The sequence below is a fragment of the Oncorhynchus tshawytscha genome, linkage group LG16 (genome assembly GCF_018296145.1).
Source record: "Oncorhynchus tshawytscha isolate Ot180627B linkage group LG16, Otsh_v2.0, whole genome shotgun sequence".
Lineage (NCBI taxonomy): Eukaryota > Metazoa > Chordata > Actinopteri > Salmoniformes > Salmonidae > Oncorhynchus > Oncorhynchus tshawytscha.
In genome coordinates, this window is record NC_056444.1 from 21,240,615 (window position 1) to 21,312,703 (window position 72,089).

Here is a 72,089-nt window from a genome sequence, read left to right on the forward strand (position 1 = left end):
TAACCAGCACACTTATGTATGTTGTAAAAGTGTTACGTGGTCACTGCCTATATCATTGCATAGTGCAGAAAATACACGAGAGTTCAGGGGCCTTGCTTTAACAAAGTTAACCATTTTCACTGTAGTGTCCAAAACGTCTTCCAAGCAGTCTTCCAAGTAGCCCTGTTGGAAAATATAAACGGACTGTTTGAAAATGTGAAGGAAAAAAAAGTTTAAAAAAAAAATATATATGTATATTTTATCTATTTATAAAAAAAGTGAATCACATTTTTATTTGGCGTACCTCTGACGGCATTGTGTTCCCCAGTTCCCCAGTTTGGGAATACCTGGTCTAGGGCATTGGCTAGTCTGATGTAGTGTGTGTGTCTGTGTCTATCTGTGTGTGTGTGTGTGTGTGTGTATATATGTGTGAGTGTTTGTGTGTGTGTGTGTGTGTGTTTGTGTCTGTGTGTGTGTTTGTGGGTGTATGCATTGCCTGTAAGTGTGCCCTCTGTCTTTTCTCATGGCTTCTACAACTTGATGGAGTGGAGCTTTGGCCTCCTCCAGACCAGCAGCTCCAGAGAGAATGGACAGAGAGAGCGAGATAATGACATGGGGTGCTAGGTCCATAGGGTCATCTTCCTCTACTCTACTGATACTCTGGCTGGCTAGATTCCTCCCTGTCCTCCCCTGCTTCCACCGTGATGGATAGTAACCAGAATAAGGCTGATACTTTGAGTTTTTTTTTAGGAGATTTTGTTCCCTCTCACTCTCCCTTGGATGTGAAGTGGAGTGGAAAAGTTAAGAGCGGCAGAGATGAACTTTGTGAAATTCAATCATGGAGCGGAGGCCAGAGGAGGCGTGAGGTCCCCTGTCCACAGACAGCCTTTTAAATTACACAGAATTAATTCATTGTCACAAATGACAATGGCCTGAATTTGTAGGGAGCAATTATCTACATCGCTATCCCATGTGATGGGAGCAATTATCCACCGCAATGGGTACAAAATGTGACCAACATTTGGGACCACTAATAGTATTGGTGACAAGGGCTTTGGTTTTTTGCAATTACTTAGACCTACTATCCAAAAACAAATATGATAATATGAAACCTGAACTTTTCATACTGTCCCAATATTACGTAGGTACAGTATAACAGCAATGGGGAGTGTAATCAAAGTCTCTATCTCCTGTGCATTCCAGCAGGGCATGAAATGAATCTCCTACAGTGAATGTTTTGTTTTCCTAGTGTAACAAGGACACAATGATATTCTCCCTTCATCTCCCCTCCTAACTCACCAAAAGGCAATTTGTTTCTCTCAACACTGGATTGTGTTTCTGAGCCTCCCTGGCCTCTCCTCACAGCCCTGTCTTCCTCTGTCACTAGGTCTTATTGTGTCAGCTACACACACTCACAGTGTCCTATATCATCGGGTCACACATCTCCAACAGGACGAAACACAGACACACACAGAGGCAAGAATGCATACACACACAAACAGGTGGAGAGTGTGGATGGATGGAGTGTGTGTGTGTGTGTGTGTGTGTGTGTGTGTGTGTGTGTGTGTGTGTGTGTGTGTGTGTGTGTGTGTGTGTGTGTGTGTGTGTGTGTGTGTGTGTGTGTGTGTGTGTGTGTGTGTGTGAACCGTGATGCTTTCTGAGCAGGTGTGCACAGCAATTCAAGATTAGGCTTCCCGCTACACTGCCTCTGTTTCTCTGAGTTGTACAAATCTAGATTTATGTGTGTTTTGGGGCTCTACTGAGGCACAGAAAAATGACAGAAATCTGCAGTTTTCACAGTGCGGGATCATGGATACCTTAACGGTGTAGGTACCACAGAGAATAAATACATGGAACGGCTTATGATACTTTTCTTCCTAGATCACCCACAGCCACAGGCCTCTATGTCGTCATCGTGGAAAACCCTCTTTTCATAGTTAATGTACTGCAACATGCTCCTTCTAAGGCCTTTTTACATATACAATATAACATTCACTGTATCTTCTGTTCTACCCATTGGGAAATACACAACCTTAAAGATTAACCACAACAAGAACAACAACACCACCAACAATAAGGATAATACCAAAAACTAGCTCCCTAACGAATAATAATCATCGATATTACTTGGATATTATTATATTTTATTATCCCTGATAATCTATTTTTATAATAATGAGCCGGCAGTATGCTGTTGGAACTCATTAAAAACAAGCCCCTGTTGTAAAACCCTACATCCATCTTACTCACTCACTCACACACACACGCACGTACGCACGCAGGGCACGCACATACACGCACGCACACAAACTTCCCAACATCCATCATCCTACTGGGTCTCCAGCGGGAGCCAACGGTGGGACAATCTGCCCATTCCTCTCCCAACCAAACGCTGCTTTGTTGACAAGCAAGTGTGTTCCCAGATAATTGGTTTTAGCTTCATGCCGGACAAGTTAATTAATTTTAATTACTGGCAGGCATCCACTTGGGGTCAAATGGAGGGAGAGAGAGAGAGACAGAGTGACAGGCAAGACAGAAGTAGAAGTTTGTGGTTTATTAGGCTGTTTGTGTTCTTCCTCCGAGTGTACAGTGAAATGTATGTTCGTCTGACGTCACTACTCTGATAGGCTGAGCTGGGCTTAAAAACAGTCATACGTCAGCTTTGTCTTGACATGACAGAACTGGAATGGTGCAAAATAACATCTAGTATTGTTGTCTACCACAGACAGAACAGCAGTGTGTGCAGGTTACCTGTTGGGTTCAAACAAGGACAGGAGATTACGGGTTACCTTCAATGGGTAAGTGTTGCCCACAGTACTAATATCCATGCACAGCAGCACTATAGAAGTAAAGGACGCATAGCAGGCTCGACCATCATTTTAACGAGGGAACAAACCCAGGAAGTATTTTGAAACCGAGAATGTCTTATTATAAAAATAGATTATCTGGGATAATAAAATAATGACAACATTAAACATAGTGGCACCAAGCTGGCACCAATCAGAATACACACACACGCGTGCATACTGTTTCACCCACTTCATACAGTATGTACGTATATACTATACTGTACTGTATTATATTTACACACATATAATGCTGTGTTTTGTATGTAAACATTATTGAAGTGACCAGTGTTCAATGACTAGAGTACAGTATATACGTACATACTGAATGAAGTGGGTAAAACAGTATGCACGTGTGTGTGTGTATTCTGATTGACGCCAGCTTAGTGCCACTGTGTTTAATGTTGTCATTATTTTATGAATGACAGTCCACAGGCACGACATCAGTGGATATTACAAGTTATTTGCTTTAGGACTAGGAATGTTATATTAATTCGGAGCTGATTCATTATTCATTTATATATTCATCAGGTTTGGAGTCAACAGCAGCTGTGGAGGGCAATTGTGTGTCTGGTTACTTCAACAAGTCAATTATTTGACCAATATGAGAGCTTGGACTATGAGTTTGGTATATTGGTATGTTTTATGTGATTGTCTTTGATGTGCTAACATAAACCACACTGATTTACTGGTATGCCCTTCTCATCACACACCCATTCCCAATAGCTACACAAATTCCCATTAACTCTGTAATCGACTGGGTCATTGATTGGTTAATTGAATTGTTCATTGATTGGTTAATTGATTGGAATCGCTGATCTGTGCCCCTACGGCCCACCGGAGACACCCTAGGGATTGTGGGATTTGTGTCAACATTCTCCCTCGCTCCGCCACGCTGTCTCATTCTTTCATCACTTCCTCCACTTTTCCTCTCTAAACCGTGAAGCATGAGATTGGATTTATTCTGTAATAGAATAAAGCACATTGTTTCTCATTGGTGCAGAGAAAGCGAGGATATAACCGAAACAGCGCCGACTTGCCTGGTTGGGAAAGTTGATCAAAAGCGTCATATCCAAGAAGGAAGAACAGTGTTGTTGTTTTTTGGTCAAAATCTATTGAGTTTGTTTTTATTAAAAATAGAATTCCTTTCATTTCCTGGTGGTGCTCATATTGATTTGGTCTAAGCTGATGCAGTTCGCTTTAGAAGTGAAAGAGGAGGGAATGAAACAGGTCATCTTCAAGAGATCAAAGAACAAGGTTGACACAGCTATTTCCAGGGATTTATGTAACTTAACAGAGTCTACAATGATTAGGATGAAGTTTATCCCTAGACACTGCTCTAAGGTCAGTTTTGTGTTTTCCCGTAATAGTATAAGGGAGCTAAGCTGATCCTAGATTTGTGCTCTCAGGCAGCTTCCTACCTAGAGCAATAGAAAACATTGAAATTCATACCCTCAATTCGGGTCATTGTTGTGGACTGAAAGTAATGAATAATAACCTGTATTGTTCATATTCAACCTTCAACAATGTGAAACTCCATCTGTAGTTTTAATTGAACACGTTTCTCTGTTATCCCTACTGTCCATTATTCTGTCTCGCCCTTTCACTCCTCTTCTCTGCTTTATAGTCTTACGGAATAGAGTCACATGATCAGTTCATGAACTATTAGCTTCAGTGACACCATAAAAATAGCATCTTTCAGTATGACATCAATCCGCAGTCAACTTATTGTTTTGTTATCCTGCTATTTAATGTTGAATATATATTTTTTGATATTCACATGGGAACGTAAGGACAATATATTGCAGGTTTTGTTTTAGATGAAGCGATGAGAATGGAAGGTCAGGACATATGGTTCTCAGTGTAGTATATTAATGACTGTCTTTAGGAAACTGAGAAAGTAGCTCTGCTGCCCTTTAGATCAATTTACACTCGTGACTTTTCTGGGCCGGTACAGAGTTCCTAGAAATATCCTCACACAATGTATTGCTCACTCGGTTGCATGCACAAATGCACAAACACGCACACACTTGCTCACACTTGCATGCACAAACACGCACACACTCAGCTAGACCAGACATGATCAATACATCCTGCCTCTCACATCAGATGAACAGCTCTTGGTCCTGGAGTGCCACAGTGTCTGCAGCCTGAGGTGCATGCCAGACAACTCCTCATCTAACCAATCACCATCCTGACTGAACCAATTAGGATGCTCATTCAACCAATCACAGGTCCTGATGGAACCAATCTAGCCCCCTGTCTTCCAGGGTCAGGGTTGAAGTTGGTGGGTTAGTGACTGGGTGGAAAAGAAGACTGAAGCGCCCAACGATCAGGGCTTGGAAATGTAACTTGTTGAGAAGAAGTTGTTGCTGTGAAAATAATAGGGAAGAAATAAATAGAATACGTTTGGTTGAGAGGCAACATTGTTACAGTTGCCACAATCGGTAAGAAATAGTTTTAAATAACTTTTTGTAAGAAGGCGGCAGTGAGGGAGTTATACTGATCAAACACTGAATGTGAATGAACTGTACGCCTGTATCTAAACTAACCTTATTAAAAAACATTCAACTCAAAGAAAACAGCAAGGGTTCTCTTCAGAGACTTTCGCTCTGTAGGCAGAGTCAGCAGAATAGTCAGGACAATGCTAACAAGTGTTCCTCCCCCAGTTCTGTTCCTCTCCAGTGTTATACAGTACTGTCAATATGAGACATCAACTCAACCACAACAGACAAAGGAGCTGACAAATCACATCTGTTTCAGGTGTCTTGCATGTTAATAGAGTGTTCTGTCACGTCAGCAGAGTTAGTGAAGGTGGCATATCAAACAGAAAGTGGGAGTGGACACATCATCTTCAATCACACATCAGAGGAGTGATGGATCAAAGTTATCCTAGTTCACACACATGCAGGTCAGAAAGAGGAATACTCCCAGACAGACACATGCAAGCATACAAGCACAGGCACATGTACGCACGTACTCAAACACAACTCTCTAAGGCCCTGCTCTAATTCTGCTGTACCCTTGTGCACGCGCTCCAAGGATACTCCCTAACATGAGTCAGTTTGTCGGATATTAACTTGGATTGTGTGAGTTGGTCTGACTGCCAGTCATCTCATAATAACACGGCTCTGTAACACTTTCCTCTGACGTGTTTAAGTTTAACAGCAAGTGTAGGGTGTCCTACGACCACATCATGATCCAATTCAAATGTAAATTCAACATTCTGCTGACAACTGAGGAACAAAGGGGCTGCTAGACAGGAAGTGTGTTTTACAGAGGCTTCCGTAGTGTCTGTAAGCAGGTGAACTCAGACAGACCGAGGCCTCACTGGATAAAGGTCAGATTAGCATAAGGCCCAAGGTCATGGGCGTTCAGGTGTCGCTCAGGCAAGATATTGTCACTTTAAGGGATCAGCAGGTGATCTTTGACTCCTGGTATTTTCCCGGCTGCTACTCTCGTTCCCCTTCGTAAGCACGTCTTATCTTTGTGAATAACAGAACTTGTCCAGGCTGTTGAAAGCTTTGCGATAAGACGAAACTGCGCTTCACACCTTGTGTCTACAACTGGTGAGCCTTTAAACTATGTAAGGTATACTGAGATTTTGTACACTCAAATGATAGTGATTCAACATCTTAAGGTGGCAAAATTCACAGTTACACAACCGTTTTAGAATATCCAGGATATCCAGTAAATCTCAACAGCCACTGGAGTGATGTGTCACCTCTACAGGTATATCTGGAGCCCACCTTAAACTGCAGAGGGAAGAGTGGTAGTGTAGATGAATGACTTATGCTAGCATTAAAGCCATGGAGGTTCTCAGCCGCCAACAGAGTTTTTAATTTCCACCCGTCGTGATTCACTGTAAGCTTCATCGTATGTCACGAATCCACTCGCTCGGAGAACAACTTTCCACTCAGCGAAAATGTTTGGGGATAACTTACGCAGAACAAATCAGCTCCAATGACCAACAAATTACCACAGGGCAAGAGGTATTGCTGCTATATATGCTATAGTCCTACTCTGGTGGGTACCAATAATGTAGTAATCAAACCAGGACTAGAGCATAGTCCTACTTCTGACCTAACAAGAGCATTGAGTCTATAACTAACACGATGAACCACATTACTCCTCCATTTCATTAAGATGTCTGGAGTTGTCATTAAGTATTGTGTTGTCTTTGCAGGATCTGTCTTCAACTTAACAATAAGATAATATCCAAACAACCTCTCTATTGTTCACTGTGCTCATCCTCCTTTTATGAATCTCAGACGACTTCAGAAAAGGAGTCTTATCCCAGACAGATTAGATCTATTGTGTTTGGTTGAACGGTGAGGTCGTTATTATGTTTTCAACACTTGGTGTATAGGAGAGCTCATTTGGTACCCATGCTTCCACCCAGATTTTTTTTTTAACTAGGCAAGTCAGTTAAGAACAAATTCTTATTTACAATGACGGCCTACCCTGGCCAATTGTGCACCAGCCTATAGGACTCCAAATCACGGCCGGATGTGATACAGCCTGGATTCAAACCAGAGACTGCAGTGACGCCTCTTAGACTGAGCTGCAGTGCCTTAGACCACTGCGCCACTCGGGAGCGTTGGGTAAACAACAGGGCATAGTGTGTGTCTGTCTGTGGGTGTGTGTGTGTTTTGCAACACAGCCGTTAATCGTGACATTTCCAGCTGACAAGAGAGTGTATTGGTCCACAGATGGTGCTGTAGAAATGCCAATGTAATGGGACTGATTGGAGTAGCTCATCATTCTCTCTCTCTCTCTCTCTCTCGCTCTCTCTCTCTCATAAAACATAACTCACTCTCCCTTCCAACCCTACAGCATAATTTTCTCCCTATCTCCTCCCTTAAACATCATTCTCTTTCACACATTCCTAAAACATCGCTCTCCCTTTCTCATTTGTCCCTACACATCAGTCACTTCTGCACTCGTTTCTTTAAAACCTTCCAATCCATCCAGAATGGGCCTTTCTGCCCCCAGACATGACACAATGAGCACTGATGCATCACCACCATGTTTATGGCTGGCAATGGAGCACAGAATCATGAAGAGACTAGGGGAATATACACACTCATGGACTTAAACAGAAGTATACATGTTCATTCTGTTGCATTGTATTGTATTTTATTCCGTTTGAAAGGCCTTGAGATGTCAGACTTGTGTAGAAAATGTTAAATGTTAATGCTGAAAATAACATGAGCATATTGGAATGGAATAATAGGCACTGAACAATTAATGAAGGTCAGAGGGGTAAAAGCAGTCTAATTACTGATAACGTGGTGTTTTGCATCTCGGTAGTCTGTTTCTATTAAAACTGTATACGTATCACAGTATAGTATCAGCTCACAATTAGTTTATAATTGTGCTCAGTCGTTAAAAGGTCTCCGTTGCTTTTAATTCATAAAGGTCAGGCTGGTGGCTTACTATTCCATCTTCCATGTTACTTAACATAGTTTGTTTACATAACGATTCATATCACATATGGTCTCCAAAGCAATTAAGTCTGAATTTACAGCTTTTAGTTACATGGCAAGCTCTACATCCCCCCGAATTCTCTAGTGTCAAACCCTCAGTAGAGGAAAACTCTGATTCCAGGTTTCCTTTTAATCCGTTAATACCAGCGCTAATGAACAGGCGATAACAGGGTACTCAGGCGTCTGATAAGCTGGAGTAGGAAAAAGAGAGAATGAGAAAACAGAAAGAATAAAGATGGAGGAAGGAAGAGGCTGAGAGAAGATAAATTCAGGAGTCACACACACACACATATACACACACATATACACACACATGCACACATGCACACACACACACAAAACATGAACATGCAAACATACGTCCACACTCAGCTCTTCGGGCACAAGCCTCTTAAAAGCAGCTAGCTATACTTCACTTGAACTTTCCCATCATAAGGCTTACATTAAACAGTCATTATATTATGACAAATGCTATAAACACAGTTAAAAGTGGATGTTGTCTTTGTAGAACTGACCAGAAGATATATGGAGACTGACATAACACAATCTGTCACAGTATTCATTGAATGTAGTCTACAGTAGTGTACATACACAGCTACTTACAGTATCCTGTGGTTTATGTCATGTAATGTAAAGTCAGTCAAACTGATGTTAGCTAACGAAATAGCCTTACCCAGATTATACCATTTCAAAATAACTTCTACATTTAGAGCCTGATTGCTCTATTGTACCTCTGAATGATTGCTTTACTGTCGTTGCGCGTACAGTGGCTTGCGTAAGCATTTTTCCTATTTTGTTGCCTTACAACCTGGAATTAAATTAGATTTTTGGGGGGTTTGTATCATTTGATTTACACAACATGCCTACCACTTTGAAGATGCATTTGATGCAAAGAAGTATTTGTTATTGTGAAACAAACAAGAAATAAGACAAAAAACAGAAAACTTGAGCGTGCATAACTATTCACCCCCCAAAGTCATTAAAAAAAATATATATATATATATATATTTCACCTTTATTTAACCAGGTAGGCAAGTTGAGAACAAGTTCTCATTTACAATTGCGACCTGGCCAAGATAAAGCAAAGCAGTTCGACACATACAACAACACAGAGTTACACATGGAGTAAAACAAACATACAATCAATAATACAGTAGAAAAATAAGTCTATATACAATGTGAGCAAATGAGGTGAGATAAGGGAGGTAAAGGCAAAAAAAGGCCATGGTGGTGAAGTAAATACAATATAGCAAGTAAAACACTGGAATGGTACATTTGCTGTGGAAGAATGTGCAAAGTAGAGATAGAAATAATGGGGTGCAAAGGAGCAAAATAAATAAATAAATACAGTAGGGGGAGAGGTAGTTGTTTGGGCTAAATTATAGATGGGCTATGTACAGGTGCAGTAATCTGTGAGCTGCTCTGACAGCTGGTGCTTAAAGCTAGTGAGGGAGATAAGTGTTTCCAGTTTCAGAGATTTTTGTAGTTTGTTCCAGTCATTGGCAGCAGAGAACTGGAAGGAGAGGCGGCCAAAGGAAGAATTGGTTTTGGGGGTGACTAGAGAGATATACCTGCTGGAGCGCGTGCTACAGGTGGGTGCTGCTATGGTGACCAGCGAGCTGAGATAAGGGGGGACTTTACCTAGTGTAGACTTGTAGATGACCTGGAGCCGGTGGGTTTGGCAATGAGTACGAAGCGAGGGCCAGCCAACGAGAGTGTACAGGTCACAGGGGTGGGTAGTATATGGGGCTTTGGTGACAAAATGGATGGCACTGTGATAGACTGCATCCAATTTATTGAGTAGGGTATTGGAGGCTATTTTGTAAATTACATCGCCGAAGTCGAGGATTGGTAGGATTGTCACTTTTACAAGGGTATGTTTGGTAGCATGAGTGAAGGATGCTTTGTTGCGAAATAGGAAGCCAATTCTAGATTTAACTTGGGATTGGAGATGTTTGATGTGAGTCTGGAAGGAGAGTTTACAGTCTAACCAGACACCTAGGTATTTGTAGTTGTCCACATATTCTAAATCAAATCAAATCACATCAAATCAAATTTTATTTGTCACATACACATGGTTAGCAGATGTTAATGCGAGTGTAGCGAATGCTTGCGCTTCTAGTTCCGACAATGCAGTAATAACCAACGAGTAATCTAGCTAACTGATGGTACAGAGCAGCATAGGCAAGATGCAGTAGATTGTATCGAGTACAGTATATACATATGAGATGAGTATGTAAACAAAGTGGCATAGTTTAAAGTGGCTAGTGATACATGTATTACATAAAGATGCAGTAGATGATATAGAGTACAGTATATACGTATACATATGAGATAAATAATGTAGGGTATGTAAACATTATATTAAGTAGCATTGTTTAAAGTGGCTAGTGATATATTTTATTCCCATCAATTCCCATTATTAAAGTGGCTGGAGTTGAGTCAGAGTGTTGGCAGCAGCCACTCAATGTTAGTGGTGGCTGTTTAACAGTCTGATGGCCTTGAGATAGAAGCTGTTTTTCAGTCTCTCGGTCCCAGCTTTGATGCACCTGTACTGACCTCGCCTTTTGGGCGATAGCGGGGTGAACAGGCAGTGGCTCGGGTGGTTGATGTCCTTGATGATCTTTATGGCCTTCCTGTGACATCGGGTGGTGTAGGTGTCCTGGAGGGCAGGTAGTTTGCCCCCGGTGATGCGTTGTGCAGACCTCACTACCCTCTGGAGAGCCTTACGGTTGTGGGCGGAGCAGTTGCCGTACCAGGCGGTGATACAGCCCGACAGGATGCTCTCGATTGTGCATCTGTAGAAGTTTGTGAGTGCTTTTGGTTACAAGCCGAATTTCTGCAGCCTCCTGAGGTTGAAGAGGCGCTGCTGCGCCTTCTTCACGATGCTGTCTGTGTGGGTGGACCAATTCAGTTTGTCTGTGATGTGTACGCCGAGGAACTTAAAACTTACTACCCTCTCCACTACTGTTCCATCGATGTGGATAGGGGGGTGTTCCCTCTGCTGTTTCCTGAAGTCCACAATCATCTCCTTAGTTTTGTTGACGTTGAGTGTGAGGTTATTTTCCTGACACCACACTCCGAGGGCCCTTACCTCCTCCCTGTAGGCCGTCTCATCGTTGTTGGTAATCAAGCCTACCACTGTTGTGTCGTCCGCAAACTTGATGATTGAGTTGGAGGCGTGCGTGGCCACGCAGTCGTGGGTGAGCAGAGAGTACAGGAGAGGGCTCAGAACGCACCCTTGTGGGGCCCCAGTGGTGAGAATCAGCGGGGTGGAGATGTTGTTATACCAACCCTCACCACCTGGGGGCGGGCCGTCAGGAAGTCCAGTACCCAGTTGCACAGGGCGGGGTTGAGACCCAGGGTCTCGAGCTTGATGACGAGTTTGGAGGGTACTATGGTGTTAAATGCTGAGCTGTAGTCGATGAACAGCATTGTCACATAGGTATTCCTCTTGTCCAGATGGGTTAGGGCAGTGTGGTTGAGATTGCATCGTCTGTGGACCAATTTGGGCGGTAAGCAAATTGGAGTGGGTCTAGGGTGTCAGGTAGGGTGGAGGTGATATGGTCCTTGACTAGTCTCTCAAAGCACTTCATGATGACGGAAGTGAGTGCTACGGGGCGGTAGTCCCGTAGCAAGTCAGAACCGTCCAGAGTAGTGATGTTGGACGGGCGGGCAGGTGCAGGCAGCGATCGGTTGAAGAGCATGCATTTAGTTTTACTTATATTTAAGAGCAATTGGAGGCCACGGAAGGAGAGTTGTATGGCATTGAAGCTCGCCTGGAGGGTTGTTAACACAGTGTCCAAAGAAGGGCCAGAAGTATACAGAATGGTGTCATCTGCGTAGAGGTGGATCAGAGACACCAGCAGCAAGAGCGACATCATTGATATATAGAGAGAAGAGAGTCGGTCCAAGAATTGAACCCTATGGCACCCCCATAGAGACTGCCAGAGGCCCGGACAACAGGCCCTCCAATTTGACACACTGAACTCTATCAGAGAAGTAGTTGGTGAACCAGGCGAGGCAATCATTTGAGAAACCAAGGCTATCGAGTCTACCGATGAGGATGTGGTGATTGACAGATTCAAAAGCCTTGGCCAGGTCAATGAATACAGCTGCACAGTCCAGATTGTCTAGCCCGGCTGATTTGTAGGGGCCCAGATTTTGCAGGTCTTTCAGAACATCAGCTGACTGGATTTGGGAGAAGTAGAAATGGGGAAGGCTTGGGCGAGTTGCTGTGGGGGGTGCAGTGCTGTTGACCGGGGTAGGGGTAGCCAGGTGGAAAGCATGGCCAGCCGTAGAAAAATGCTTATTGAAATTCTCAATTATAGTGGATTTATCGGTGGTGACAGTGTTTCCTATCCTCAGAGCAGTGGGCAGCTGGGAGGAGGTGTTCTTATTCTCCATGGACTTTACAGTGTCCCAGAACTTTTTGAGTTTGTGTTGCAGGAAGCAAATTTCTGCTTGAAAAAGCTAGTCTTGGCTTTTCTAACTGCCTGTGTATATTGGTTTCTAGCTTCCCTGAAAAGTTACAAATCACGGGGGCTGTTCGATGCTAATGCAGAATGCCATAGCATGTTTTTGTGTTGGTTAAGGGCAGTCAGGTCTGGAGAGAACCAAGGGCTATATCTGTTCCTGGTTCTAAATTTCTTGAACGGGGCATGCTTATTTAAGATGGTGAGAAAGGCATTTAAAAAAATAACCAGGCATCCTCTACTGATGGGATGAGATCAATATCCTTCCAGGATACCCCGGCCAGGTCGATTAGAAAGGCCTGCTCGCTGAAGTGTTTCAGGGAGCGTTTGACAGTGATGAGTGGAGGTCGTTTGACCGCTGACCCATTACGGATCCAGGCAATGAGGCAGTGATCGCTGAGACATTGGTTGAAAACAGCAGAGGTGTATTTAGAGGGCAAGTTGGTTAGGATGATATCTATGAGGGTGCCTGTGTTTATGGCTTTGCGGTGGTACCTGGTAGGTTCATTGATAATTTGTGTGAGGTTGAGGGCATCAAGTTTAGATTGTAGGATGGCTGGGGTGTTAAGCATGTTCCAGTTTAGGTCGCCTAGCAGCACGAGCTCTGAATATAGATGGGGGGCAATCAGTTCACATATGGTGTCCAGAGCACAGCTGGGGGCAGAGGGTGGTCTATAGCAGGCGGCAATGGTGAGAGACTTGTTTTTAGAGAGGTGGATTTTTAAGAGTAGAAGTTCAATTTGTTTGGGTACAGACCTGGATAGTAGAACTCTGCAGGCTAACACCGCCCCCTTTGACTGTTCAATACTTTGTAGAGCCATCTTTTGCAGCAATTACAGCTGCAAGTCTCATGGGGTATGTCTCTAATTCTTCAAGGCAAAACTGCTCCAGCTCCTTCAAGTTGGATGGGTTCCACTGATGTACAGCAATCTTTAAGTCATACCACAGATTCTCAATTGGATTGAGGTTTGGGCTTTGACTTGACCGTTCCAAGACATTTAAATGTTTCCCCTTAAACCACTCGAGTGTTGCTTTAGCAGTATGCTTAGCGTCATTGTCCTGCTGGACGGTGAACCTCCGTCCCAGTCTCAAATATCTGGAAGACTGAAACAGGTTGAGAAGAAAAGGACTTGAGCTCGTTACCACAATCACACCATTAGTTGTTAATCATTAAACAAACCCCTCTGCCTTTTTTTCTCAAGAGAGTTCTTTCTTCCTGTCAGCACGATGGATGGAGAACCATGCTGGGTGAATGACAGGGCAATATATCCGGAGAGAAAAATGATTCCGTAAAACAGAGTATGTCCCTGATGACAACAGTCCCTGATGTCTCTTTGGAAGGAGATCCTCACCCTGAGCTCGTCTACTTTATTGTCCAGGGACTGAATATTAGCGAGTAATACAAGTAAAATCAGAAGGGGTGGAGTCTGACTAGGGCCCCACTGCTTTAGCAGTATGCTTAGGGCCATTGTCCTGCTGGAAGATGAACCTCCGTTCCAGTCTCAAATCTCTGGAAGACTGAAACAGGTTTTCCTGAAGAATTTCCCTGTATTTAGCGCCATCTATCATTCCTTCAATTCTGACCAGTTTCCCAGTCTCAGCTGATTAAAAACATCCCCACAGCATGATGCTGCCACCACCATACATCCCTGTCGGGGTGATGAGAGGTGTTGATTTTGCTCCAGACAAAGCATTTTCCTTGATGGCCAAACAACTCAATTTTAGTCTCTTCTGACCAGAGTATCTTCTTCCATATGTTTGGGGAGTCTCCCACATGCCTTTTTGCAAACACCAAACGTATTTGCTTATTTTTTCTTCAAGCAATGGCTTTTTTTCTGGCCACTTCCATAAAGCCCAGCTCTGTAGAGTGTACGACTGAAAGTGGTCCTATGGACAGATACTCCAATCTCCGCTGTGGAGCTTTGCAGCTCCTTCATGGTTATCTTTGGTCTCTTTGTTGCCTCTCTGATTAATGCCCTCCTTGCCTGGTCTGTGAGTGTTGGTGGGCGGCCCTCTCTTGGCAGTTTTGTTGTGATGCAATATTCTTTCCATGTTTTAATAATGGATTTAATGCTGCTCCGTGGGATGTTCAAAGTTTCTGATATTTTTTTATAACCCAACCCTGATCTGTACTTCACAACTTTGTCCCTGACCTGTTTGGAGAGCTCCTTGGTCTTCATAGTGCCGCTTGCTTGGTGGTGCCCCTTGCTTTGTGGTGTTGCAGACTCTGGGGCCTTTCAGAAAAGGTGTTTATATTATGAGATCATGTGACAGATCATGTGACACTTAGATTACACACAGGTGGACTTTATTTAACTAATTATGCGACTTCTGAAGGTAATTGGTTGCACCAGATCTTATTTAGGGGCTTCATAGCAAAGGGGTGAATACATATGCACGCACCACTTTTCCGTTTTTAGAATTGTTTGAAACAAGTTATTTTTTTCATTTCACTTCACCAGTTTGCACTATTTTGTGTAAGTACATTACATGAAATCCAAATAAAAATACATTTAAATTACAGGTTGTAATGCAACAAAGTAGGAAAAACGCCAAGGGGGATGAATACTTTTGCAAGGCACTGTATGTGCTTGCTGTACCTAAGTTCCTGTGAAACAAGGGGAAGGCATTAAGTGTCTATTTGCAGGTTGTCTGAGGAGAACACTGTGATTTATTCAATAGGGAGATGAGGACAAACTCTTCATATTACTGCTGTTGCCTATCACATTCTTAAGCCTATACATTTCTGTGAGTGTGTGTGTGTGTTTCAAAAGTCAATCAATTGTTGCCCAGACCAACAGAGCTGACAGGAGTTTGGCTGGCCATCTCTTAGTTTAGCGTGTTTGTGTGTACAGTATGCGTGTGTGTGCGTGCCTGCGGTTAATTTCCAAAGCAGAATGATTACTGCAAATGAAGCATTTACTGAAAATGTAGTGCCGCAGATAGGTGAATAAGGAAACTTTGGTTTATATTTTGACAAGTTGGACTTTAATTTAACTTTGCATCAGACATAAGCTCAAATATCAGTTTGTTGCGAGAGGGGAAAAGTTATATTGTTTCTGCACAGTGAAATAACATCTTAAACTGTTTAAAATATTATCTTTAGTCATGGTACTCATGGGCGTCCCCAACTGAAATGATTTAGGGGAGAAGAAAAATAACTAAAAGCTCTCAACAATTTATCCATCTTCACCCCTGGCAGGAATGTGCTCTCGTGCGGAATTAAAAAACACAAGGTGTGTTATTTCCATGGATGCCAAATACCTCTCCAAAAATACTTGACATTTGATAGGTACCTTAGGCAGGGTATTCGAGAGCAATACCCTATCCTGAGCCCCACTGACAAAAACAAAACCCAATCTTAATTTGAATTCATGTCTCTGTAATTATTCATTGATTCTCAAGCTGTCAATGATTCTCCGAGGATTTATACAAATGTCATGTGCGGAGCTGTGTGGTGGGGAGGTGTAAGACTACTTCCGCATCTTAAATGGCAACCTATTCCCTTTATAGTGCAATACTTTTCACCAGGGTCCATACGGCTGTGGTCAAAAGTAGTACACTATGTAGGGAATAGTTTGACATTTGGGACGTAGCCTATATCTAATATCCCTCCTTAAAAAACCCAACTGAAATAGCCTCAACTCCCATTTGTCACCTTTTAATTTATTGCTTATGAAAGAAATGTCACATTTAGTGAGTATGGATTGCAGACATGAATTTCTTACAACGTAAACATTTCACCTGAACTGAACATATTATTTTTCATGTGGGAGTCAGTGTGGTGTACTGCTGAGGTGACAAGCACAAACGACCTTCCCCGCCTCGTGTCAGACTGTGTGTGTGTCTGTGTGTAAGTCCAATTATGCATGTAGGTGTTTTTTCCAAAACTCCTATTCCCTTCTATGTGCATATCTCCAGCTCCAACCCAAAGTTCTCAGGAAGAGGAATCAAAAACATTGAAGTCGGTGGCCTTGAGTGTCTAGTGCAGGACTGTGAACTGTAATGTTGAGGCTTTTCAGCCCTGAGGAGTGCCTTAATTAAAGTGATGCTACACCGCCTCACATTTAGACAAGGACAAACACAGCATACACAGCTAATTTAGCTCTACACCTACGCTACCTAACATTGATTAATGTGAATTGTCAACCAGATGAGATGAATATATAAAATAGCCAAGGGCAATATGTCGTATTCAGAACCTCGGAGAGGAAAGACAACTTAATCTATGTTAGGCTACCTTGAGATAGATATCTGTGGCATGCAATTCGTTTCTAGCTACACTGCTTGTTTGTAAAGTTTCCAACTGAAAAAGTGTAACTTCTTCTCATACATATGCAATTAGTAAGAGGTGTGTTTGAAAATGTGAGTGTATCCCTTTTAGGGGCATTTATTTGTCCTGCCAATTAAAAATAAATAATTGAGTGCAGGCAGCAGTGGCATCGTGCGCTGGGTGAAACTATCACTGCCACCCACGCCTCTGGGAACGGCATTGTCTGTTTACCATTTACTAGTCACTATACATAGCAGTCACCCACCCACGTACCAACACACACCCACCAATAAATAGTATACTGTTTTCAAATCTACTGATCCTAAATAATATGAGCAATCTAAAGCCAATCTGATTAGAATTAGCTCTATCCGTCAAGAGGAAAATAAAACAGATATGCCAAAAACCATAATATAAACTAGCCCTGAGAAACATGGTCAACAGTTGGTGCCTGTAGACTAGGCTACTCCCTGTCAAAAAGACCCTGACAGTGGCTTGGTTGAAATCAAACAGAGCAACACCTCCCCCTAGTGGCTAAAAAATATCACCACTGGTTGAGGGGGAATTGTGGACAGGAACAAAGGGTGTAATTTCAGACCGCACTTAAGGGAATTTCTTGATATCAAGTTTCACCGATAGAGCCCATAGTGGAGGTGTCATAATACCCATAAAACCTCAAGCAGGGGAATGGTTCCAATCATTTTTCCACCATTAATTTTTCCAACAGGGGATTTTAGAAACACTTAAAATAAGGGCTGTGTTTCGTGTAGGCTTACCCTGGGTGATGTTTTGATAGCCATGTAAATCAGACAAGGTGACTTCTATCAAGAAACCATCAGTCTCATAACACTGGAATTGACAAATGGCAGTCACCAAAGGGAGTTTCCAGATATCAAGACATGACTATATCAGCTCTGTCAAGTTTAAAATACGTTGGAAACCCATTTAACAGCAAAAGTTGTTTTTTTTATGTGCACTACATCATCAAGCACAGACATTTATCCAGAAGTCAATTTGATGGAAACTTCTCTGGTTGGAAAATGTGCATATTTTTTTATGGGGATATAGAATATCCGCAGTAAAATCAGTCACCAATTGGATGGAAGCCTAGCTACGGTGAAAAAATGTATTTACGCTGTGAAAAGACAAACACCAGAAACGAGATATGAATGTAATCATATGTTTAATGTACAATTGATTAATCCCCAAAATGTATGAATACCCAACAACAAAATCAAGTCTCAGAAATGCAGAATCAAACTGGGTTAAACTCTCCATAATGCATGTGGCAAGGTTATGAATCTGGGACAGACACACACTGATTTGTCACCACAAAATGGAAGATTATCATAATCATATCATATAACAATATATTTTAAAGTAATTTTAAACTCATCGGCAACCTTTCTATTCTATGCTTAAAGTTATGTTTCAAATGGGTCTCTAGATTACTTCCCTAGATTACTTCCTCCAGGTTCCCCCTGTATTCTTTACTACACATTTTACAACATTGTTATTGTTTGTTTGTCGTTGTAAACACACCAAAAACCTGTTGAAAGGTCATCATGATCAGGCCTGTTAGCTCATCCATTTACAGCCAAGGGAAGGAAGGAACCAGATAGCTGGGATACTAACGGTTCGTCCCAATAATATCTCCTTTCTCCTGAAGTGTGCACTCGCTCACTACTTGCTACAAATCTAAAAGCATTGGATTGGTGGAGGCATGGCTAGTGGGAGTTTCCACCAACTTAGAGCAGTCATTTTCTTCAAATCAGTGAAGGGTAATGAACAAATGCACACTTTGGGAGGAAGGAGATTCAGAGTGAGCTCCAACAGTATTGGGACAGTGTCACATTTGAGTTGTTTTGGCTCTGTACTTCAGCACTTTGGATTTAAAATGATACAATGACTGAGGTTAAAGTGCAGACAGTGAGCATTCATTTGAAGGTATTTTCATCCACATCGGGTGAACCGTTTAGAAATGACAGCACTTTTTGCACACAGTCACCACATTTTAGGGGACCCAACATATTGGGACTATTTCACTTATATGTGTATTAAAGTTGTAAAAAGTTAAGTATTTGGTCCCATATTCACAGCACGCAATGACTACATCAAGCTTGTGACTACAAATTTGTTGGATGCATTTGCTGGTTGTTTTAGTTGCGTTTCATATGATTTGGTGCCCAACAGAAATGAATGGTAAATAATGTATTGTGTCATTTTGAAGTGGATGAAAACACCCTAAAGGTGACAGTCTGCACTTTAACCTCAGTCATTGTATCATTTCAAATCCAAAGTGCTGAAGTACAGAGCCAAAACAACTCAAATGTGACACCGTCCCAATACTTTTGGAGCTCACTGTAATTGGGACATATTTACTGTAACCCCACAGACTGCATTGACACAGCAGCAATCTTCAATGAATGGATATGACTACGGTTAGGAATTACACTGGACCCTAGTTAAACTTTAAGGTCCAGAGTTTTTGGTCAGAAAAAACAACTCCTGGACCCTGGAATGACGCAATAACAGAACAGTTATGACATAAGAATAGCCAAAATGGCATAACCAAGCCACTGACAGAGTGAAGAGGGGATGGAGCTCCGATGGACTGAAGATGTTAGCGATCATTATTGTTCTGTGACTGTACAATAATCATCACATTCAACCACTACATTTTTCCAACATGGTTCTTTCATCTCGTAGATTTCTTGGAAATGCATTGATCTCTCTCAATCTCTAAGGCAAATGCTGTTGGATGTTACAGAATAGTCTCTTTTAAATCCGTTCTGAGAAGGTGCTTAGTATAGAACTCTGATGGGGACACTGGAATGGGTGTCTGGACGCAGCACTAAAGGCCGTCATTGGACTCATTGGATATTGGACGATATTGGACGTTATTGTTGCCTTTATCCTCTCCACTGCTGGCTGTTGTGTAAATCACTCCCTCTAGCCCTCTCTCTCTTGTTCCCATGATGCAGTGGGGTGTTCCAGAGGGAAGAGTTGTCCAGCAGTCAAACTCCCCATCAACTCCACAACATTATATCTTATTATTTATCATATTCTTCATCACAACAAATCACTTTCAAACAGTAGAAAATAGAAAACTGTTTTAAAACCTAGAAAACCAAACCAACAGTCTGCCCTCTCGGTTTAGTGAGTGAGCATAGCTGGCAGGGATCGCTGAGGTGAGAAGGCAGGGAGGAGGACAGCACTTGGAAAGGAGGTAAAGAGTCGGTTGGCATCAGGGTTCGTGATTGGTCTAGCTGGGTCGGTCCTCCGAGTGTGATTGGCTGGAGTTGACAGGGCCCTCATGCCGGTTGGGGCTGGGGGGTGTATGGAGGCGGGGCTTCGCTGATGATGCTAGCAGAGTCTCCACCCTCAGACAGAGGGGGAGGGAGAAGGGCGTGGTGGGAGGGGCGAGAAGTGTCCATGGCGTCACTCTGGGCAACCTCACTATATGGAGGAGGTTTCAGGTCATCAGCTGTGGGGTCAGAGGTTAGAGGTCAATAAGCAGAAATACAGAGCCACGCCATGAACATCTGTGTGCAGTCTAAAGAAAAAAGAAACTGTAAAGAATGTTGCGATGGTCGGCAAACATTCTTAAAACTCAAGTCTCCAACAAATGCTGGGCATCGTTTTTAATTTTAGCAAATAAATGCTGTCCGCTTATAAGCGCCGGGTCAAAAAAGTGAAATGACATGCACAAATTTGACTTGTCTGCTCCAGTAGAATGTCACAGCATTGCCACCTGGTATCAAATGATTGATCCCTGCATGTGAAAACACAAGTCTGTCTGTAAGCAGCGGGGGAAAAAGATCAGTTCTCCCCTTTTGTAACATTTGCAGTGCGTTCTAAATGCAACCACGGTCTTAAATATTTCACAGGGCCACCGGTGACAGAACGTACTAATTACAGTAGCTGTAGAGGAACTTCCGCACCTCGAGTGATATTAAACGACAGCCTCCCATACGTACCGGCCAACTCGGCAGTTGAAACAAATAAATGTCTGGGTTATTAATAGAAGTTTACAGTACTTTGGAATAAAAAAAAATTGGGTACACACAACTTCTACATACCTCTATTTGGCATTGTCCTAGAGAATATAGTTTGCGAAATCAGAGGAGGAAGTAACCACTCAACAGACTCATATCCTCCCTTACCACATCCTGTTACTGTTCAGTGAGCTGGCTAGAACCGGTTTAGGGTAAAGTTGTTCCTAGATGCTGATCTTGGGTCAGTTTAGCATTTTGCCCACTAAGGGTTAAGTTTAGAATTGGGGGAGGGGAAACTGATTCTAGATCTGTACCTAGAGGAGACTTCACTCCTGAGCGCTAGAACGCCGGGCAACAACCCAGTGACAGGAGAACACACTAGCCACACAGGAGGAGGAGGGAAAAATAAGGTACTTTTGACAGTGTATTTATGACAAGGAAAGGGACAGTACCAGGACCAGTGTGTGGGTTTAACACTGACATCAGTTACATGTGTGAGTGGAGGAGGCTCTGTGATCATGGAGAGATCTGAGGGGTAAAGGTGTCTTTGATACACACACACACAATCACTGAGGGTGAGTGATCTAAGCACTGAAGATCTAAGTGACAGTACAGCCAAGCAGGGAAGTCCTCATTCATTTTAAAATGGGGCTACTAGAGCTCGGTTCCTTTACATCTTCGATTTGATTTGATTTGATTTACATCTTGCCTGCTACTGTAGTCAGGAACCACTGATGGCAATAGTGACTGGGATATGAGGGAAAGAACACTCCCCTTTTAAATGTGACGAAGACCATGCTGTTAGAAATAATGATGTAATTGTGTCACTAAAGAGAGCTTCTGGGAAGAGCAAACGATGAGTCATTTTTTGTATCCAGCTCCTGTGTTATGGCTGGATGTGAGTAATCACTCCTTTCAACAGGGTAAGATGGTGGATCTTTGGCAGCAGTGTGGCTGTAACGGGCCTAAAACAAGCCTTTTGGCAGTGGTACCAGATGGCCAGCCAAGCAGTGCTTTTATACTGGGAGATGTGTGCTTTTTCTCTCCTGGGTTGTGTTCACGAGGGACCAAAACGACGCGCACAGACAGAAACGGGGAGGGACTACCTCAACTTGTCCAGTAGGGAACTTGTTGTTGTTGCAAAATGTTTTCTGTTCCAAAACATGTTGAACGGTATACACTAATGAATATAACCCTGTTTGTCCCGGTGGTCTGTAAGGCTGCTGCCTCAAGGCTCAAGACCTCAGCACCAGGATGGCAGAATGAACAACCCCTCTGAAGGAGTTAGCTAAGTGAGCTAAACAGTGGTGAAGACAGGCTTACGGTAGCCTTATTAAGTAGCTCCAATGCAATCTTGAGTAGGCTGTAGTATTTGTGAGAGAAAAGCCCTCAACTCTAAGTGTAATGTTAGCCCCTTCTTTAGATAAGACACGTACGACTTTAAGTGGTGTTTCTATGACCAATTTTCTGCAGTTGTGTCTCGTCACCATATCCTGTATGTGTTACCTCCAGAGACGGCTTCATATGGTGGAGGCATGTCCATGTGAGAGAAGGATGCTGCCGGGGGGAGAGAGGTGGAAGGCTCGCCCACTGACTCCTCATCCTGAACCCCATACCAACTGGGCCAGATAGACGTCTGGGGGATTGGGGGGGAGAAAGAAAGAAAGAGAGAAAGAGAAAAGGAATTAATACCACACACACGCACACTTTCATTCTCAACTGGAGTGTGATGATAAACACAAGCTAAACAGAAGCAAAAGCTCACTAGCGGCCAAAAGACAGAATCTTCACCCTGCATCTCCCAGTCTCTCTCCCTCCCCCTCAAGCAGCGCCCTAAATGGCTCACTATTCCCGATATAGTGCTCAACTTTTGACCAGAGCCATATGGGGCCCAGCCAAAAGTAACGCACTTTATAGGGAATAGGGTGCTATTTGGGACGCACACTGTCTCTGGTCTCCCCCTGGCCTGTCTCCAGAGCCCTTCGGGGAGGCTGCTGCCTGCCTGCTGGAGTTATGGATGGCTCGGGGGCCTCCTTGCTGAACATTCCATTACAATCTAAACAGGGAGTATCATGCTTTAGACTAGAAGACTGAAAGAGGAGACGGGGTGGCAAACAGAAAAGAGAAGGAGGTTGAGGTGAGCCAGAGAGGGGTACTAAAGCAGTGAGGCAGTAAAGGCTTGGAATGGAGAGCAACAGATCATTCAAGCTGCTCACTGGGGTGTCTGAAAAGGACCAGGTGGAATCACAGGGTTAGAACACTCAGCTTTACCTGGGTTCAGTTCTGAGCACAGCTACATTCTGCCTGACATTCTAATTCGTACATTCTAGTTAGGCATGTTAACGGTTAACTGTTAATGGGCGAAAACTATATAATGCTTATTGGTCTATAGGTTCATTTGCATCATTTATTGGAATTCAAATTGGCACGTGTATTTTTCTTTGTCGCCATGCATCTTACTTATCACATGCTCACAGCATAGGGAGCCTAGTTTGAGGAGCGGAATAGCCTATCACCTGTTCTCAAAAAGCTAGTACTGGAGTGAAACAGGCTTCTGTAAGCCCAGTCATTGCGCAACAAATAATTATGAATGAAAATCGAGTGTTAAAAACAGTTGATGGCCACAATTAAAAATAGCTACTATTTTTATTTCTCAATCAACTCCCATTGTTTAGAACAGTGCTTTCGCACGAATTGCATTTTGGCACGTTTTATTAGCTGGTCATTACAGGAGTTGGATGTTCAATAATAGGCTATAGCCTTTTGACTGCAAGGTGATATGCAACAATAGCAAGCCTGTTTCAATTCTAATTACAAATGTCTGTGCATGCATAGTATTTTCTGTTGCTCACGTCATGTTACTGCTTAGATTTTATTTTACAGTTTGTTGACCAGTTAATGAGAGTCGGTTAGTCGGCTGTAAAATTGACTGAAAAGTGCATCCCTAATTCTAATTTCAGCCTAACAGAACTGTAAGGTTTGCTCATCCTGTACAAAAATCTCCAGTTATTTGAACTTGGCTTCCTTGTAGAGCCGTTTCATTTCGAGTCCAAATACACTCACAATCAAAAGCAGAACAGGCTTCTGTTCAAACCAAATGTTCAAATCAGATCAAAGGCAGAGATACTAAAGCACACAGTAGTGTCATTACTGGGGAGAGTTTCCAAGAAGAGCTAGCTAGTGACTGGAATCTCCCCTTAATGACTACAGCCCTCATTCTTAGAATTGGGGCATTTCCGCCATGAGAAAGCTACGCTATAAATAGCTTAAAAAAACTCACTTGGAAGACAAGGGGGACCTATAGTAATTCAGTAAAGCAAAAGGCAAGGACGGTAATAAAGCACAATTGTTATGGTGTGCATGTTGACATTTCACTGCACCTATCCGGTGTTTGTAACAATACAAAAAGGAGACTACTTGCTCTGAGTAGCCTAACGACTTGGGGCCCTGACAAACTTTGAGACACTTGTTTGAGTAACATAGCATTTGCAGTCCTTTATTCACGTAACGGTGCTCTTTCTATCCAGTCAATCAGAAGGATATAGACCTAGGCCAGGATAGTATGGAACCGCTCTGAGCGCTATTAAAAGGGACAGCAGAGGAGTCGGAGAGAGAGATGTTGAATTTGTTCCCTCATAGATCGTTTGAGCCGGGTTTTGATTCATTACTTCCAGGTGTTCTACGAAGAGCTGTTAAACGTGTTCTAAGAACCTCCGCAGAACACAAAGGCAGAATGTACTGGAAGTAGGGCTGATGTCAGTTTCTATAACGCAACCTTGGTTTTGAAGTCTTCTCCCAGACTATGAAAACTATGAAAACATCAAAGTCACGGGTCAGTGGTTCCAGAGATATTAGTCCACAGAGGACAAAAAAACCACAACAGATGGCAACACTTGATGTTTAGGGAGAAGTCCCTGTCCAGTACAACAAAGGAATGCAGAAGTTCCATGAATGTCACTTTGAAAACTCCAGGAAACAAGATGTATAGCGTGGTGGTCCGTCCTCTTCTCTAAGGCACTTCTCTTGCCCCGTCCATCTTAGCTGTTCCTATTGGCTCAGAGACTTTCACAAGCTTGGGTTAGATTTTACAAGTGCTGGACAGTCACCGGTAGAAAAACCTACCCCAACATTGGCTCTCACACATCCATTGTAGCCCTTGCACTGCTTCACAAAGCCATGAGACCTTCCAGAGCCCTGACGTTTCAGCAAGGGCACTGTCTCACACACAAACACACCCGTACGTGCACACAAACACACACAAACACACAGACTACTGATACACATATACATGAGCATACACACCTACTAAACAAAGAGTCAACCTGCTGTTAAACACCACTGGTGGGAAGCTGAGTATTCGACACAGTGAGAAAGCCTCCCATTCTCAGACATTCTGAGTGAAAGTAACCCATCTAAAACCACAAGCACTTTCAGGAACACAAACTGCCAACCCACCAACTCACAAACCTCTGAAAGGGCAACCTTTAGCCACCCTCCTGACCTCTTCTTCTTTACTTAGAGTCAATATGATATGCTTCCCCGCGCATGACTGGAACAAAACAATGTGATTCTAGTCTCTGAATAACCTGAATTAGTAGGTCTGCATCTCAAACTATTTTCTCAGAATGTGTGCCTGAGAACCACGTTGCAGACAGGATGCCACCTCCCCCCAAACCTAGTCAAATTGGTTGCTAATTGGTATACAATTACTTGCACATAATCAGCCTTGTATTATGTCAATCCATGGCCTTGGTTTGATGACCCAATAACACAAATGTCAAAGAACCACTGCTACTTACATTCGGTCTCTCACACGTTTGATGCAGATAGGCCCTCCCTCCCACGATGACTATCTGGGCATTACGAGGGTTGTTGAGGTACGCTGCCAGCTGTCTCTGACGTGAGCGGTACCAGCACACGTAGAAGAAGATCTTGATGATGATGAATACGATGACCACTCTGAAGGTAAACAGAAAGGAGAGAGAAGTAGCAGCAATAATGTCTTATGCTGAAGTTAATGTTGTTCACATTGTAATTCTATCCATCAAATCCTACTGCATCGTGTGAATTGAAGTGAATGCAAAATATGTAGAATAGAAATGCAACTAGCTAGCTACTTACATGTACCAGTACAACTCCATATTGAGATCACTAGTTGCAGGGTATCATGGTCCCTGAAACACAAAACCAAAGCAGTATTTAGACATTTCCAGAGACATAGTCTACTGTGTGTGTTCTTCTAAAACAAGATGACAGAGAGAATTTGTTTACTGTAAACCCAAATGGAAAACTCAGAATGGAAACCATAGCTACATCACCTCTGTGAAGAATAAAGGAGTCCCGTTCAATCTGCAAGACACACGTGGCACAATGTGAGTAACAGTTCAACATCCGATCCAAGGGATGTTGTGTGGTTTTAAACACCATTAACTCGTGGGAGAGGCACTTCAAACTACAGGCTGTTATTTACTCCTCCAACCATGTAGCTGGCCAGCCAAGTAAAACTCAACTCCACCATGTACTTCACATCAACGGAGTTGAGCGGAGACGAGACTGTGTGTACTGTATCTCCGGCTACACCGAGTCGTCGAAGGTCGATACTTCTTAAAAGGACAATTCCACCACTTTATAACCAGTTAATACTCAAATCAAATCAAATTTTATTTGTCACATACACATGGTTAGCAGATGTTAATGCGAGTGTAGCGAAATGCTTGTGCTTCTAGTTCCAACAATGCAGTAATAACCAACAAGTAATCTAACTAACAATTCCAAAACTACAGTCTTATACACAGTGTAAGGGGATAAAGAATATGTACATAAGGATATATGAATGAGTGATGGTACAGAGCAGCATAGGCAAGATACAGTAGATGGTATCGAGTACAGTATATACATATGAGATGAGTATGTAAACAAAGTGGCATAGTTAAAGTGGCTAGTGATACATGTATTACATAAGGATGCATATGTATGCATATGAGATGAATAATGTAGAGTAAGTAACATTATATAAGGTAGCATTGTTTAAAGTGGCTAGTGATACATTTACATCATTTCCCATCAATTCCCATTATTAAAGTGGCTGGAGTTGAGTCAGTGTCAGTGTCAGTGTGTTGGCAGCAGCCACTCAATGTTAGTGGTGGCTGTTTAAATGTCTGATGGCCTTGAGATAGAAGCTGTTTTTCAGTCTCTCGGTCCCAGCTTTGATGCACCTGTACTGACCTCGCCTTCTGGATGATAGCGGGGTGAACAGGCAGTGGATCGGGTGGTTGATGTCCTTGATGATCTTTATGGCCTTCCTGTAACATCGGGTGGTGTAGGTGTCCTGGAGGGCAGGTAGTTTGCCCCCGGTGATGCGTTGTGCAGACCTCACTACCCTCTGGAGAGCCTTACGGTTGAGGGCGGAGCAATTGCCGTACCAGGCGGTGATACAGCCCGCCAGGATGCTCTCGATTGTGCATCTGTAGAAGTTTGTGAGTGCTTTTGGTGACAAGCCGAATTTCTTCAGCCTCCTGAGGTTGAAGAGGCGCTGCTGCGCCTTCTTCACGATGCTGTCTGTGTGAGTGGACCAATTCAGTTTGTCTGTGATGTGTACGCCGAGGAACTTAAAACTTGCTACCCTCTCCACTACTGTTCCATCGATGTGGATAGGGGGGGTGTTCCCTCTGCTGTTTCCTGAAGTCCACAATCATCTCCTTAGTTTTGTTGACGTTGAGTGTGAGGTTATTTTCCTGACACCACACTCCGAGGGCCCTCACCTCCTCCCTGTAGGCCGTCTCATCGTTGTTGGTAATCAAGCCTACCACTGTTGTGTCGTCCGCAAACTTGATGATTGAGTTGGAGGCGTGCGTGGCCACGCAGTCGTGGGTGAACAGGGAGTACAGGAGAGGGCTCAGAACGCACCCTTGTGGGGCCCCAGTGTTGAGGATCAGCGGGGTGGAGATGTTGTTGCCTACCCTCACCACCTGGGGGCGGCCCGTCAGGAAGTCCAGTACCCAGTTGCACAGGGCGGGGTCGAGACCCAGGGTCTCGAGCTTGATGACGAGCTTGGAGGGTACTATGGTGTTATTTACACTGAGTAAATAAAACATTAGGAACATCTGCTCTTTCCATGACATAATGACCAGGTGAAAGCTATGATCCCTTATTGATGTCACTTGTTAAATTAATTTCAAATCAGTGTAGATGAAGGGGAGGAGACAGGTTAAAGAAGGATTTTTAAGCCTTGAGACAATTGAGACATGGATTGTGTGTGTGCCAATCAGAGGGTGAATGGGCAAGACAAAATATTTAAGTTCCTTTGAACAGGTTATGGTAGTAGGTGCCAGGCGCACCGGTTTGAATGTGTCAAGAACTGCAGTGTTGCTGGGTTTTTCACACAACAGTTTCCTGTGTGTATCAAGAACGGTGCACTACCCAAAGGACATCCAGCCAACTTGACAACTGTGGGAAGCATTGGAGTCAACATTGTCCAGCATCGCTGTGGAACGCTTGACATCTTGCCCCGAATAATTGAGGCTGTTCTGAGGGCCTAAGGGGTGCATCTCAATATCAGGAAGGTGGTCCTAATGTTTTATACACTCAGTGTATGTCGCAATATATGTAAAAACATGTGTTTTTTTAATTAAACGATATTCGACAATGGACAATATGCAAGAATTCTACAAAAAACAGCAGTGATCAAATACATTTTCACTAAAATGTCAATAATGTAGTCATCAAAATACATAAATAATTTGAAAACATGAATGTTGAAGTTGTTAAAACTCGAAATATTGTATATTCTGATATTTCGTGATAGGAGCCCAAATGTAAAGTAAGTGCCGTGCTTAGAACGTTCAATTCTGTGAGACAGTCTTTTTTATGAAACCCGTGAAATCGGTGTGTTGATGTGTTCAAATTTGCTCTTTGGTAAGAGTGAGGAATACCCATCGCAGAGTAAGATCGATGTGACTTTGCATTGCCAACAAGTATGGGAAAGTCCTGAGGTTTTACGTTCATCAGATGTCATTGGACTGAAATATAAAAGGTAAAATGTTTCCCCTTCGGTCATTCAGATGTTTTCAGAGACACATAAAAAAACATAGCCTGTCACCAAGTAGAACTTCGTAGCTACATTTTGGTGTATGGGTTATTAGGGATTGGCACCACCCTTTTTCATGATGAGATGCTAGCTGTGTGAGGGAGTGTTTGTTGGCTTGACGCCATTCGCTGACGTAAAACGCTCTTGGTCAGAGGCAGCATTATGTCAGGCTGTATTATGCCAGCAGCGAATTTTGTGTTTGATGGTTTTATTAATTCTACCAGAATGCAGTGATTACAGCCCTACAATCGATAAAAACATTGCTAAATACCAGTGAATTGAAAATGTATTCCATCTATCTTTAAACAAAACTGCGAGGCAAATCACTGTCTCAGTCAAGGATAATTATTTGCTGGAAACAATGCCGTTTATCCTCCCATCACTAGAGTAACTCATCAACACCAAACATAACAATGTCAGCCAACTCTGGTTTATGCTTACCTTAGAAGTAAGCCACAGTATTATTAACAAATATTCATGCTTTTTGCAAAACAGAGTTTGTAACAACTTATGCAATTAGAATGCAACTTTTCAGCAGCAATGTTCCAACATCTAGTGGAAAGCCTTCCCAGAAGAGTGGAGGCTGTTATAGTAGCAAAGGGGGGGGACTCCATATTAATGCCCATGACTTTAGGAATGAGATGTTCGACGAGCAGGTGTCCACATACTTTTGGCCATGTAGTGCATGATCACCCTACCTTAAATTATTTGTCTTAAATTACTGTCAGTAGACCTATGTATTCTATACGGACTCATTTGCATATTAAGTGCCACATTTCCATAATATTGCAATTTAATTTAATACATTTTACTTTTATTTGAATCAATTATGTGTTCTACATCAGCCTTGAAAATGTCCTAACAATATGACCAAACTATCTTGAGATATTGGACAAAACGTGTTAAAATTAAGAATTTGGTGCCATTATTGATTTGGGATTAACATTGACCAGTCTGCGACCTTTTGAATATTTTCTGTTCACTTGAAAAATAAAAATCTCAGCAAAGTCCTATCCTCATGAAATGAAGTGTACTCTGTTCCTGGGAAGCTTCTCAATAACATAGAATACATGAGTAAAACACTAGAACCACTGTTTCATTTTGACCTTTAACACCCAAGTTATATAGATGAAAATGACCGACCATAATTTATTGTATTAGTCATCTCAGGGATCCTGCTGAAAAAACGTAACAGAGAAGCAATTTCTGGTTTTGCTCATCACTAAACAGTCAATAGACATGAAATCATACAATTACACTAAAACTGTTCAGGACATCAGTAAATACTTTATAATAAAGCAAATGTAGAAAGTGTCGGAGTTGACCTTTAAACCCTTACCGTGTACTTGTCCCTCTGTAGCTGCGTGTATTTGTTTGCTGAAATCTATACTTTTGAATAAAACGTTAAACAAATACATCCACGGACTGTTTCCTCATATCGACTGACAGCGGGTGACTCGATGTAGTCGGAGGAGGTCCACTCCGCCCTCTCGTCTCCGTGAACACTAACGCTACATCGTGGAGTTGCGTTTTACTTGGCTAGTAACGTAACTAGCTAGCCTGTCAACTATTAGAAAGCACAGCGAGTTATACAAACGAAAACGGCCAGCTAGCTAGCAAATCAAAAACAGTATAAAGTATCTAGCGTTAGCTAGGTGTTAGATGTATAATCTAGTGAGAACGTATTACAAGGCAAGGGTACTGGCTAGTTAGCTAAAGTAGCTACTAATTAGACTAGCTAGCTAACGTTTGCTAGTCAGTTGTTTACGTCGTGCTAGCTAATAGTAAACTTAGCTAATTCGCTAAAGAGAACTAATAAGTTACTTACCGTATTAGCGGAGTTTATCACCCAGGCTTGTCATTCTGTTTTCATTTCAGCTGTGGCTTGCAGGACATTTTCGAATGTTAGCCAGGTAGCTTTAGTTTAGCGTGAACAACAATTTATTCAAATGCTGTCTATTGTAATCAGCATGCTGAGGTAATCCACTGACTACTTGTCAATTTCCAAAGTTTATTTTCCTTGCAAACATTGCGATTTAAACATTTGTAAGACCGTAAAACGAAAACAAAGAGTAGTGCTTCTTTTATAAAGTATTATGGCAGACTACACCTATTGGTGTATTGCTGCCACCTACTGTATGGGGGACCCAAAATCATACAAAAGACCAAAAAATACATTTTAAAAACAGTCACAGTCCAAATCACATCCATGAACAGGCTCAGGTGCCTGTGAGGTTGGAACATTAATTGACAGGATTCCTTGGAATGCCTCTGCAGTAAAATCCTTGAGTCCCAAAAAAGGTTCAGCGCAATCCCAATGATGCCTATTTTCTCAGATTCCCTCTCTGTTTGCGCTCTACAGTTGATAATCAATGCAATAAACTACAAAGTTCACCTCCTTAACATGCAACATGTCAGAATCCCTCTTTTGACAAGGAATATAATCTGGTGTCTCTACTACTACCATTACTTCTTCAACTTCACTCCTTTCTTCCACTCTTCTCACCAGCTCTGGATAGAATCTACTGGACAGCCCTTATTCTTGCTACATCTGTCTTCACCACCACAACTGCAGCATTTAGGCTCAGCTGGCATATGATATATATACTTGACACATGACCAAATATTTAGCATTTATAACACTGCATGGGTTTGGGCATGAAAGCTCTCACAGGGAATCTCATAAAACCTAAATAAACGTGAAAAGGAAGGGAGAGACTCGTCATCAAAAAACTGTGGAACGGATACAGTGGACTTCCTCACTCCATCCACCATGCTCTCCATAGCCAATGTGAGCAAGACTTTTAAACAGGTCAACATTCACAAAGCTGCGAGGCCAGGCGGATTACCAGGACATGTACTCAAAGCATGCGTGGACCAACTGGCCAGTGTCTTCACTGACATTTTCAACCTCTCCCTGGCCGAGTCTGTAATACCGACATGTTTCAAACAGACCACCATTGTCCCTGTGCCCAAGAAATAGCGAAGGTAACCTGCCTAAATGATTACTGCACTATAGCACTCACATCGGTAGCCATGAAGTGCGTTGAAAAGCTGGTCATGGCTCACATCAACACCATCATGCCAGAAACACTAGCCCCACTACAATTCGCATACTGCCCCAACAGATCCACAGATGACGCAACCTCAATCACACTCCACACTACCCTTTCCCACCTGGTGCCTACAAAGCTCATCACTAACCTAAGACCATGGGACTAAACGCCTTCCTCTGCAACTGGATCCTGGACTTCCTGACGGGCCGCCCCCAGGTTGTAAGGGTAGGCAACAACACATCTGCCACGCTGATCCTCAACATTGGGGCCCCTCAGGGGTGCGTGCTCAGCTCCCTCCTCTACCCTCTGTTCACTCACGACTGCGTGGCCAAGCACCACTCCAACACTATCATTAAGTTTGCTGACTACACAACAGTGGTAGGCCTGATCAGCGACAACGATGAGACAGCCTATAGGGAGGTCAGACACACTGCCAGGACAACAACCTCTCTCTCAATGTGATCAAGACAAAGGAGCTGATCGTGGACTATAGGAAAAGGAGGGCCGAACAGGCTCCCATTAACATCGACAGGACTGAAGTGGAGCGGGTCAAGAGTTTCAAGTTCCTTGGTGTCCATAACTTTTTTTTCCACCGGGAGACTGAAAAGATTTGGCACGTGTCCCCAGATCCTCAAAAAGGTCTACAGCTGCACCATCCAGAGCATCCTGACCAGTTGCATCACAACCTGATATGTCAACTGCTCGGCATCTGACCATAAGGCGCTGCAGAGACTAGTGCGTACGACCCAGTACATCACTGGGACCAAGCCTTCTGTCATCCAGGACCTATATACTAGGCGGTGTCAGAGGAAGGCCCAAAAAATAGTCAAAGTCTCCAGTCACCCAAGTCATAGACTGTTCTCTTTGCTACCGCACGGCAAGCAGTACCGGAGCGCCAAGTCTAGGACCAAAAGGCTCTTTAACAGCTTCTCCCCCCAAGCCATAACTATTTACATTGACCCCCCTCCGTTTTTACACTGCTGCTGCTCGCTGTTTATTATCACATGACAAATGACCTCAACTAACCTGTAACCCCACACATTGACTTGGTACCGGTACCCCCTGTATATAGCCTCGTTATTGTTATGTACATTTGATGTGTTACTTTTTGATTGATTACATTTTTTTTAAACTATAGTTTATTTAGTAAATATTTTATTAACTATTTATTGAACTGCATTGTTGGTTAAGCATTTCACAGTAAGGTCTACTTGTTGTATTCAGCGCATGTGATAAATACAATTTGATTTGAATTCTTCACATAAACTCTTTGCTTTTACTTCTAGCGCCACCTCAGAGATAACACCATGATAAGCGCCCCACTTCGAAGATTTTTTTATTTGACCTTTATTTAACTAGGCAAGTCAGTTAAGAACAAATTCTTATTTTCAATGACTGCCTAGGAACAGTGGGTTAACTGCCTGTTCAGGGGCAGAATGACAGATTTGTACCTTGTCAGCATGGGGATTTGAACTTGCAACCTTCCGATTACTAGTCCAACGCTCTAACCACTAGATCCACACGACACATTCCAATCCACATCCATCTTCTTGAGTCGCAGAGCACGCTCTTTCTGTTCCATAGATATAGTTCTGGAAGAACTTGTCCCGATTGGTGTTTTTAAATCACTGATGAAGGATTTTGAGGCTGATTCCCTGACCTGTCAATGTTTTTAATTTGCTGTTTTATACTCTTGTTAATTCAATGGTTTTTGCTAGATTACTTTTTCATGTCGTCTGTCTGTAATTGTTTTGTAATGACTTGGTGCTGCCTATCTTGGCCAGGGTGCTCTTGAAAAAGAGATTTTAATCTCAATGAGCCCTTCCTGGTTAAATAAAGGTTAAATTAAAAAAATCTATACAAAAAAACGAAATAAGCCCACTTCTTGTTACTCTCATCGACGCCACCTCATCCAACGCATCCACAATTTTAATAGCGACTTCAAACGGATCTCCCACAACCTCGACCCAAAACCCTTACTCCAACCAAAAACTAATCAGAACTATGCATGGAATTAGTAGATTACACTTCCACTTTACTTCTCTTATTTCCTTTTGGATTTACCACTGTAATCCAATTCTTCTCACACTCATCTTGACTCGACATGCCATCTGATGCAAACATACCATCCACTTCTGCCATTTTATGAGTGCAACGTAAAGCACTTTCTATCAGTTCTTCGATTCTTCTTCTATGATATCATGGCAGTCCTTAAACAACTGTTGTTTAGTGTGCAATCAATCATGGTCTGCCAAATTCTGTACTACTAAGAAAATCTAATGAAAAAAACAAATACATCCCTACTAACTTCTACCACATCCTCCCCCTCCCGAGTCGTGTTGATAACCTTACCAGTGAAAGCTATGAAGTTAACTTTATTCACTATCAAAGTGTCCTTTGACACAGCACGTTCATGAGTGCAAGATTTCTGAACAGGTCTGGAAACCATGCCAGGACCAGCAGAAGCACCAACCCGTCAGTAGGTCCACTTACTACAGTAGCAGCCATGGGAGCTCCATCAGTCCGCATTGTAGTTCCACCAATCAGTCATACAGCCTCTGCATATGATACATCATAACTGCTTTTATATCTCTGAGCCTCTCTCTACACCTGGCATCCACCAAATGCTGCACTATGTTCCCTCCCACAATTACAACACTAAACCTTCACATTGCTCCCACATTCACCCCAATCATGTTCCCCTCTACACTTGGCACATCTTTTCTTTCCTTTACACTGAACAGCTACATGTCCCATCTTTGGCATTTTAAACACTGCAATGGAGATGGGCCAAATCCTCTGACATTGAAACTAAGGAATCAAATCTACTTTTCCAGGAGAAACCTTCTCAAACCTCAACAGCACTGATAAGCTTTCACTTCTTTGACTCTTTCCTACTGATCAACCTTTTGCCCTCAATCACTCTGCCTCCCTTCACATTTTATTTGAATTTAATTTTAAAAAGATATTGGGACCCTAGTGATGACTCCCCTCCACCTAGCATAAAAAAAGTATGTCCGGGTCACGGAATTTTGAAACTTTTCAAAATAAAAGTCCCCAGCATAGTAGTAGAAACGTGTCAATAAATAACATGTATTTATTCATGATATAAGAAAAGTTATTCTCTAAATAATAACAATGATTCATATTTGCTCATATTTAAATGACATTTTCATTAAATGTGGGTTTTTAAAACATATTCCGAGGTAAAAAATAAATGCCCACAATGCTAATCACTGTATATGGAATACATATCGACTTATAGAGCAAAAACTATTCTGGGTGCCGCAGTAAAAGTATTATAGGGAATACTTAGTGGGGTCTGTACAATGTATATGGTGTCATTATATGGGGCTCTGAATAATACCGAGTGTTGCTGGCCTTTTACTCCACCTATTCCATTGGCCTCAACTGTATATGGAATACATATTGATTTATAGAGCAAAAAAAATAAAAGTTTGACCAGCAACACTCCCTATTATTCAGAGCCCCATGAAATGATACCATATATACCACAGGAGGTTGGTGGCACCTTAATTGGGAAGGACGGGCACGGCTGGAGGGGAATAAGTGGAAAGTTATCAACAACATCTAACATATGGTTTCCATGTGTTTGATACCATTCCATTTGCGACGTTCCAGCCATTATTATGAGCAATCCTCCTCTTAACAGCCTCCACTGATATATAAATTCTACAGACCCTTCTGAGTACTCCACAACAGAATATATAATAGGTTTTTCTCTATAAGCCAATGTGTAATGTGCTGTGGCCAATGTAATGGGCTGAGTAAAAGATCAGCAACACTCCGTATTAATCAGACCCCCATGAAATGACACCACATATAGATTCTACAGATCCTGTACTCCCCACCCCACTTTTACATCTGCACAAAAAATTATTTTCATGTACAGCTCTAGATTGGTACCGTATAGTGTCCAGGCACCCGATTTTAAGCCATTTGACCACAGTAAAAGGCCAGCAACACTCAGTATTATTCAAAGCCCCATGAAATGACACCATATATAGATTCTACAGACCCTACTAAGCATTTCCAACCCCACCTTTACATCAGCACATATAATAATTTTTTCCCCTATAAGCTAATATGTAATTTATAGTCTTACAGTGTATTGCATTGGGACTAAAGGGATGGGTGGAGTAGAAAGGGCTGCTGGGTATTTAGATGACAGTCATTCAAGAAATAACACCATACATAGACTAGATTAATAGGGTCTATGGAATATTATGATCTTTACATTCATTTACTTAAGCTCCAACCATTTCTCAATGTGCTCCACCTTATAAAATTATGTGTCTTATATAAAGTACTAGTTATTTTCCCAGATTTAGTTATAATTTTGTAACATTATTTTAACATTATGCACTATGCACAAATTCTAGATTTCACATACAAAGCATTTTACCGCAGACTTGAATTATGTTGGCAAAATCGTGAAACCGGAAGTGAATGTTGCTGCCATGACACTAATGCACTTTCTTTTGCTACGTTCAAACCAAGTGGGAACTCGGAACTCCAAAATTCCAATGGAAATTCCAACTCGGGAACTCGGTAGCTCCGAATTTCCGACCTTAAGATCCCTGGCGTCATGATTTTACCTCGTATTTTTCAGAGTTTGCAGTTGTTTTGAACACGCCATTAAGCACCCATTTGTTTGACTTCCTCCTACCTAGGCTGCAGTCCAAATTCAAAATAGACAGCCCTCGGCCCTAAAGCCTCAGCCCTTGAATTACATTTTACATCGTCACATCCGAGTGTACCTTAAATGTCCCTTGCCCAAGCGAGGGAGAGTGATTATCGAAGAGGCATCAAAGGCATTTAGCCCGTCTGGTAGGCTCGCTTCACTGCGCAGCTCGCGGCTGGGTTTGTAGTCCGTAATGGGTTTGTTGTCCGTAATAGTCTGCAAGCCCTGCCACATCCGATGAGAGTCAGAGCCGGTGCAGTAGGATTCAATCTCAGTCCTGAATTGATGGTTTGTCTGAAGGCATAGCTGTATTTCTTATAAGCATACAGATTAGTGTCCCACTCCTTGATAGCGACAGCTCTAGCCTTTAGCTCAGTGCGGATGTTGCCTGTAATCCATGACTTCTGGTTGGGATATGTACGTACGGTCACTGTGGGGACGACGCCGTAAATGCACTTATTGATGACTGAGGTGGTACATTCCTCAATGTCATTGGATGAATCCCAGAACATCTCTATTTTGGTTTGGTCAGGGTGTGATTTGGGTGGGCATTCTATGTTCATTTTTCTATGTTTTGGAATTTCTTTGTTTTGGCCAGGTATGGCTCTCAATCAGGGACAGCTGTCTATCGTTGTCTCTGATTGGGAAGCATACTTAGGTAGCATTTTCCCAACTGTGTTTTGTGGGTAGTTGTTTTCTGTTTAGTGTTCTGCACCTGACAGGACTGTTTCGTTTCTCACTTTGTTATTTTGTTCTAGTGTTCAGTGATAATAAAAATCATGAACACTTACCACGCTGCGCTTTGGTCCGATCCTTCTTCATCAGACGACCGATACAACCATCTCTGCAGCACTGCATCAATCAGGCCTTAATGGTAGAGTGGCCAGACGGAAGCCACTCCTCAGTAAAAGACACATGATAGCCCGCTTGGAGTTTACCAAAAGGCACCTAAAGGACTCAGTCCATGAGAAACCTGGTCTGATGAAACCAAAATTGAACTCTTTGGCCTGAATGCCAAGCGTCACGTCTGGAGGAAACCTGGTACTGTGCCTACCGTGAAGCATGGTGGTGGCACCATCATGCTGAGGGATGTTTTTCAGTGGCAGGGACTGGGAGACTAGTCAGGATCAAGGGAAAGATGAACAGAGCAAAGTACAGAGATCCTTGATGAAAACCTTCTCCAGAGCGCTCAGGACCTCAGACTGGGGCGAAGGTTCACCTTCCAACAGCACAACGACCCTAAGCACACAGCCAAGACAATGCAGGAGTGGATTCGGGACAAGTTTCTGAATGTCCTTGAGTGTCTCAACCAGAGCCCAGACTTGAACCCGTTCAAACATCTATGGAAAGACCTGAAAATAGCTGTGTAGCGGGTATTGTGTGTAGATTGACAAGGGAATAAATGTATAATAAGGCTGTAACGTAACAGAATGTAGAAAAAGTAAAGTGGTTTGAATACTTTGCGAATGCACTGTCTGTCTAGTGGTAAAGAGAAGGGTCAGATCTATAGTCTCAATTCACTTAAATGCATCAAATACCTTTTTACGTCTGTTTCTGCCAGAAAAGACATTCTAGCATATTGTTTCCCTATCTATGGTATCCAGCTTCTCCTGGTGGATATGGCAGACTGCTTTGTCTTATTGTTGTTACGTCGTCAACCTCCATGGCAACCAAATGAAATCAGAATGCAGCGACAACATTTGTTATAGCACTTGGGCTACTGTCAACAAAGATGATGAGCTGAACCGATAGTTCCAATCTGTGTGCGGTGTAAATTTCTGTGCAAAGTGCTTTAGCAGACTGCATTGTAACTCATATTCCAAATTCTCACCTGATAACCTGTTTGTCCTCTCCCTGTGCCCTAACATGGGTGGTGCTCTCCTTCTCTCTACTGACTGTCTCTGAACCCTGCCAAAACAACCAAATGAAATGCAGGCAACAACTGTTTTGTTATAGCACGGGCTACAGTCAGCAAAAATGAGGAGTTGAACTGAGTGCCTTATAACTCAAATTCTCACCTGATGATCTGTTCGTCCTCTCCCTGCCTCAATGTGGGTGGTGCTCTCTCTCTCTCACTCTCTCTATTGCCTGTCTTTGAACCCTGCCATAATCCTATTACCAAATACCATTATCATATGACAAAAATGGCTGGCCTTAACAATGATGTGGTTAGCTTATTAACATGAATTAGATACATCATTTAGCTCATAAAAGCAGTATTTACTGACAATAGGTATAGCTAGCTAGCTGACTACATAGTGCCCATTTATTGTGAATTGTGAAACTATTGTGTAGTTTGCTAGCCAGCAAGTTATGTAGCCATTCATTAATTAACTTACAGTCCACCTGCAATCCCCCAAACATGTTATGTTCTGCACTTTTCTCCTCTTTTGCATTGGTACCTTAAGGGCACTAGCTACTTTTTCAATAAGGTGAACACTGACTCAAATGAGTGATGCTCATCTGAAACTGCAGTTGACAAGAAAAAGGGGAAGATCTGGATACTGTGCTAGCTTTGGTGCTAGCTCAGCTAGCTAGCTAATGTTAGCCTAGCTAAAATAGCCAAACTAGCATCGCATCACTCGCTATAAAACTCTTTTGACACAATATTATGTCATCACCAATAGTATGCTAGTTACACAACAACATAGGAATGCATTTATGAAATGTTCATAAACTTTTACTCGTTTTGAACTTTCAAAATATTTATTTATACATTGGAGCACTCCTGAATATAGGGGAGAGATCTGTCTATAAAGAGATGTTCTGCTTTTTTGACACCATATTCCACAAAGCAAGTCCTGCAGGCTCTAGTTTTATATTATCAGGATTATTGTCCAGTCAAATGATCAAGTGCTGCAAAGAAAGACCTAGTTAAGCTGTAGCTGGCCCAGAACTGAGTGGCATGTCGTGCGCTTCACTGTAATCAGAGGGCTAATATTAATACCATGCATGTCAGTCTCTATTAGCTGAGAGTTGAGTAAAGACTGACTGTGTCACTTGTTGTTTTTATAAGAAACATTAATGTTTTGGAAATTCCAAATTGTTTGCATAGTTACACACAGCACTGACACACACTTACCCCACCAGACATTTTCACAGTTCCAGAACAAATTCAAGAAAACATACAGTATTATACAGGGCCATGAGTTCATGGAACTCCCTTCCATCTTATATAGCACAAGTGAACAGCAAACCTGGTTTCAAAAAACAAATAAAGCAACACTTCACAGCACAACACCTCTCCCCCATGTGACCTACTTGTTGTGTGTATGTACGGACATGCATGTGTAAATGACAGATGTACACACACACACACACTAAATGTTCATGTTCTTAAGTGTATGTCAATTGTAAAGTATTTTGTCTATAATGTTTTTTTAATTATGTGTTGTACCCCAGTAAGACTAGCTGTTGCCATTGGCGTCAGCTAATGGGGATCCTAATAAATCAAATCAGAATTGTCGCAAAGTCTAATTTAAACCATCCCAAACTAAAGATGAATTGTGCCAAAATTTTAAAAACTTTGTTTATTTTTACGTTTTGATATTATAACATGGGTCTACTCTAGAACTCACAGTGATTAAAAAGGCTAATAAGAGTACTATTGAAATAGATTTTAAAAAAGTGCCTCTAAAAAGGTCTACATTGGAATAATATTCAAATATATTTTCCATAAATGTACAGATAACTGACTAAATTAAGGAAACACTTCAGTCAATTTTTATTTTAAATTTTCATTTATACAGGTTTTTTCTCATTGAGATAACATCTCTTTCCAAGAGAGACCTGGTCCAATAGCAACAGAGGGAACAATGTTTCAGACAAAACAACTTACATACACTAACAAAACATTAAACAAAACTATAAACACACATACAGTACAACAAAAACATTTTACATTAAAAACACAAACGTCTTGACTATAACTGCCTTGGAAGTGAGGGATCTAACATTAAGTAGCCCTATTTTGAGACGTGAGATATCACAATCTCTTTCAATAATGACAGGAATGGAGGAGGTCTTTATTCCAGTGTGATTGCTAAGGCGAACACCGCCATGTTTAGTTTTGCCCAACCTAGATCGAGGCACAGACACGGTCTCAATGGGGATAGCTGAGCTGACTACACTGACTGTGCTAGTGGCAGACTCCACTAGCACTCCACAGCTGGCAGGGTGGCTAACAGGCTGCAGCCCGGCCTGCATCCTATCTCATTGTGGAGCTAGAGGAGTTAGAGCCCTGTCTATGTTCATAGATAAGATGAGAGCAACCCTCCGTCACTCCTTAGCAAGCCAGGCTTGGTCTCGTTTGTGGGTGAGTCCCAGAAAGAGGGCCAATTATCTAATAATTCTATCTTTTGAGAGGGGCAGAAAACAGTTTTCAGGGCCTCTCGGGTGGCGCAGTGGTTAAGGGCGCTGTACTGCAGCGCCAGCTGTGCCACCAGAGACCCTGGGTTCGCGACCAGGCTCTGTCGCAACCGGCCACGACCGGGAGGTCCGCACAATTGGCCTAGCGTCATCCGGGTTAGGGAGGGCTTGGCCGGTAGGGATATCCTTGTCTCATCGCGCACCAGCGACTCCTGTGGCGGGTCGGGCGGAGTGCACGCTAACCAAGGTTGCCAGATGCACTGTTTTTCCTCCGACACATTGGTGCGGCTGGCTTCCGGGTTGGATGCGCGCTGTGCGGCTTGGTTGGGTTGTGTATCGGAGGACGCATGACTTTCAACCTTTGTCTCCCCCGAGCCCGTATGGGAGTTGTAGCGATGAGACAAGATAATAGCTACTAAATCAATTGGATACCACAAAATTGGGGAGAAAAAGGGAAAAAACATTTTTTTTACAAAAGAAAAGAAAACAGTTTCAACCAGCGATTGAGTCGTGAGACTCTGCTGTAGAGCTCATCACTGAAGTGTAATACGGGTAATGTGGGGCGGCAGGGTAGCCTAGTGGTTAGAGCGTTGGACTAGTAACCGGAAGGTTGCAAGTTCAAACCCCTGAGCTGACAAGGTACAAATCTGTCGTTCTGCCCCTGAACAGGCAGTTAACCCACTGTTCCTAGGCCGTCATTGTAAATAAGAATTTGTTCTTAACTGACAAATAAAGGTTAAAATAAAATTAAAAAATGGAGTCGCTGACGACTAGGTTGTTCAATTTGTCAGAGCAATGGTGAGAGGCTTCGGCGTCTCAGACCCCATAACGGGTGGAGGACAGAGAAGACTGACTGACTCGTTGCTTAAAGGGGAGAACCGGTTGAAAGTTTCTGTCAGCTGAATGAGCGACACCGGTTTAGCATTTCCTTCCAGAAGCCATGAGAAAATTGTCCGGCTGCGAGGGGATTTATACTAGTATCTGTACTTATTGGTGGTACAGACGCCGTTTCATCCCTTCCTACACTTAAAATTACGATTGCGTCTGAAGTTGGGCTTGCAGCACAGCTATCCTCGTTCTCCTGTAGATTGCAATGATGAAGGCATCTCCCCATTAAGCAACGAGTCAGTTACTACTTAGCTTCGGCTGGTGGAGATCGTGTAGAACCATGTCCAGATAAAGCGTCCCGGGGGAAAAAGTTGAATGAAAAATATAAAACGGTAATTAAAAAAGGTAAAAACTGTAAAGTTGGCAGGTAGCAAAGAAACATTAGCAACAAACCATCTCTGCAGCACTCCACAAATCAGGCCTTTATGATAGAGTAGCCAGACGGAAGCCACTCCTCACGACAGCCTGCTTGGAGTTTGCCAAAAGGAACCCAAAGGGCTCTCAGACCATGAGAAACAAGATTCTCTGGTCTGATGAAACCAATACTGAACTCTTTGGCCTGAATGCCAAGCATTACATCTGGAGGAAACCTGGCACCATCACTACGGTGAAACATTGTGGTGGCAGCATCATGCTGTGGGGATGTTTTTCAGCGGCAGAGACTGGGAGACTAGTCAGGATCGAGGCAAAGAAGTACAGAGAGATCCTTGATGAAAACCTGCTCCAGAACGTTCAGTACATCAGACTGGGGTGAAGGTTCACCTTCCATCAGGACAACGACCCATAGCACACAGCCAAGGCAACACAGGAGTGGCTTTGTGACAAGTCTTTGAATGTCCTTGAGTGGCCCAGCCAGAGCCCGATAGAACATCTCTGGAGAGACCTGAAAATAGCTGCGCAGCAAAGCTCCCCATCCTTCCTGACAGAGCTTGGGAGGATCTGCAGAGAAAAATGGGAGAAACTCCCTAAATACAGGTGTGCCAAGCTTGTACCGTCATAGCCAAGAACACTCAAGGCTGTAATCGCTGCCAATGGTGCTTCAACAAAGTACTGAGTAAAGGGTCTGAACATTTGGTAAATGTGATATTTCAGGCTGTAAGGTAACAAAATGTGGGAAAAGGCAAGGGGTCTGAATACTTTCCAAATGCACTGTACTTTGTATCCATCATTTACTCAAGTGTTTCCTTTATTTTGGCAGTTACCTGTATATTAAATGAGATATGAGGTCCAGATATAAAGCAGACCCAAATCTATAACAGCACTTGAGTAAATACTACATGAACTGGGAGTCAAAGACAATGAATGATCTCCTTTGGCAGTATGGTATGTTTAAGCCTGCATACTGGTTCAAGTTGGTTCAACACCTTGGACAGATTTAGGATGAGACTCCTGCTGCTCTCTAGGCTGATAGGTGGTGGAGTGACAGCTTTTTCCAATGTTCTTTTCCGGGCATGCTACAAGCTAGGTAGAAACGCCATTGTCATATAATCTGTTCATTTAATCACTGGTAACAATCCACGTGCTTCATGAAATATGATTGCATCTGTTATGTTAAAGTTTGATGGTAAAGATCTGCTTGTTCAGTTATCCATAATTGCTAATTGTCTACCTTGAATTTTGGCTTGTATTTCAACGTTCCTTAAATTTGGAACCCAGAATTAAATTGCATGTGTACTCTGCTAGTTTATTTAGAGGGTCATTTATTTAAAAAAAAACATTGTTTTTGGCTGATCTGAATTCCAAATATTTTGCAGCTTCGGAGTGGTGTGCTCCTTTCTGTTGAATGAGTAGGACCATGTAAAATGTTTGACCACCTGACCCATGACACAAACCTTATACTACAGGGACTTTCTCAGCAATCATGATGTAAATACATAAACACAGGTGCATGGCCACTAAGGTTTAATCAATTATTTCCTTCTGTTGTAACTGCCCAGTTAGCCTGCTCACCCGGGTTAGTTGGTTCAGCTCCTTGGACCACTCCAGAATGAGACTCCTGCTGCTATTGAAGTGATGCAGTTACCTCTTCTATCACCACTCTCTTCTGAGCATGCTGCAAGGAAGGAAGTACAGCCATATCTGTTCATATCACCTGTGGTAACAGTCTTGATGTGGAGGTTTGTATTTTTTTAATATGTCAAAGTTTGTCAATGAACAGCTTCTTGACTTAGTATTTTCTGTTGTTGATGTAATGCATGACTGGGACAGTGTGTGTTTATGTGTGATTGTGAATATTGTCATACCTTACTGATATCCTTCACCTCCTTGGCCAGTTCTTTGATGAGCTGAAAACATGCTTCTGTCGTGCAATCCACAGTTAGGTTAGTCTGACGGAAAGACTGACACAACCAGGCAAGTTAACATTTAACAGAGCTTGTTATCATCCACTGACATAATCATGCTTGAATTGGTGGACATTGATGCCCTTTAAACTGCTCTAATACAACTGAACCTTGATCTCCAGTCTTCCTGGCACAGTGAAGACAAGACTATGGAGTGTAGCAACGCAAGACTAAAATACATACAGTATCACAATGATATATAGTATAATTTCCAATGGAAACCATTTAGCGTCTACACTTCTGCTCACCTATAGGCTGTGACCTATTCTCCTTTCTCATGATTGAGGGTGCATAGATTTTCTAGGATCTTTAAGCCTCGAGACAATGGAGACATGGCTTGTGTATGCGTGCCATTCAGAAGTTGAATGGGCAAGACAAAATATTTAAGTGCCTTTGAATGGGGTTTGGTAGTAGGTGCCAGGCTCCCTGGTTTGTGTCAAAAACATTTTTTCCACACTCAACAGTTTCCCGTGTATATCAAGAATGGTCCACCACCCAAAGGACATCCAGGCAACTTGACACAACCATGGGAAGCATTGTAGTCAACATGGGACAGCATCCCCGTGGAACGCTTTCGACAGAGTTTGCAGAGTCCATGCCCCGATGGATTTAGGCTGTTCTGAGGGCAAAAGGGGGGTGCAACTCAATATTAGGAAGGTGTTCCTAATGTTTTGTATACTCAATGTATATGGTAACTGTTAACATGCTAGTAGATACCATATACTTCCAGACATTGCGCTAATGCTAATTAGCATTGAATCACAAAACTACCTCTAACTTCCTTCATACTGGATACAGAGACATACAAATGGTATCCTTGAGTTCATTGCCATAATTGGAACCCTTAATGTGTGTTAGCGTGTTCGGGGGCAGGTTTAGAACTCACCTGCACATAACCCCAATGAGAGAGAAAGAGAGAGCACATACAGTAACCACTGACAGAAGAAAATGAAAAACAAACAAACCGTCTACGGCCTGAGGTGGGCAGCCCAGAAGGGTGAAGAGCACGGCACAGATACAAAACAGTTTGTTTATTATCTGAGGACAGCACCCCATCAAACAAACACAGACAATCATATTTCATCCCGCCAGGCACGACACACAACTCAGAAATAACGATATAATTCATGCCTTACCTTTGACGAGCTTCTTCTGTTGGCACATAAACATCACAAATGGTCCTTTTGTTCGATTAATTCTGTCATTATAGCTCCAAAATGTCCATTTATTTGGCGCATTTGATCCAGAAAAACAGCGGTTTCAACTCGCGCAACATGACTACAAAATATCTAATAAGTTACCTGTAATCTTTGTCAAACATTTCAAACAACTTTCCTAATACAACTTTAGGTCGTTTTTAACGTAAATAATCAATAACATTTCAGATGGGTTAAACTGCGTTCAATAGCAGATAAAAACAAAGTGGAGCGACCTGCGCGACCCTCGTTCTGAACAGCCCTACGTCTTCATTTTTCAAAGGAAAAACATCAACCAATTTCTAAAGACTGTTGACATCTAGTGGAAGCAATAGGAACTGCAAGCAAGTGCCATAGAAATATAGATCCACACAGAAATCCCATTGAAAAGAGTGACCTCAAAACATTTTTTTCCTGGATGGTTTGTCCTCGGGGTTTTGCCTGCCAAATAAGTTCTGTTATACTCATAGACATTATTCAAACAGGTTTAGAAACTTCAGAGTGTTCTCTATCCAAATCTACTAATAATATGCATATCCTAGCTTCTGGGCCTGAGTAGCAGGCAGTTTACTTTGGGCACGCTTTTCATCCGGACGTGAAAATACCACCCCCTAGCCAACAATGCTTTAAGAAGTTAAGAAAAAAATAAATGTTAAGTAAAATAAGTAAAATAGAAAATAAAAGTAACAAATAATAAACAGCAGCAGTAAAATAACAAGCGAGGCTATATACTGGGTTGACAAGGTACTAAATGTGTATGAAAACCATTATCAAAAGTGTTTTTCGTTCACATTTACCTCAAAAACCAAGGTATGAATACCGTTGTGTGCATTTTTTGTAAATGTGTGTAATTTAACAAATTTGGACTCACAGACTTCACCCTCCCTACACCTGTTCACTATGCCTGTTCCCTACACCTGTTCACTATGCACTGCAAAATCATTCTGGCTATGGATACGGAGAACATTAATATACCCATTGGACTTTGCTGGGAGTTTGGATGATTTTATTCTGCTTTGCCACTAATATAATAAACACAGACAAATAAAATATGGTGTTATTGTTGTGCATATTATTATTAATAATAATAGGGGAGGGGGTTACAAAATGTACCCCAAAAGGTTCTGAGGATCCATTAAAAGGGGTTCTTTGAAGAACCCTTAGAGGATACGCCAGGAACCTTTTCCTTTTTTTCTTCAATGTCAAGTCTCATAGCCAATGTTCTGAATATTTTTGTAAATAAGGTAGATGTTTTTTTTATATTTAATACATTTGCAAAAATTGAAAAATAAACTTTTCTTCATCAGGGGGTATTTTGTGTAGATTGCTGAGGAAATCTTTTTATTTGATACATTTTAGAATAAGGCTGTAACGTAACAAAATGTGGAAAAAGTCAAGGGGTCTGAATATTTTCCGAAGGCACTGTACTCCGTCAGTCATAAGATGATGTTTACACTAATTTCATCAGGTCCGAGTAAAATTTTGTAAAGGTAATATTGGGTATGCTATAATATCCTATCAAATATTGCCAGAATGAAATAAAAACAATACTGTCCATAACAATGGAGGCTGCCGAGGGGAGAAAGGCTCATTATGTCTGGAACGGAGCGAATGTAAACAAACATGAAAACCATGTGTTTGATACCATTCCACCTATTCCACTCCTGCCACTACCATGAGCCCTTTCTCCCAAATTAAGGTGCCACCAACCTCCTGTGTTGCATAAGTACCAACAGACTTTTTCGAAAATGTATTTCCAATAAGTTCAGCGTGGGATAGAACATTTGCAGTGTGACAGAATATGTCTAACTTCACATGGCCAGTGAATCCTTTATTATTGGGGGTTTAATCAAGTCACACATTTTTTGTATCTCCACATACTCATAAAACAATTCTATTGATTTGCTCTCAAAATACAGGAGTCTTAGTTAATTCAAAATCTTTAACGGTTTTCCATATCTCTAATCAGTGTAGTAGATTCATGAACAAAGACATTGAACATTTTCACTGTCAATAGACAAATAACATCTCTGCATCAGAGGCTTTTCTTTAAAAGCATTACATTTCCGTGATTTGACAACAAAAGTAAACCATTCTTTAGAAGCCGTTTATCCTATGGAGCATTAAAACGGATAGCTTCAAATCATTGCTCATTTAAAACACCAGTTATTGGCATTCAGAAGGGAACAGCCACGTCAAAAAGAGATCATACTTCACCCTCACTAACTAAGTTCTCAAAAATAAGGAAATTGTACTCAGAAAAGTCAGCAATGGCAGTAAATTTTCTAAATCACCCAACAAATCTGAAACTCATACTAAACAACAAGATAGAGGAACTTGGTTCCATCAATTATTATTGGGTTTAACCACCGACAGACTCTATAAAACTTTATTGGCATTTGTTGAAAAACTTTTTGAAACAAACAAGTTCATCAACAAAGTGATGCATTGCCTACATAATCTGAGTGATGCTAGACAGCTGCAGCACCTCTTCAGACCGGGTCTGAGAATCAGTCCCCATCTTATCTGTTATCCTCAATGACAATGGTTCTCCTGGGGTAAGTGTCTACTTCCACAAAGATGTAGCGGAACTCTAACTTTCCAGTTTCAGGGTTCTGTTGAAAGAGTTAAAACACGTTCACCTTATGTCAGAACAAAAAGAGCCGTTTATGCCAATATTTATTCTCTAATTAATGGAGAATCTTGTTTCTGATATCAATAAAATAATGTCTCTAAACGCTATAGCGTTTAGGTCAATCAAGCAAGATAAATTGCACATAATATGGCTAGGGAATGTCTAACCTCTTTAGATTCTGTGTGCACAGTTCCCTGCCGGCCTGGTTCTTCTCCCTGGATGTAGAACTTCAGTCTCATGTGCTTCAGTCCATCCTTCATGTACTCCACATGACTGTGGGGGAAAAAAATAACATAATAAACATGCTAGTAATCACAGTCTGATTAATGCAGTGATCTTGTATTCCTATCACCGTGTATAAAGAAAGACCATCATGGTAAAAACAAACGTTGATCTCACCTGATTTTCTGTCTTCTACCTCGGCGGGACGTTTCACCAAAGCACTTGATTGGCTCCCCGAACACTCCAATCACCTGTGGTTTAACAAAGAGGAAGGAAGAGAACAATCAACTTTACACCCTGGGGTCGAATTAGATTTCAGAAATCAATCTTTTCTAAAAGCAGACCATCAAAAATCTGTTTTAAACCATTTCACCTGTGTTTTATATTGAATTTCGACAGTGTTTTTTTTGCTTCAATCTTTCCACAAAACGCATTAACGCAACACATTTGGCAGAATTTTTTCCCATCAGATGACAGACGTGAAATGCTATTTGGCTAGCAGCCACACATAAATTACACAGTAAATTAGCTTACAATGAAAAAGCAAGGTATTTTTTTATTTTAGGAAAAATGATGCATGGCCATCATATTTATAATATATATCATAGAAAGAATGTAGCCAGCTACATTTCCTAATGTTTTGCTTGAAGTAAATCTTGCATTTTACTTTGATACCAAAGAAAAACTACACCAGAGGAAAGTACAGGAGAAAAGTAGGCTACACATCCATCAGTCAGAGCGCTGTCTTGTGATCCAATGATGTGAGCAAAGATATTGTAACCGAAGCACAAAATTTGTCCTTTTACATTCATGATTTGGAGCGAACCCTGACTGAAACCGAGCACAATTTACAAAGAGAGGGATTTTAGATCTCCATTTTTCTCTTTCCCTTTCTGTGTGAAAAATGCAGAATCCTGTTAACGCGACCCCTGACACCACATTGCTTTTATCAATCCTGTGTTTTCAGAGAAGTGCAGATGCAGGGAAAGAGACGAGCCAATGAGACGTAGATGGTTAATGTTGTCTTAACTCAGTTCTCTAATATGCGCAACACATTCCGGCAAAAGGCAAATACATAAATTAACTCAACTGAGATGCAGACTAAGAGTAGATTGTCTCGTTGATGTTATGTTTCTGTGCTTGTTATCTCACCTCTGGGTGTAACCTGGTTTTGTTGAAGGCTTTGCTGTAGACCTTGTTGGGGCTGGAGGAGGAGAACAGCTCCTGGAAAACCACATACAACAACCCACCTGAGAGCAAAACACCGAGGTGTCAACAGGTTGGGGCAACAACTATCTTTTAATCAGATTACATCAATTGATCTTTCAATATCATATTCTGGAAGTGAAAAATCACCTGTTACTCCGAGTCCAATCAGCACAACTATGAGGTAGGTAAAGTCTTTGCCAGCTTCCTTTACTGTTGCGAGGGAGAGAACTGATTATGGTACACCCTTCTAGATATAAACTCTTTGATAGCTGGAGAAAAGGATGATGCCATTATGCCAATGTCAAAACTTTCAATAGTTTAGTCTCTTTCATTCTTATTGTGCAAGAAGTGTGATTAACAAGGCAAACTCCATATGGGCTCTGATTGAATAACAATACATTGTGTTCGACAGGCTTACCTTTATGTGCAGTAGAAGGTCCTTGCCTCGGTACTGACACCTGTCCACCATCCTTCTCTTCTCCTTTACTTCTCAATCTTGTGTCGACAGAAATGCTTCGACTCCGTGTACAAAATATATTGCTCCCAATAGGTGAGTGATATGCAGCCCCATAGAAAACGAATCTGGATGTTGCAGTAGACGGTTTCTGAAGGTGCAAATTGTTCTGCATGCGTTTACATATTCGCAGAACGGATTGCGTTGACAGTGTTTGATATTGATGCAAATTACGCTGCACAACTTTCAGTATGAAAGAATACACCATGTTGTCCTCTATTCACGTTGACTTGCTAGCTACTCCAGCTATTTAAAAAACGCACGCCTGTGTCTTGCCCCGATTTCGCAAAATTTCCCAGTATTAATTAACTGTTACTAAAGTCGAACCATTATACGATATAAATGACCTAATTGCAACACAATTCAATATATACTTCAATAAGTATTTGCAAGACTGTCAGCGTTGAGTTAGGGAGCTTGCTGTTGAACCTCCGGCGCATGCATGTCGTCACTGTACAAGCGCGAAGAATCATGGGAGAGAGAGTTTTCTTGGAAGAGGCATTGGCAGTTTAAGTCCATGGCAGGTCCCAGTGGATGAAATTAAAAATAATTCTGTCTTTGATGAAATAGACATCACAGAAATATCACAGATTTTAAAACATGTATATTTTAAACATATATTCTCTTTGGTAATATACTCACGTATTCTAGACTAGTAGGGTAAGCTACAGCACTTAGGCTACAACATTATAACAAGGGACAGGTTTGGGTAGGTTACTTTCTAAATGTAATCTGTTACAGTTACTACTTACCTGTCCGAAATTGTAATCAGTAACTTCAGTTTTTGATTTCTTCCCTTAAGAGGCATTGGAAGAAGACAAAAAGGATCCATCAAACACATTGGTGTGTCATCATAGTGGTCTCTGACTTGTGGTCAGACTCGCTCAGGTGGAGCAAACTTAAACTATCGCCTTTATTCAATGCTGAATTGAATGCCATTGAAAAAATCAGAATGGTTTCATAAAACATTTTCCCAAACATCCTTTCTAAATGTCAAAGCAATCCAAGAAGTAATCATCTAGTTTTTCAAAAGTATCCATCATCTGATTACAATATTTTTGCTGGTAACGTAACTGATTACAGTTTGCTTTATTGTAAACAGATTACATGTACATGTACCCTGACAAGTGACGTTGTTCATGGACAAGCACAAATGACTATCACTTTCCAATATACAAACTCAGTAAGTCTCAATCAGATTAGTATCAGTGTATTGAAAACATTCTGTCCAGCATTTCTTTAACGTGTTACCAAAGTATAGAGATCTCAGCAAACGGATGGGTCTCAAACATACACATACACAATATACACAAAAGTGTGTGGACACCCCTTCAAATGAGTGGATTTGGCTATTTCAGTCACAACCGTTGCTGACAGGTGTATAAAATCGAGCTCACAGCCATGCAATCTCCATAGAAACGTTGGCAGTAGAATGGCCTTACTGAAGAGCACAGTGATGTCTATGAGCAACAACGGCTCAGTTGTGAAGTGTTAGGCCACACAAGCTCACAGAACGGAACCTCCAAGTGCTGAAGCACTTAGCACATAAAAATAATCTGTCCTCGGTTGCAACACTCACTACCGAGTTCCAAACTGCCTCTGGAAGCAACGTCAGCACAAGAACTGTTCGCCGGGAGCTTCATGAAATGGGTTTCCATGGAGGAGCAGCTGCAGACAAGCCTAAGATCATCATGCGCAATGCCGAGCGTCAACTGGAGTGGTGTATAGCTTACTGCCATTGGATTCTTGTGGAAGTGGAAACGCTTCACCATCTGGCAGTCCAATGGACTAATCTGTGTTTGGCAGATGCCAGGAGAACGCTACCTGACCGAATGCATAGTGCCAACTGTAAAGTTGGGTGGAGGAGGATTAATGGTCTGAGGCTGTTTTTCATGGTTCGGGCCAGGCCCCTTAGCTCCAGTGAAGGGAAATCTTAACGCTACCGCGTACAATTAAATTCTAGACGATTCTGTGCTTCCAACTTTGTGGCAACAGTTTGGGGAAGGACCTTTCCTGTTTCAGCATGACAATGCCCCCGTGCACAAAGTGAGTCCATACAGAAATCGTTTGTCGAGAACGGTGTGGAAGAACTTCCCTGGCCAGCACAGAGCTTTGACTTCAACCCCATCGAACACCTTTGTGATGAATTGGACTTCACTAATGCTCTTGTGGCAAGTCCCCGCAGCAATGTTCCAACATCTAGTGGAAAGCCTTCCCAGAAGAGTGGAGGCTGTTATAGCAACAAAGGCGTGACCAGCTCCATATTAATGCCCATGATTTTGGAGTGAGATGTTCGATGAGCAGGTGTCCACATACTTTTGGTCACGTGGTGTATTTTGAATGACAGGAAATAAAATATTGCAAAGGAAAGGCTATGGGGCAATCAAGGAATTAGGTAGTAGCCTAATTCATGATGAGTAATTGAGCACACTTTTTTTTTTACTGTAGCCTAGTGTGTATGGACAAGCCACTAGTACAACCATTCCCAATGTTTGAGATCCTAGTTGGAAATCTGACTGGAAATTCTCAAAATTGGGATCTCTGGAAAAACAATTTCATTAGGCTACTCTCTGAAGAGGTCTGTGACTTGTCATAGAAACTACATATTACATCCCAATGTCCCATTTCAGTCCACAGAAATCACCAAAGAGATATTTCATGTCTAGTGGATTAACACTAAGGTTAATGCCCTTCATGACATCACAACATTCTCCTGGGTGTGACACTCCATTCGGGGAAAGAACTCGAGCCATAATGGAGGGAGGGAAACATAACAGCGATACATACTGTGGATTTCCAGATGGTATTTCAGCACCAAAATGACATCCTTACATGTTTGATAAATAAAAAAATCATTAATCAAGTTTCAAAGAACAGGTTCAGTTTTTAGTCCATGAACAATGTACATTAAAGGTATTTATTTTTCTTTTAAAGTTTCGGTCCAGTATCTGAGTATCAGGATATGTGTCCGTTGGCTTTACAATCTCAGACATTTGAGAAACACAAACAGGGCATCTCACCTGTCATCCAAACAAACAAAAAACCCAACGCATACACAAAAAAAGCTTCTGTTTTTCCTTATCACAACATTCTAAATTGGTCTTGCCGCTCAACGCAAGTGCAACAGTTCCCAGAGGATGCATGAGGGAGATTAATGTTAGTTCCATGTCAAACTTGGCAAGATGCAGAAGACTGATGAATCGGTCTGAAGTATCTGTAGAGAAATGGAAACACCATTACTTTTAGTGTACTCTAGGCCACAATAACTACAACAACAGTTTATTACAGTTTGATATATCACTTTACCTCTATGTCTCTCCATCCTGAAGTTTCATTAGAACAGATTACTGCGTAAATCAAATGTGACCCTAAAGCATTAACACGTTACAACATACAGTAAGCCTATTTGAAGTATGTTCCTCATATTGTGCATGTGTTAAGACATTACTGTATTGTTGCCGTCTCTCTCTCTGTGTGTTTACACAGCATCAGTATTGATTCACATGGTCACTTAAGTTCACATTACAGTTATACAATAACGGTATCACTAGCTGTGTCAAAATGAAGTGAACAAATAACATTAACTGAACACATAAACTTACGCAGTGCATTACAAAAAACAACAACAACAACATTAACATAAACAACAGCAAACGAGAAAACTGAGCAAGCATATCAAATTAAACTAAAGATTGATTTATTGTTGGGATATTGAAGGCGTCAGCATAGTTGCAATGATGTAGTGTAGACAAACCATGCAGGCAATAACATAAATCCTATTGTCGACACTGTAACACCTCCCTGATAATGTTCAAGTGAAAATGGACTGGAATTACATTACATTTGAGTGGAGATCAAAATGTTTTGATTTAGTATAGTCCTAGTGTGGCTAAACGGTGTACCTTAATGGGGTGCGTTTGTGAGAGTGTGTGTGTGTGTGTGTGTGTGTGTGCATGTGTGTGTTGTGTGCGTGCATGTGTGTATGTTTGCATTCATATTTATTTACTTGCAACCAAATTAATTTCATTTAATTTCATTTGAACAATAAGGACTGGTGAAACACATAACAAAATAATTAGATAAAACCTTAAAATAAAAATTATTAAGCTTTATTGTTTATTTTCTTACAAAGCATTCATAAAATCAGTCCTGAACAGTATTATTTATGTCTTTAAAAAGTCTTCTCTTTTCAAATACCCCCAGTAGAAAAGTCTGAGTACAAAGATTACAGGCTACGAAAAGAGAGGGTGTGACAAATCAACTGAATTTACATTGTTTATGTCAAATAATAAACAACTACAAATTGAATTTTTTTTTAAATTTGTGAGAGGAATCAACATTTGAAAATGAAAATGTTAAAGATTAGTTTTGTATTGACATTTGACTTTCAATTTAGTTGAATTAGCATGCAATCAATTAATACCACTCATCATACTTTTATGGATAGATTTCCTTTGTTTATGTTATAGTGAACTTATTTATAACTGAGATGCATGTAGTGCATTAGTGGATGACTTTCAATCTAGATGTTAGTTTGTTCATGTTTTAATGGATATAAAAAGCATGCACAAGTCATACCATAGCATTTTCAATTATCATATAAAGTTTTTTTTTTATTATTCTGAGAGGGGTAATTACACTGAGGTTAGTTACTGAGTAGGCTTTATTGCCTAATTATTACTGATAAATGTTACATCTTTCCTCAAACTGAAAAATTGCAAGCATTGATACCCCAAAATACCATTTATAATATGCTGCAAAAATCCTACAAAATCACATGCTCTAAACATTGAACTGAGGAAGGTTTTCTAATCACAATAGTCCATTGATGATTTTGAGCAACAAACTTGCATCTCACAATGTAGATATTCATCCAATGTTTTGTTTGATAATAACGTACCTTGTTAATGTCCAGTCAATAAGATTACAAAATCTGAAGTGACAATAGTGGGTCCGATTAGAAGCCTACTTAAATTCAAGTTTCAATTATTTTAAGCCAGTCTATACACAGGCAATTGTTTTTATCACTGTAGCTACTTTCTTCCAGTTTGTTACATATTTCATATTCTCTATTTCCATAAGTCCTTCATCACCATCACCATCGCCATTATGCTGATGTGAATCTCCGGTCCGTATTTTCATATTTCATTGAAGCCCGTTCGTACTGATCCAGGATTGCACTATTCTCAAGAAGTCTATATGATGGAAACAATGCAACATAACGTAGAGCGTAAACAAACACACAAACACACAAACACACATACACACTCACCGGACTAAGCATTTCTTACACTGAATGACACAATTTAGGGTAACAGTTTATTTCAATGTCCCAGCATAATACTAACATGAGGGAGTCATGGCTTAAAGGTGACATTCATTAAGTGCAATGATAATCTAGACAACCTTATGTTGGCATTATGATGAAACATCCAAATTCAGGGTTACCCAACAAAGACATAAAATAAAATGATTTTACATTAATGCAACTTATAATTGAAGACAACAGTACAGTCCATGAGTCAGGGGGGTCTCATAGCGATTTTTTTGAAAGTCAATGTCCCTAGAGTTGGAAAATGTGTGATAGCAGTGCATCAATGGTAGCTTCCTCTGTGATAAAACTCTTTATTTCATCCCTCCGTCCCATTCATTTTTCCCATAGGGATTTTACCCCAAAGAATGTCAGTATACAACCAGTTATTGCTCACTTATACTCTTCAGTCATATATCATTGGATTGCTTAGATTCACAGCTATTCATCAGACATATTTTCTGAATGTTTCGGTCAACAGAACTTCGACCTCTAGGGTACATATTAGAATTACCTGTATGAATTGCTTTAAAGAGGAAACGTGATATATTTGATACTTTGTTTGACAAGATGTTCTGAAAGGTCATAAAATTACCATTCAAACTTCGAAAGCACCAGTTACAACTATTGTTAAACAAAATCGCCAATATTGTGCCATCGACATTAGAATGTTGCAAGCTTAGAATTCTATGTAATGGGGAAGCTATGTTCTCGGATTCTAACTTTGGTGATAGAGGAATCAAATTGCACACAACCAGCTAGAGCAGGTTTTTAAAAAGATTTGTAGACAGTACAGGGCCATCACAGAATTCACTCATTAACCCCACAGAAGCCTTTGTCCAATATGGCCGACAATCAAAACAATGGGGTCTTACTGGAAAATTTTGCATGACCATACCTGTATGAAATATATACTGAGCAAAAATATAAACACAACATGCAACAATTTCAATTAATTTACTGAGTTACAGTTCATATAATGAAATCAGTCAATTGAAATAAATTAATTAGGCCCTAATCTATGGATTTCACATGACTGGGCAGGGGCGCAGTCATGGGTGGGTCTAGGAGGGCATAGGCCCACCCACTGGGGAGCCAGGCCCAACTTATCAGAAATAGTTTCCCCCAAAAATGTGCTTCATTACAGACAGAAATACTCCTCCGTTTCATCAGCCATGCGAGTGGCTGGTCTCAGACAATCCTGCAGGTGAAGAAGTCGGATGTGGAGGTCCTCGGCTGGCATGGTGACACGTGGTTTGCATTTGTGAGGCCGGTTGGACGTACTACCAAATTCTCTAAAACAAAGTTGGAGGTGGCTTATGGTAGAGAAATAAACATCAATTCTCTGGCAACAGCTCTGGTGGACATTCCTGCAGTCAGCATGCCAATAATACACTCCCTCAAAACTTGAGACATCTGTGGAATTCTGTTGAGTGTCAAAACTGCACATTTTAGTGTGGGCTTTTATTGTCCTGAGCACAAGGTGCACCGGTGTAATGATCATGCTGTTTAATCAGCTTCTTGATATGCCACACTTGTCAGCTGAATGGATTATCTTGGCAAAGGAGAAATGCTCACTAACAGAGATGCAAACAAATTTGTGCACAACATTTGAGAGAAATAAGCTTTTTGTGTGTATAGAACATTTCTGGGATCTTTTATTTCAGCTAATGACACATGGGATCAACACTTTACATTTTGCGTTCATATTTATGTTCAGTATAATTGTAATATGCCCTAAAATATTTTAAAATGTTCATAGTGTTTTAGAATACACAACCAAATGAGCAAGGTGGGCCAGATAAGGAATGATTATTCACAGAATTGTGGTAAGAATGTGCCTAAAAAGCTGTCAGAAAGAATCACTGACCTATGAACACAATAGCATCAACAATTGTAAATTTTGATCCTTAAACATAGAAATAATGTACATGTGAATAATCATGGATGTGAGCTTATTAAAATGATATACAATGTTATCCTAGTAGTTGTTTTCATTATGAGGACTATAAACCTGCCCCATACATTCCATTACAATGTAGTAAAATCCAATGTTGGGCCTGTTGAGGTCAATTATATTACTTGTAGTATTCTAGTAAAAGACCAATCTGCTACAGCCCCAGAGGAAGAATGCATGTTCATTTAGACTAACTACGTGTAATGGTTTGCTGCTCTCAACATCAGGTGAAAACAGATTGACATTTCTATGGAATTTGACATTGTAATGTATGCAGTACATTTCTCGTCCTCTGTTTTATGAAAACAATTCATATGATAACATTGTATATCATTTTAATCTGCTCACATCAATGACATCACATGTACACATCCATTTGACATGTTTGAAGATTAAATATTGCAATTATTCGTCATAACATCCGCAGAAATCAGCGATTCGTAAAGCTTTTTTTGTGCACATTCTTATCACAATTCTGTGAATAATTTAACATCTTTATATACAGTGCCTACGGATAATATTCAGACTGCTTCACTTTTTTCACATTTTGTTACGTACTTACTGTAAAATTGATCAAATAGTTGTTTTCCCTCATCAATCTAAAAAATATCCCATTATGACAAGGCAAAAATAGGTTTTTAGACATTTTTGCTAATTTATTACAGATAAAAAACTGAAAATCACAGTTACGTAAGTATTCAGACCCTTTACTCAGTACTTTGTTGAAGCACCTTTGGCAGCGATTACAGCCTTGAGTCTTCTTGGGTATGACGCTACAAGCTTTGCACACCTTTATTTGGGGAGTTTCTCCCATTCTTCTCTGCAGATCCTCTCAAGCCCTGTCAGGTTGGATAGGGAGCGTTGCTGCACAGCTATTTTCAGGTCTCTCCAGAGATGTTCGATTGGGTTCAAGTCCGGGCTCTGGCTGGGTCACTCAAGGACATTCAAAGACTTGTCCCGAAGCCACTCCTGCATGGTCTTGGCTGTGTGCTTAGGGTCGTTGTCCTGTTGGAAAGTGAACCTTCACCCCCAGTCTGAGGTCCTGAGTCCTCTGGAGCAGGTTTTCCTCAAGGATCTCTCTGTACTTTGCTCTGTTTATCTTTGCCTCGATCCTGACTAGTCTCCCAGTCCCTGCCGCTGAAAAACATATCCACAGCATGATGCTGCCACCACCATGCTTCACTGTAGGGATGGCGCAAGGTTTACTCCAGATGTTACACTTGGCATTCAGGCCAAAAATTTAAATCTTGGTTTCATCAGTCCAGACAATATTGTTCATCACGGTCTAAGAGTCTTTTTGGCAAACTCCAAGCAGGCTGTCATGTGCCTTTTACTGAGGAGTGGCTTCCGTCTGGCCACTCTACCATGAAGGCCTGATTGGTGGAGTGCTGCAGAGATGGTGGTGCTAGAAGGTTCTCCCATTTCCAGGAACTCTAGTGCTCTGTCAGAGTGACCATCAGGTTCTTGGTCACTTCCCTGACCAAGGCCTTTCTCCCACAATTGCTAGTTTGGCCCAGGCGGCCAGCTCTAGGAAGAGTCTTGGTGGTTTAAACATATTGCAATTAAGAATGATGGAGGCCACTGTGTTCTTAGGGACCTACAATGATGCAGCCATTTTCCCCCAGAACCCCGGATATGTGCCTCGACACAATCCTTTGACCTCATGGCTTGGTTTTTGCTCTGACATGCACTGCCAACTGTGGGATCTTATATAGACAGGTGTGTGCTTCTCCAAATCCTGTCCGATCAATAGAATTTACCACAGGTGGACTCCAATCAAGTTGTAAAAAAACATCTCCAGGATGATCAATGGAAACAAGATGCACCTGATCTCAATTTCAAGTCTCATAGCAAATGATCTGAATACTTATTTAAATAAGGTATTTCTGTTTTGTATTTTTTTATACCTTTGCAAACATTTATAAAAAGTAGTTTTCACTTTGTCATTATGGGGTATTTTGTGTAGATTGCTGAGGATTTTTTCTGTTTAATACATTTTAGAATAAGGCTGTAACTTAACAAAATGTGGAAAAAGTCAAGGGGTCTGAATGCTCTCCGAGGGTACTATATCTGGCACACCTGGCAAATTTTGTTGTGTATTCTACATCACTATGAACATTTTAAGATATTTTGGGGTCTACTACAATTATATTTCATACAGGTATGGTGATGCAAAATGATTAAATAAACGCAATTGTGTTGTTTGGTGGCCATATTGGTAAAAGGCTTCTGGGCTTAATAGATGGATTCTGTGATGGCCCTGTATCTACAAGCCTCTTCCATAATGTTATAGTCCAAAAACATAACTGCCCCATTACATGGAATTATATGGTTAAGCTTCAAACATTATAATGTCAATGGCACAATATTTGCGATTTCCTTAACAGTAGTTGTAGCTGGTGCATTCGAAGTTGGTTACAGTATATTTTATATAATTTAAAAGGTAACTTCATGACCTTTCAGAACCACTTTTCAAACAAAGTTGAACATGATTCAGGATTTAATGCACTTCTATCACACATTTTCCGACACTAGGGACAGAAAACTTCAACAAAATCACTATGAGACACATCATCCCAAGTGAGCTGTACAGATCATATTTGGGGGTCTGGCTCATGGACTAGTAGGCTCGTAAAGCCATGTTCAGTATTTCATTCATTCAACAAGTCAAGACAACAGGAGAATACCGTGTAAGTGTGACTTCAGTAAACCTTAGTAATGTCTGAAAACATTCCAGGTGACTAACTTGTTTAGAATTAGGACTGTGACTTTAGTATTGGTGTATGTAGTACTATTAATGTGCTTAATTAAACGTGTGCTAATTAAATATCTGTATGTTAAATAATACAGCTATGATCTGTTTGTGCTATGAGGCTAAAAGGAATACAGGTTAAAGGTGAGAATCATCCTTATTTTCCACAGGTTCAACAGAAGATGACTGGAAAAGTCCATGCTAATAAATAATAAAATGTTGCTCATGATATGACCTCGGTAAGAAGAGGACACATACATGAGCTTCAAATCAACCACGCAAAAAAATAGAAGCCAAATTTCACACAAAAACTCACCATAAACCAAGATGACCGCAAGCAGAGGAACCATCTTGATGACAACAATGAACCATATCAAAAAATCTAACAAACAAAACAAACTAAATCCAGAATAACTTCACAAAAAAGTCAACATCAAAACTACGTAAAACTACCATTACTGAGATATTGACTTATATGGTCAAACGATGACCTACACAGAAACATAAAATATGTTTATTGTTGTATAAGGGGGGCTTACCTTGAGATTGCCTTACACCCTAGTCGTGTTGTATTCTGATTCGTGTTTGCTCAAAGAGCCAATGAGGCAGAACCTGAAATGTCACCGCTCTGTCGTTTAATATCAAACTCTTTTTTGCATAGAGATTATCATATGTACTGTAAATGCATATATTGGCTACATAAAAGCAGAACATTTCAACAGAGTTTTGAACTCTGGAAGTCTTGCATGCATAGAAATTGCTGTGCTGGACATTATAGTTAAAACAAGACTTTTTCAGGTATACAGGTTGAATACAGTAGAGCACACATAGTGCATGCATAGCAAAGGTACTTTATCTCGGAAGTTATTTTGGAAGTCCAAGAAGTGTAAACATTTCATTTATCAAGTCATCAAGGTGCAGATATCTGTACATTCAAATATAATTGAAGAAAACAGATTTGTGCCAAAGGTTTGAACTTTACCACATAAAAAAAGAACACATTTAACTTTTACTATTAACAAAGTTATTTGTGTTTATATCTTTTGAGTCTACAAAATATTTTTTTTTGCATTCAAAATTGATCAATCAATAATCTCTTTAACAGTGGCAGGCACCAATACAAGCCCTTCTGTTGAGAGTCACAACAGATTGATACGACTACAGACTGAATTGATCTACATGTCCTCTATAGAAAAGAGGTGTGTATTTGTCTGATCCATTGCAAATGTCGTGCACTCTATTTGCACATCATAAATCAGTATTTTAATTCAAGATGGATATCTGAAAACCTAACAAGGACACTGGCAATGTTTCTTGGTACTGAGCATGGGTTGGAGCTACATAGATAGATAAAGAAAGCAATATAGAGACAGAGACAAAGAAAGAGAGTGAATGTGTGTGAAAGAGTGAGATAGAGAGTGATAAATAGACAGGGAGGGGAGGAAGATAGTGGGTGAGAGAGAAAGTGAGGGGGCAGGTCTCACTACCACAGCATAACTCTTTATGAATGATAGCAGAGTTGACAAGAAGTAAGAAGATCAAAGCAAAAAAGGAAGCTACAACCTAAAAAAAAAATAAGAAGAATGAGAGAAAGAACAAAAGTAGAGGGGGATTAAAAAATGTTTAAAAAGGAAGAAAATCAATGTCACCCTCCCCCATGACATCTTCTATTAGGATGTCTTCATTGACATGGATTGATTGACCATGGATCATTGGAAATCTATAGATACTGACCGCTGGACTGCCTTCTCGTGACGCGACAGTCGGTGGCTCGTCGTGGGAACCTCTTCCAGGTCGTCATCGAGGTCGCACCCGTTGTCGGCCGCTTCCTGTGAGTAGCTGTGCTTCATCACCAGTATGCTGCGCCGGTTCCCTGTGGCAACGCTGGGCAGCAGCGGCCGTACCGGCTGTGGTGGAAGGTCCGTGAGGAGGGCCTCGCGCGTGCTCAGGTTGCCGCGGCTACCCCGCCCACTGAGTGACAGCTGGGACAGGTGGGCGGAGCCCGGGTTGGAGGCGAAGCCACAGTGGTGGTCATGGACGCAGCGTGAGGATGAGCGGCGGAGAGCGTGGTAGTTCTCGAAGTCCTCCGCCAGGTCGACTAGGTCTGCGGAGGCTGCAGTGGCGTGCGTGGCGCTCCGTAGCGTGCAGAGCTCGTAGTGCGGCGGCTCGAAGACCTCCTGGAACATGGTGGGGTCAAAGTCCTCGCGCCGGAGGATGTACTTCTTCCTGGGCTGTTTGATCTGAACGATGACGGACACAATGAGGAGGATGAGGACGATACAACAGGTGACGCCGATAATGGTGCCGTTGGTGTTGTTCAGGTTGTCCAGGATATTGGCTTTCCTCTTCTCTGTTGGAGGAGGGAGACAGATGGGGTGAGAGAGAAGGAGAGAAATAGAGAGATAGGTGGGAGGGAGAGAGACAGTGAGAGAGGAGCAAATAGTGGTGATCAGGAGACATTTGAATGTTTCTCTTTTAGAGAGTGTGTTGTTTTCTGCTTCCATCTTTGTAAATGCAGCCAAGTGGTGAAACACATTGCAGTTCTATAGTTTTTCCACTTTTCGGGGCTGCCCCTTTAAGAAATGGCCAACTTACACCCACACACTTACAATCAAATTCAATTAAATCTTATTTGTCACATGATGTAGACTTTACCGTGAAATGCTTGCTTACGAGCCCTTCCCAATGAGGCAGAATTTAAAAATAATAATCCAAATAGCAACACAAAAGGAAAAAAATAAAATACACGAGAATGGAGGTTTATATCAGAAGTAGTCGTACGAGGTAGATCTGTACATGAAGGATAAAGGGTAAAGTGACTAGGCATCAGGATAGATAATAATAAGAGTAAAATAAAGAACAGAGTAGCAACAGGAAATGATGAGTGTAAAAGTGTGTTTGAGTGTGTGTAATGTATGTTTGAGCATATGTGATTACACAACTGGCGAAAAGATTACTGTAGCTCTGTTGGAATAATTGTTATAGATAACTTTGTCATCTTCTGGAAACAAAAGATGCTCTACAGCAGGTGTTCCCAAACAGGGGTACGCACAATGCTGTCGGGGTACGCCAAATAAAAATGTGATTCACATAAAATATATCTATTTTTTTTTAAATTTACATTTTTGTACTTTTTTTCTTCTTCACAATTTCAAACAGTCCATTTATACTTTCCCACGGGGCTAATACATTTGGGTGAGGTTTGTTTCTCTCCCGAATAGCCTCTTTTCACTGCCAAAAATAAAATTAAACCATCTAGTGTTCAGCGAAATAACAACACAATGTCAAATACAGGTAGCCTAGTCAAATAATTAACATCTAATCACATTAACCATTACTTTCTTGCGGGAATTCCACTTAACGGTCCGTATGTAGCCAAACGTAGCTGCTGCTCATGTTGGTATCTGTACTGATGGCGCAAAAGCCATGACAAGGAGACATAGCGGAGTGTTAACGCGCATGCGAGCAGTTGCTCCCGACGCCACTTGGGTACACTGCAGCATCCACACACTGCAGCATCCACCGAGAGGCTCTTGCTGTCAAGGGAATGCCTGACAGCTTGAAAGACGTTTTGGACACTACAGTGAAAATGGTTAACTTTGTTAAAGCAAGGCCCCTGAACTCTCGTGTATTTTCTGCACTATGCAATGATATGGGCAGCGACCATGTCACGCTTTTACAACACACAGAAGGGCACTGGTTATCAAGTGGCAAAAGTATTGACTTTGAGAGACGAGCTTAAAGTTTTGATTACTGACCATCATTTTCACTTGTCTGACCGCTTGCATGTGGACGAGTTTCTCACACGACTGGCCTATCTGGGTGATGTTTTTTTCTCACCTGAATGATCTGAATCTAGGATTACAGTACTCTTCACAACTACAATCAATGTGCGGGACAAAATTGAGGCTATGATTAAAAAGTTGGAGCTCTTCTCTGTTTGCATTAACAAGGACAACACAGGTCTTTCCATCATTGTATGATTTTGTGTGTGAACTTAAGCTTACAGACAATGTCAAATGTGATATAGCGAAGCACCTGAGTGAGCTGGGTACGCAATTACTTTCCCTAAATGAATGACACAAACAACTGGATTCGTTATCCCTTTCATGCCCTGCCTCCAGTTCACTTAACGATATCTGAACAAGAGAGTCTCATCGAAATTGCAACAAGGGGTTCTGTGGGAATTTAATTGAATCATAAGCCACTGCCAGATTTCTGGATTGGGCTGCACTCAGAGTATCCTGTCTTGGCAAATCGCGCTGTTAAGACACTGTTGTCCTTTGCAACCATGTACCTATGTGAGAGTGGATTCTCGGCCCTCACTAGCATGAGAACTAAATACAGGCACAGACTGTGTGTGGAAATTATTTAAATCAGGGTACCGTCAAAGGGACAGTTGTAAATCATGCAGCGCCTTATGTCAAGATCGTATATTTTAGAGAAACAACAAATGTCGGTACAGATAAATGTCGTCTGAAAGCTTCAATTCTTGTTAATTTAACTACAGTGTCCAATTTACAGTAGCTATTACTGCGAAAAAATGCCATGCTATTGTTTGAAGAGAGCTCCTAACAACAACACTTTTTTCACCGTGATAGGTTTGATCATTTCCCCTCTGAAGGTGAAATGTGTACTTACATTCTGAAATCTTGCTCTGATTTATCATTCAAAGGGTACCAGAGATAACATGAAGTGTCGTTTTGTTAGATAACATCCTTTTTCATATCCCAAAAAGGTCCATATAACATGCACGATCAATTTTGTATTTCTCACCCTAAACGTTGTTTCAACGAGTCAAATCACGTTCGTATGTATTCCTCAGAGATCCTGGAACGTAAGAAGACTTCACTATATCATTAGGGATGTAGTATATCCTATAGGACACCATATTTGGTCAGAGAGCGACGCCTTAATGGCACGTTGATGACACGGGCGGTCATCACTTGAACGACTATCTTGTCAAATAAGCACCGGGGTCAAACAAAGCTAGCTAGATAGCCAATGAGCAATGTATATGTCGTAAAATGTAGCTACTAACCTTGTACGACAGCATGCCTTTTCATATTGGACAGAAATGTTAATATTCAGAGTTATGAAGTTATGAAAACGGGTTGTTTTGCAAATGTTGAACTTATAATATGGCTACTAATACTTGGAAAGCGAAATCAAAGTCCAAGTATACAGATTTGATGATATTCTTGCAGAAAAATGTAATATGAATGCGAATGTCTCCTTCACAATTTGCCTAAATGTATTTGGGGACTTCACACTAAAAGTCTTGTAGTTCACTCATTCTTCAAGTTATCCATCTGAAACTTTGCACATACACTGCTGCCATCTTGTTGACACTATCGGAATTACAACCAGAGTGATGGCTAGAACTGGGACTTTTCTCTTGCCCTTCAAAGATGGTGGTAGTTCTTTTCTTTGTATTTTCTTCTACCAGATCTATTGTGTTATATTCTCCTACATTCAATTCACATTTCCACAAACTTCAAAGTGTTTCCTTTCAAATCGTATCAAGAATATGCATATCCTTGCTTCAGGGCCTGAGCTACAGGCAGTTAGATTTGGGTATGTCATTTAGGCGAAAATTGGGAAAAAAGGGGTCTATCTCTAACAAGTTAACAACACTATCAACAAGGCCCTAGTTTTGTCACACTGGGACTACTGTCCAGTCATGTGGTCAGTGCCACAGAGAGGGACTTAGGAAAATTACAATTGGCTCAGAACAGGGCAGCACGGCTGTCCCTTAAATGTACACGGACAGCTAACATTAATAATATGCATCGCAATCTATCAACTCTCTCTTACACATACACATTATAAAACACACACACTCTACACACACGTACACATGGATTTTGTATTGTAGATATGTGGTAGTAGAGTAGTGGACTGAGGGAACACACTTAATCTGTTGTGAAAAGTGTTATGAAATGTAATGTAATGTAATATTTTAAATCAATGAGCGGCGCAGCGGTCTAAGGCACTGCATCGCAGTGCTTGAGGAGTCCCCACATGCCAGGGTTCAATCACAGGCTGTTTCACAGCCAGCACACAATTGGCCCAGCGTCATCCGGGTTAAGGGAGGGCATGGCCGGTTGGGATGTCCTTGTCCCATAGCACTCTTGTGACTCCTTGTGGCAGGCCGGGCACCTGCAAGCTGACGATTGTAAGCTCACCAATTGTACTGTGCTTCCTCCGACACATTGGTGCGGCTGGGTTCCGGGTTAAGCGAACAAAATTGGGGAGAAAAAGTTTAAATAAATATATGTACACTATCGGTCAAAAGTTTTAGAACACCTACTCATTGAAGGGTTTTTCTATATTTTTTACTATTTTCTACATTGTAGAATAATAGTGAAGACATCACAACTATGAAATAACATACATGGAATCATGGCGTATCGCTGCAGAATGCTGTGGTAGCCATGCTGGTTAAGTGTGCCTTGAATTCTAAATAAATCACAGACAGTGTCACCAGCAAAGCACCCCCACACCATAACACCTCCTCCTCCATGCTTTACGGTGAGAAATACACACACATGCGGAGATCATCCGTTCACCCACACCGTGTCTCTCCAATTTGGACTCCAGACCAAAGGACACATTTCCACCGGTCTAATGTCCATTGCTCGTGTTTCTTGGCCCAAGCAAGTCTCTTCTTCTTACTGGTGTCCTTTAGTAGTGGTTTCTTTGCAGCAATTCGACCATGAAGGCCTGATTCACACAGGCTCCTGTGAACAGTTGATGTTGAGATGTGTCTGTTACTTGAACTCTGTGAAGCATTTATTTGGGCTGAAATTTCTGAGGCTGGTAACTCTAATGAACCTATCCTCAGAGGTAACTTTTGGTCTTCCTTTTCTGTGGCGGTCCTCATGAGTGTCAGTTTCATCATAGCGCTTGACGGTTTTTGCAACTGCACTTTCAAAGTTATTTTCAATATTGACTGACCTTCATGTCTTAAAGTCATGATGGACTGTCATTTCTCTTTGCTTATTTGAGCAAAGAGAAATGACATGGACTTGGTATTTTACCAAATAGGGCTATCTTCTGTATACCACCCCTACCTTGTCACAACACAACGGGTTGGCTCAAACGCATTAAGAAGGAAATGAATTCCATAAATTAACTTTCAACAAGGCACTCCTGTTAATTGAAATGCATTCCAGGTGACTATCTCATGAAGCTGGTTGAGAGAATGCCAAGAGCGTGCAAAGCTGTCATCAAGGCAAAGGGTGAAGAATCTCAAATATAAAATATATTTTGATTTGTTTAACACTTTTTTGGTTACTATATGATTCCATATGTGTTATTTAATAGTTTTGATGTCTTCACTATTATTCTACAATGTAGAAAATAGTAAAAATAAAGAAAAACCCTTGAATGAGTAGGTGTTCAAAAACTTTTGACCGGTAGTGTATATTTAAAATTGTGCACTGAACAAAAATATAAAAGCAAAATGTAAAGTGTTGATCCTATGTTTCATGAGCTGAAATAAAAGATCCCAGAAATGTTCTATACACACAAAAAGCTTATTTCTCTAAAATGTTGTGCACAAATGTATTTACATCCCTGTTAGTGAGCATTTCTCCTTTGCCACGATAATCCTTCCTCCTGACAGTTGTGGTATATCATGATCATTGTTCAGGTGCACCTTGTGCTGGGTAAAATAAAAGGCCACTCTAAAATGTGCAGTTTTGCCACACAACACATTGGTAAAGATGTCTCAAGTTTTGAGGGAGCGTGCAATTAGCATGCTGATTGCAGGAATCTCCACCAGAGCTGTTGCCAGAGAACTGAATGTTAATTTCTCTACCATAAGCTGCTTCCCAACGTTGTTTTAGAGAATTTGGCAGTACGTCCAACCGGCCTCACAACCGCAGACCATGTATATGGCGTTGTGTGGGGCAAGCGGTTTGCTGATGTCAACGTTGTGAACAGAGTGCCCCATGCTGGCGGTGACGTTATGGTATGGGCAGGCATAAGCTACGGTCAAAGAACACAATTGTATTTTATCAATTGGCCATTTGAATGCACAAAAATACCGTAACGAGATCCTGAGGCCCATTGTGAGGCCCATTTTAAAAAAAAGGTATCTGTAACTAACCGATGCATATCTGTCTCCCAGTCATGTGAAATCCATATCAGCTGGCAGCTTCATTAAATAGTACCCGCAAAACACCCGTCTTAACATCAACAATGAAGAGGCGACTCCGGGACGCTGGCCTTCTAGTTGCAAAGAAAAAGCCATATCTCAGACTGGCCAATAAAAAGAAAAGATTAAGATGGGCAAAAGAACACAGACACTGGACAGAGGAACACTGCCTAGAAGGCCAGCATCCCGGAGTCGCCTCTTCACTGTTGACGTTGAGACTGGTGTTTTGCGGGTACTATTTAATGAAGCTGCCAGTTGAGGACTTGTGAGGTGTCTGTTTCTCAAACTAGACACTCTAATGTACTTGTCCTCTTGCTCAGTTGTGCACAGGGGCCTTCCACTCCTCTTTCTATTCTGGTTAGGGCCAGTTTGCGCTGTTCTGTGAAGGGAGTAGGTCATAAAGTTGTACGAGATTCTTGGAAATTTCTCTTATGGAATAGCCGTCATTTCTCAGAACAAGAATAGGCTGACGAGTTTCAGAAGAAAGTTCTTTGTTTCTGGCCATTTTGAACTTGTAATCGAACCCACAAATGCTGATGCTCCAGATACTCAACTAGTCTAAAGAATGACAGTTTTATTGCTTTTTTAATCAGAACTACAGTTTTCAGCCGTGCTAACATAATTGCAAAAGGGTTTCTAATAATCAATTAGCCTTTTAAAATGATAAGCTTGGATTAGCTAACAGAACGTTCCATTGGAACACAGGAGTGATGGTTGCTGATAATGGGCCTCTGTACACCTATGTGGATATTCCATAAAGAATCTGCCGTTTCCAGCTACAATAGTCATTTACAACATTGACAATGTCTACACTGTATTTCTGATCAATTTGATGTTATTTTAATGGACAAAGCACTTCAGAATTACAGATGCGAGTGCTCCAGGGTGATAGTAATTTAGGCAGGTTACCTTGGAGCTCTTGGGAACACTTGGGAACAGACAATGGTGGTCACCTTGAAACGTTGGGATTACAGACTGGGACAAGGAGAGATTGAAAATGTCCCTGAAGACACTTGTCAGCTGGTCTGTGAATGCTTTGAGAAAGCACCCTGGTATTCCGTCCTTGTGAAATAGCTGCTTTCACCCAAGGCACAGTGTTATATTCCTCAAAGCGAGCATAAAAGGTATTTAGCTCATTTGGGAGTTCTGCATCGTTGGGAAATGTCACGTCTGGACGTTTCTCACATCTGGGCTTCCCTTTGCAATCCGTTATCGTCTGCAAGGCCTGCCACATACGACAAGTGTCGGAGTCGGTGTAATAGGATTCCACCTTCCTCCTATATTGTCCTTTTGCAAGTTTGATGTCTCGTCAGAGCTCGTAGCGGGCTTTCTTGTATGCTTCCAAGTCCGTGTCCCGTTCCTTGCAAGTGGTAGCTCTAGCCTTTAGCCCAGCGCGGATATTGCCCGTAATCCATGTTTTTGTTTGTTTGTATACATTCTTATCGTCACTGTATGGACGACATCGTCTATGCACATATTATTATTATTATACATTTTTTTAGGGGGTAGATCAGCTTTAATATTGCAGATAGATTGTGGCTTCCATCAATGTAATGTATATATATCTTTTTAAAATGTTTAAATGTATTTTTCCTTATTTTACCCTAACTCTACCATCCCTCCCCTAATTGGAGTAAACTAATGGACATCAATACTTAGGCTTCTACTTCCAGTTTATATATACAAGTCTATGCACTTATTGATTATTGATGAAGCCCATGATTGATGTGGTAAATACATCAATGTTATTGGATGAATCCCGGAACATTTCCCAGTCTCTACTAACAAAACTGTCTTGTAACCTCGTGTCTGTTTCGTACGACCACTTCTGTATTGAGTGCATCACTGGTACTTCCTGTTTGAGCTTTAATTTGTAAACAGGAAGCAGGAGAATGGAGTCATGGTCAGATTTGCCGAAGGGAGGACGGGGAAGGGTCTTGTATGCATTTATGTGGGTAGAATAAAAGTGGTCTATAGTTTAGGCGCCCCTAGTGCAGGAGAAGTGTTGGTAGAAGTGAGGTAGGACAGTTTTAAGTCTTAAAGTCTACGCCCACCAGAAACGCAGCCTTTTGGTGAGCGGTTTCTTGTTTGTTTATGCCCCCCCATACATACATACACACACACACACACACAGCGAGACCTTTGTAAAAGATCACACCCCAGCAGATGGATGCATCACAATTAACATGCAAAGATGATTCCCAACACACAGAGGAAATGAACCACAAGATAAAGATCAAGATGTTATTGATGAACAGCAGCTGGGTGAAAAGGTTAGCAGTCAAGGAGTTAAGGCCGTTCCGCCAGAGAGCTTACAAAGAGCACAGAACACCAACAATGTGGATAGAAGCTGCCAATAGGGAGAGGGCTGACATTTAATGTATACACTGTGATGGATATACATTTTGTGTGGTGAGTGTGTGTGTTTCATTTTTACAGTGTGTGTTTGTGAGTGTGTCTGTGTGTGTGTGTATGAAGGTATAGATGCAGGCAAGAGCTATATATTACCAGTGACAGGGGGGAAGAGCTGGAAACTAGCTAAGCAGCACAAAAACATGTCCGGACAAGATGCTGACAGATACAGATTTTCAAGACTAGGAACTTGTAAGGACGACGGAGGCTTAGAAGGTGAGAAATAAGCCCACACAAGCTTAACAATGGCTGTAAATTGCTGTTGTTTGTCATTGGGCTCTGCCCAGGGTTACACAGAGGGACAAAAGTGCATCGAGAGGACAGGTTTGGCGGCTGCCTGGGTTCGAACTCGGGTCACCAGCAAGGCTCCCAATGGAGTAGCCTGCTAAACTAAAGGAGCTGAAAGGAACCCTTCATACAGCCTTATTAGCAGGGTCATGATGGTATAAATAGCATGTGCACCAACCCACTAGAACCACTAGACTCGACTCCTCCCAGTAGCAGTCAGTCTGTGGGAACACAGGCTGTATTGATTGACCAGCAGCTCGGAGGATACGGAGGTAGAGCTAAGGATCATAGTATGGATCTATTTGGACAGCTACAAGAACAGATGGAAGCATGAGAGATAAGGAGAGAGTTGGGGAGAAGGTTGAGAGGGACATAATTCTGGTAATAAAGTAGGAATGAATGTATTACCAGTACAATGTCTGTGATTGACCCTGAGGACCAAGAACATAAAGAGGAAGGGGTTGTATGGATCACAGGTGGCTGGTTACACCTTAACTGGGGAAGATGGGCTCATAGTAATGGCGGGAATGGAATGATATCAAACACATGATAGCATTCCATTCACTCCATTCTGGCCATTATTATGAGCCGTCCCCCGCTCACCAGCCTCTTGTGGTATGAATCTAATAGGAGAAACAGAGAGTGTATAGAGAACACTGAGAAAACAGAGAAGCACTGAAGATCAGGAAAGAGCTGAGAGGGACAGTTCAGGAAATACAATCAGAAGCATTGGATTATCTAAGGACTTTGTCATTATTGAGGATAGAGCGGTATTGGCAGCGGATCATGACATGGGATCAGTAGAACAGAATATATTATTGAGGAAGTGTGAACCAGAATCAGGTATGGATTGAGAGGTCGACAGGAATACAAAGGGAATTCTGCTGAATGCTTGTGTATGGAAAATACATGGTAATCCTGGGC

The 72,089-nt window shown here is 41.5% G+C and overlaps 3 protein-coding genes across 9 annotated transcripts in view; all 3 read right to left on the reverse strand.

The window, feature by feature from the left end:
* Positions 1–18,228: 18,228 nt before the first annotated feature.
* si:dkey-118j18.2 lies at positions 18,229–44,493 on the reverse strand. Of its 4 annotated transcripts, none has more exons than XM_042298969.1 (7): positions 44,407–44,493; positions 44,114–44,216; positions 26,379–26,409; positions 26,182–26,234; positions 25,860–26,019; positions 22,567–22,696; positions 18,229–20,549 (listed from the first exon to the last, which is right to left on the reverse strand). In XM_042298969.1, the coding sequence occupies exons 4-7, from the start codon at positions 26,199–26,201 to the stop codon at positions 20,377–20,379; spliced, it is 483 nt and encodes a 160-aa protein (XP_042154903.1). In that variant the 5' UTR covers positions 26,202–26,234; positions 26,379–26,409; positions 44,114–44,216; positions 44,407–44,493; the 3' UTR covers positions 18,229–20,376. The 4 variants fall into 4 exon arrangements, with proteins under 4 accessions (XP_042154903.1, XP_042154902.1, XP_042154901.1 ...); XM_042298968.1 differs by lacking the exons at positions 44,114–44,216; positions 44,407–44,493 and adding exons at positions 30,290–30,324; positions 30,486–30,646; XM_042298967.1 differs by lacking the exons at positions 44,114–44,216; positions 44,407–44,493 and adding an exon at positions 30,975–31,249.
* Positions 44,494–47,519: 3,026 nt separating this feature from the next.
* LOC112215507 (mitochondrial import inner membrane translocase subunit Tim21) lies at positions 47,520–50,742 on the reverse strand. Its single transcript, XM_024374575.2, has 6 exons — positions 50,186–50,742; positions 49,915–49,977; positions 49,711–49,808; positions 48,736–48,809; positions 48,504–48,609; positions 47,520–48,316 (listed from the first exon to the last, which is right to left on the reverse strand). The coding sequence occupies exons 1-6, from the start codon at positions 50,487–50,489 to the stop codon at positions 48,224–48,226; spliced, it is 738 nt and encodes a 245-aa protein (XP_024230343.1). The 5' UTR covers positions 50,490–50,742; the 3' UTR covers positions 47,520–48,223.
* Positions 50,743–53,182: 2,440 nt separating this feature from the next.
* Positions 53,183–72,089, reverse strand: part of neto1l (neuropilin (NRP) and tolloid (TLL)-like 1, like) — a 192,730-nt gene continuing 173,823 nt past the window's right edge. The window contains exons 9-11 of one of the 4 annotated variants that reach the window (XM_042298972.1): positions 62,036–62,651; positions 60,841–60,913; positions 53,183–53,495 (exon numbers count right to left, since the gene is read on the reverse strand). In XM_042298972.1, coding sequence (XP_042154906.1) covers positions 60,853–60,913; positions 62,036–62,651 — 677 coding nt within the window. In that variant the 3' untranslated portion in view covers positions 53,183–53,495; positions 60,841–60,852. Of the gene's footprint in view, positions 55,477–60,840; positions 60,914–62,035; positions 62,652–72,089 lie in introns of all 4 variants that reach the window. The other 3 variants (XM_042298971.1, XM_042298973.1, XM_042298970.1) reach the window with 3 other exon arrangements.

Coding starts and splice junctions, on each gene's coding strand:
- si:dkey-118j18.2 (XM_042298969.1), bottom strand. CDS start 26,201: ATGGAGTTGTACTGGTACAT. Junction 26,020..26,181: donor ATGGAGTTGTACTGGTACAT/GTAAGTAGCTAG, acceptor GTTTACCTTCAG/AGTGGTCATCGTATTCATCA. Junction 22,697..25,859: donor AAACGTGTGAGAGACCGAAT/GTAAGTAGCAGT, acceptor CCAATCCCCCAG/ACGTCTATCTGGCCCAGTTG.
- LOC112215507 (XM_024374575.2), bottom strand. CDS start 50,489: ATGGTGTATTCTTTCATACTGAAAGTTGTGCAGCGTAATTTGCATCAA. Junction 48,810..49,710: donor AAACCAGGTTACACCCAGAG/GTGAGATAACAA, acceptor GTTAAACCACAG/GTGATTGGAGTGTTCGGGGA. Junction 48,610..48,735: donor GGTAGAAGACAGAAAATCAG/GTGAGATCAACG, acceptor TTTCCCCCACAG/TCATGTGGAGTACATGAAGG.